The 72,089-nt window shown below is 45.5% G+C and overlaps 1 gene segment (V, D, J or C); it reads left to right on the plus strand.

Annotated features, from left to right (window-relative positions):
- The first annotated feature begins 2,114 nt into the window (after nucleotides 1-2,114).
- On the plus strand, nucleotides 2,115-54,264 carry LOC140588287 (Ig kappa chain V region Mem5-like). The segment is given in 4 exon segments: nucleotides 2,115-2,192; nucleotides 2,426-2,729; nucleotides 52,364-52,401; nucleotides 53,721-54,264. Coding segments are annotated over 4 exon segments (708 nt in total).
- The last annotated feature ends 17,825 nt before the right edge of the window (nucleotides 54,265-72,089 follow it).

A 72,089-nucleotide genomic window follows, 5' to 3' on the forward strand; every position in this document is an offset into this window, starting at 1 on the left:
ACCGCACTATACACGCGAGACTTAAGACCAGGGAGCGACTAGTGCGATATGTGGGGATTCCCCGTTTCTACATTGCCGTGGTGACAAGCAGGCGGCGGGAATGCAGCGATTGGGGTGTCGACTTACAGGTAGGAAAATCCATTCATTTGTGTTGTTCGGGACCGGGATTTAGGTGACGACTTAGGGAATTTGACGACTTACAAGCGGCGACTTACACAAGGAATTTTAAAGGAAACATCATTAGGAAAAATCGGGACTTTTGCTTGAGCGTCGACCAGGGACGGATTACGGACGGGCCAGCGGGGCTGCTGCCCAGGGGCCCTTGGGGTGCAGGGGGCCCGTGGGGCCCCTAGCCCAAAACAATTTGCAACGCTTATCAACAATGTATTTTCGTTTGTCTATTTTAGAGGGCCGACATTCTTTGATCCTCTGCCTACAAGGGCCCCTGACCCTATAGGGCCTCTGATGGAAACATGGAGGGAGGGCGTTTGGCTGCCAAGGGCCCTTGAATTGTGGTGGTTGTGGTGGTGGTGGTGGGGGGGGGCCCTCGCAAACGTTTTGCCCAGGGGCCCACACAACCCATAATCCGTCCCTGGCGTCGACTTGTGCACATTGACGAGTTACAAGCCGGCGACTTAGACCAGTTTTACTGTATATGTTTACGTTTTGTATGGCTGCTACCTTGGCCAGGTCTCTCTTGTAAAAGAGATTTTATATCTCAATGGGACTTCCTGGTAAAATAAAGGTAAATAAATAAATAAATCACCTGCTGAATGAAGAGGAAGAATCACTATGGCATCTTCTTCAAAGACAAGAGCACAAATGGTGATGGTCAGTTCATCCACTGCATGTGGGCAGCCTCACTGAAGGTCGATATAGCCTTATCAGAACAATGAGTGATACTGATGAAGAGATGCACTTCAGGTATTTTTGAATGTCTGTATACTGGTTCAACGACCTGTTGCGGCGTATCCAGCCATACAGAAGCATGACTATTCCTACTGCACCCTGGTCAACTTTCTAGAGAGACTTGCCATCACTCTGAAGATTCTAGTTTTTGGGAATTGCCAACAAAGTGTAGTTGCAAGTTACAAATTGGCATCGACAACTGTATCACTGAGTTTCCAAAATAGGCACAGACATTTGGGAAGCTCCAAATTATATTAAATTATATTATAGTTATGGCACAGGGGTGTGATGCAGGCAGGAAAGGGGTGATGATCCTCTTACCGGCTCCAAGAAAAAAAGGAAGTTTACTAAAGAAACAGATCTCTAAACATCCAAAATGACCGAGAACAGGTAAGGGGACAGACTTAAATACGCAGACAAGGAGGACTGACAAAAGGCAGGTGTCAATCATCAAAACAATCAACCAATCACAGAGGGAGCTGGACAAGGAGCAACAGATGGAACATTGAAATACTGGCACAGGGAAACAGGCAACAGGTAGAGTAACTGATAATAAACACGGAACTAGGGAACTCTAACAAAGCACTTATTGGGATAACAGCACTAGGAACATGTACAAGCAAAACCAAATTCAACAACAGGATACAAGAAAGGAAAACTGAAACAGGAAGGCGAATAATAAACACTAGGGGGAAAAAAAACAGCAAACTAATAAATACTGTACAAAATACCACATGAAGCCAGCTTCAAACCCATGAGCAGAGGGTTAACAGACTGCGTGTCACACGGTCAACCCACTAAGCTACACAGCTGTCCAGGGAACTAGGAAAACACACTAGGAACTAGGAACTAACACAAAGGGAGCAGGTTGGCCAGCACCATCTGCTGGCCGACCAGGGACTGAATGCATAGGAAAGGGATGGACTAGATGACAGAGAGGGGGAAACATAGAATGGCCAGCAATGCATGGAAGAGTCATAGAGGGTGGGGTCATACAGTACAGACCCTGACAATTATATAATATTACACAACCACTTGAGACTGGATTGAGTCCAGTGTAGCTCATTAAACTTCACTCTATGGGCCTGATGGCCCAGGATGGTAATTTGCATAGAGGAGACACTTTGCATAAGCAGCACATGCTTCAGTGCCTTGATGGTGCTTATAATCCTGTTCATAACACTTCATGACTGACAGCTGTCTGTACTTCACAGCGACAGACACCAACACAGCTATGGCGTCTATCAGCATCTTCATTGTGGTCTTTGTCTTTTTTACTCAAGGTAATATTCTGTACTTTTTATTGGCAAATAATGGTAATTATTCATATAGAAATTCAAAAATAATATCTAAAGCTTAATATTGATATTCAGCTCATACTTTTCTGGCCAAGTATAACCATTAATATTAATTTTTAATAAAAAAAAAAATTAAATCCAAAAATTACCATTTGACCTCTTATTACTAATCATTTTATTTTCTTACTAAAATGCTTACATTTTGATTTTACTTGCAGAATCCAGTGGTCAGATCACTGTGACTCAGACTGCTGCAGCAATGTCTGCTGCCCATGGACAGACTGTCACTTTGAGCTGTAAAGTCAGTCCGGCTGTGTATAACAATGATTTTTTAGCCTGGTATCTACACAAACCTGGAGAAGCTCCTAAACTGTTAATCTACAGAGCAACACAACTTTTCTCTGGGACGCCGTCTAGATTCACTGGCAGTGGATCTAGTACTGACTTCACTCTGACCATCAGTGGAGTCCAGGCTGAAGATGCAGGAGATTATTACTGTCAGAGTTACCATAGTGGTGGTGTGTTCACTCAGTGATACAGAGCCGTACAAAAACCTCCCTCAGTCAGACTGCACAGTGACTGCACTGCTGCAGCTGGGACTCACTGCAGGTGCTGAGGGGAAAGTTAAACCTGAGCTCAATAAAGTTCACTTTTCAGTAAGTGTAACAGGGTTAAAATCCACCTATAAAATATTATAATTTTCACCAAAAATTAACTCTTATTATTATTATTTATATGTAAACCTTTCCTTTTGTTTAAATATGTACATCAACAGATCACACATTGCAGCATGTTTGTTCATCATAACATTGGAGGGGTAACAAATAGTTGCTCAGTTACTATTCAAGAACAAATCATGATCTTATTTCATTCTTGCATGAAATACATGAAATGTCATGATTGATGAATGAACATGGGATCAGTATGTACTGTAACTTAGTTACTAGTTCATTAATGCATTAAGTAGGAGTGTACTACTCTATCTACATTATCTGTGCCCCCTCAATCGAAGTGTTATCTACTTTGTATTTTAACGTTTGCGGTGCATTTCGCTCATTGCATATATTCAGTAAGATACTTCACATTATTTCAAACAGACATGTATGGAATATAAAATGTTAATCATAATAAACAATATGATTATTATACGAAGTTGCATCATAATAGCCAGTCGGGCATAATAACCAATGATAATAGTTACCATAAATTGTTCACTTTTAGGGTTATATACTTCATGTGTATTTTAAATGTTCATTTCAAAAATCTGTATAAAATGGAAGGAGTTAAGCTGTGATTCAGGACTAAGGGAACATCATTTACTGTAGATTTTATGAAAACGTCTGTCTTATCACATGCAGCAATTTTTATGTAGTCATAGATTCAATTCACTATGTCATACTGTACTTAGTATACATTGTTATACAGAACTTAAAGTTTGTCCCTGGAAAGTGCAACTGATAAGTCACTATGTCTATCCTAAGCAGGGTCTTAAATGGGAATAGCTTCTGTGATGGGACATGAAGCCTTATGTCCTGGGGGGACAGTCAGACTCGCTGTCTTGGGTGAAGGAGCAGGGGTGACGATGACGGTCGGCGGCTGATGTTTGTTGCTGTGTTTTGGTGTGACAGCGGCACATAATCAGTCTGACTGATTATTTGCACATAATGAGTAGTGGAACCAACCGAGGTCTTAATTCAGATTCTCCCATTGACTCCTGGTTTGCGGGTGGGAGCCAGATGATAAACTCAAGGCAACCCCATCCTATGACAAAATGCCTTCCAGATTCAAGGTGACTGGCTGCTATCTGCCATCCCTACAGGACCTACACACCTCCAGAACTCCGACGTGAGCAGGAAACATTATGGTTGATCCTTCCCATCCTGAACATGGAGTGTTCAAAAAACTACCCTCTGACAAGAGACTCAGGTCCATCAAGAACCACACACCACAAAAACAGCTTCTTCCCTTCAGCAGTTGAACTCATCAACAAGCTCCCTGACCACCGCTGACACAGTCCCTGCCTCTGTCACTCCCCCACTCACTCTGCACGCGTCTTTGTACATCTTTGTACATCTTTTTCACATCATGTATTTTCATATTTATAAATTCCAATATTCAATATACCTCTGTTCCCTTTGATGTTCTTAGAATTATTATTATTATTTATGTTCTTCTGTGTTATCTGTGAATGCAAGCGCCAATGCTGCTACAATGAATTACTGGTACTAGGTTAATAAAGTGAATCCTGATTCTGATTCTGATGCTGATATATCCCAAAAACATTATGAAAACAGTCTCGGTGAGTTCTGATGCGGAGGGCAACTTGGGCAAAGGGATGAGTTGAAATCTTTGAAAACCGGCCTGTGACCAACCGGCACAACTGTACACTGCTGAGACTTTGGAAGACCTGAAATAAAGTCCATGACTATGCAGGTCCAGAGGCGCTGAGATGCAGGCTGGGGCTGCAACTGGCCCAAGGGAAGAGCCTGCAGGATCTGTTGTGGTTTTTTCTTCCCCCACCAATCTGGAGTCAGGAGCCTCTTGTGTAGATCTTCAGATTCAGTCTTTATTGCAACAGTGAGGTTACAGCCAAGGCTGGACACCCTGCTAAGTACCACAGGCTCAGAGTAAGATCACACAATACAGGCTCAGGCACCTGACCACCAATGGAGGACAGGTGTGACAGTTACTGACATCCTGGCTGGAGGAGACAGTAAGAGTGTTACTTATATCAGCAGAGACTCAGCTGATGTTACCTAGTTATTTTATCTGTATTCTCTCAAGATTTTACAGTTACTGTACTGAGACACACAGGTCTCCATCCACAAAGTTCATGATCTACTGCCCCCTGTCTACTATAAATTGAACTTGTCATGTTTCTGAAAGGAATTTATGCATGTCTTGTAAAATTACTGCAAAACATAACTATTAACATTATGTAATAAGAATTATTGCTGCAGATGGGATCAACATTAGCCTTATTACACATTAGCACACATATCTGATGCACATGCAACCTGCTAATTCATCACAGAATTTTAGTTTCTTATTTAAGGGTGAAGAAATGAAAAGGACAGGAACCAGGAAGGACAGAAATGAGGTCTAACAGTCTTGGAAGGGGACAGATGGTAACACATTTATATCAGTCATTATTTTGATTTTACTTCACTTTAGAACCCTCGGTGCCCCACTGTAACAAACAGACTATGAATAGGTTTGCCTCCAGGGTATATTGAAGTGTTTATCATTTTGGAACAACAAATATTACATATTTGCTCTGCAGTTATGATGACAGTCAGAAGATACTTTGCATTTTCAGTCCATGCCTCAGTGCTCTGGGAGGGTTTATATTCCAGGAGGTTTAACACTTCATGACTGACAGCTGCCCTTCATCACAACAGACTCCAAACAAACATGACTTTGATCAGCCTCAGCATCTTGCTCTTCATCCTCACTCATGGTAAAACAGAACAGCTGCTCATCTTTTTGCAACAAATTGCATGATGAATTGTGCATCTTTCCAAACATTGGAACATTTGCAACATATTGTTTAATGACTTGTGAGTTTTGCTAAAGATTTTAAAAAGATATCTGGTGTTACAATCATCTTAATGTTGTATTAATTCTGTTTTAAATTTGTATTTATTTTCAGAATCCAGAGGACAAGTGACTGTGACTCAGACACCAGAGCTGATATCAGTTTCCTCTGGACAGACAGTCACTATAAACTGTAAAACCAGCAAGCCAGCGTATGTCTATAGTAATGGTCCTGGCATGTCCTGGTACCAGCAGACACCTGGAGAAGCTCCTAAACTCTTGATCTATTATGCAAGTACCCTTAATTCTGGGATTCCATCTCGATTCACTGGCAGTGGATCTGGTACTGACTTCACTTTGACCATCAGTGGAGTCCAGGCTGAAGATGCAGGAGATTATTACTGTCTATGTGTACCCACCATTACTATTACAGATGTGTTCACACAGTGATACAAAGCCGTAGAAAAACCTCCCTCAGTCAGACTGCACAGTGACTGCACTGCTGCAGCTGGGACTCACTGCAGGTGCTGAGGGGAAGAGTGACTTTAGCCCTTTATTTAGTAGAGTAGTTAATACATTTTACAGAAGTAGCTGCACAGTAAGATAAGTTTTCACACCCCGATAGTGCTGCTGATGACTACGAAAGTATCAACTGCTATTTAGTATATTTACAGTTTGTTCTGAATGCTTACGCACAGAAAGTGGAACCTGAGGCACAATCACAGAAACAATCATCTCATACCAAATATCTTTACCAAGACTGCAAAGAACAATATGCTCATTCTCTGCTCTCAGCAATTTTAAAACACACATTTTGCAAAACATTACATACGGTTCTCTGCAAGACACCATCAGAATATGTGGGAAGGCAGAGAGCATGGATGGTCAGAACATGCGTTGGCACATAAATGGACAAGCATAGTAGATAAGAATGACATGTACTGTACAGCAGCACCAGCAGCCATAGTTACAGTGTGTTAGGTTGGGGTAAGTTAAACTGAAGTAATAGGCCTTCAGTCAAGATTTAAAGACTGAGACCGAATCGGCATCCCAGACATAGGCTGGTAAACCAGACGACAATACAGGGGCCCTGTAGCAGAATGCTTTACTGTAACTGTCACTGTATTTGCATGTAGAACGACAAGGAAACCTGCATTCTGTGATCTGAGTGGACGATGTGGCTTGTAAACTTGAAATAATTATGTCAGGGAGGAGCTAGACCTTTAAGTGCCTTATATGTAAGTAGGAGAACTTTGAAGTCAGCTCTAAACCTAATAGGAAGCTAATGCAGGGAACTAAGAACGGGGGTGTTCAAATATCCTGCTCCTGGTGACAATCTGAGCTGCTGCATTTTGAATATGCTGCAAGGTATTTAATGTGCAGTGTGTGCTGCCAGATTACAGAGCATTACAGTGGTTTAACCTACTGTATACAAAGGGAAGGTGGGAGTGCACAATTTCTCTTTGTAAGAAATCGTTGCAGGTTGGCGATGTGGCGTAGCTGTAGGAAGCATGTCTTCAATACTGCATCCACATGTGATTTGAATGAGAGGCTTGTATATAAGATGACACTTAAATTACACGCTGAGCTGCTGAGGGAAAAGTTTAGCCCTTTGAAGGGGAGTTCGGAGATTATAAATTTCCTAACTGCAGATCTGCCTTCAAACAACAGAACCTCGTTTTTTTTGAGTGTTTAGTGATAAAAAGTTTCCAGCCATCCAGGTCTTGACTTCGTTAAATCAATTAGCTAAGGTGACAATAGATGTGGTGTCATTAGGCATACAGTAACTGAAATGTATATTTGGGTGTCGTCGGCGTAGGAGTGATAGTTAACATTATGTTTTCTCACTATGTTTCCTAATCGCAGCATGTAGAGGAAAACAATAAAGGATCAAGTACTGATCCCTGTGGTACTCCATATTTGACCAGTGACATTAACGATGGAGTACAAATATCTGACAGATATTGATAACAATTAGTAAAATACAATTAGAACCACTTCAACTCTGTTCCACAAAACCCAACCTTAAATTTACTGCTCTTTATCTGCGGTGGCTTCTGTTCAGGCACCTCTTTCAGATTGGGACGCCGCTTGCTTGTTAAAAGACACCCAATCCTCCGAACACGAAGTCCTGCTGACAAAGTTCCCGCGTATTCCACAAGTTTTCGTAATAGGATAAGATGGTCAACCGTGTCAAAAGCTGCACTAAGGTCCAGAAGCATTAGCACAGTCGCGCTGTCAGCATCAGTTGCCATTGTTACGTCATTTACGACTTTAGTCGAAGCAGTTTCAGTGCCGTGTCCTGGGTGGAAGCCTGTGTCTCTCCAACATGAATGAAGTTGAGCAACAAGTATCTTCTCCAGAACTTTTGACAAAAATGGTACATTAGAGCTCTGTACTGGTGGTGCCCCGATCCTGCAACTGAACCAGTTTTAGGAGACGGTCCTGGTGTTTGCTGGACTTTCCTGGGTGCCCTGAAGCCTTCTTCACAACAACTGATCCTCTCTCCATGAATTTCTTGATGATCCGATAAATGGTTGATTTAGGTCTAATCTTATTAGCTACAATATCCTTGCTTGTGATGCCCTTTTTGTGCACAGCAATGACGACTGCATGTGTTTCCTTGCGGGTAACCATGGTTAACAGAGGAAGAACAATGATTTCAAGCACCACCCTCCTTTTAAAGCATCCAGTCTTCTATTCTAACTCAATCAGCATGTCAGAGTGACCTCCAGCCTTGTCCTCATCAACACTCTCACCTGTATTAACGAGAGAATCACTGAAATGATGTCAGCAGGTCCTTTTGTGGCAGGGCTGAAATGCAGTGGAAATTGATTTTTTTGGGATTAAGTTCATTTTCATAGCAAAGAGAGACTTTGCAATTAATTGCAATTCATCTGATCACTCTTCATAACATTCTGGAGTATATGCAAATTGCCATCATAAAAACTGAGGCACCAGACTTTGTGAAAGATAGTATTTGTGTCATTCTCAAAACTTTTGGCCATGGCTGTAGAAAATTTTACTGTGTGAAAAAACGTTTGACTGGTAGTTTGTACACGTCACTGTCCACAAAGGTGTACAGATAATAAAAAGGTTTGCCTTTCTCCAGGGCATAATGAAACCTTTTTCAACATCTTGAATGATGATACTTTGCATTTTCAGCTCATGCCTCAGTGCTCTGAGAGGGTTTATACCAACTGGATCAAACTAACTGGAATGACATTTCAAAGTTTTTGTCCTACTTTGGTGTCTATTGCACTTCATTTTGATGTGTTGTTAGTCTTTCATGTATCATTTGAATTGAACAGTCCTTTGAACGTCTCAATTCTGTGCTACTAATCAGCAGAAAGGTTTAGCTGATGCCATCTGCAGCAATAATTTTTCATAGACAGCATCCATCAGGAAACCCCCTGAGAACTGGACCACTGCTCCTGCTCTCTCTCTCTCTCTGTCTTCATAAACTTAACAGTTGATCACTGGTGTGCAGATGAGCTTGTTCCCTGACCTCATCCCTCAACTCCTCACTGGCAGCCCCCAGCAGCACACGGCACTGCCCCCTGTCAGCCCCAAGGGCCCACAGCTGGTCTGCCCCCCCAGCTAGACCCCACTGGGTCCCCAGGGCCGCACGCCATGACCCAGCGCTGTCCGTGTGCCTCATGCCTTTAGTTAGAGCATTTAGCTTAACAAAACACCATAGATTATAACACCTCTACAATATAAGTATGATAACTGACCTATAAAACTTTTACTGCAGTATATTTTACTGGAGCATCCAGACATATATATCATCTTAAATGCAGATCATTACATGATAATTGAACATTTTAAATTTATATTTTTAAATCTATAATTCAGAAGAAACACTTTATATTGGTTGATATATTAGTTATCAAGGTTATTTTATTCTCTTTTTGCAATATAATTGTATTTAGAGTCTCTGACAGCACTGATCTGTGAGTCACTTTTAGCCCCAACATTCTTCTCCAAGCACAGCTCAGCTGGACCTATGAAGACCATTTGCATAGACGGGACACTTTGCATGGGCTGTGCATGCGTCAGTGAACTCTGACTGTTTATAGTCATACGATACAGACGCTTCGTGACTGACAGCTGTGTTTTACATCAGCAGAACCTACAGGAGCAATGAATTCAATCACCATTTGTATTTTGACACTTACTACTGTCATTATAGGTGAGTAGGATAACAGCATGCTCTTAAATATTTAGAATCACAAATTGAATCACTGATATATATAATTATATTGTTCTTTTTATTTTATTCTTTTTTTCAGAATGTGAAGGACAGGTCACTGTGACGCAAACCCCAGTGATAAGGGTTGATGCACGAGAAACAGTCTGTCAGTCTGAGCTGTAAAACCAGCAGTGATGTTTATGATGACTGTGGCCCATCTGGACAGTCTTATCCTTGTATGGCCTGGTACCAGCAGAAACCTGGAGAGGCACCTAAACTGCTGATATATTATGCCAGTACCCGTAACTCTGGGATTCCATCTCGATTCACTGGCAGTGGATCTAGTTCTGACTTCACTCTGACCATCAGTGGAGTCCAGGCTGAAGATGCAGGAGATTATTACTGTCAGAGTGTTCATAACATTGGTAGTAATTGGCCGTCCACACAGTGATACAGAGCCGTACAAAAACCTCCCTCAGTCAGGCTGCACAGTGACTGCACTACTGCAGCTGGGACTCACTGCAGGTGCTGCTCAGGTCGCTTTTTGAATTTAAATCAGCAAGTTCATAACAGCTGATTGGATCATTACTACAGCTCAGAAATGTTATGGAGCAATAAAGTGAAGTCAGCTGAGTACCTGAATCTACTCAACAGCAAGGTTATATCATCAATGAATTTTTTCTTCCCTAAAGAATCATCTGACTCAAATTGAGTGGTTGATGGAGCATGAGGACACTTTAATACATGAATTGGCCACCACACAGTCGTGACCTTGACCCCATTAATAGTCTTTGGGATGTGCTGAAGAAGACTTTATGGAGTAGTTCAACTCACTGGATGTTAATTCAAGATCTTGGTGAGAAATTTATGCAAATTTGCATGAAAATAAATGCTGATATTCTGCATAAACCTGTGGAAACAATGCCATGACAAATATGCACCACAATCAAAACTAAAGGCAGTCCAACAAAATAGTAAAGTGTGACCTTTTATTTTTGGCTGGGCAGTTTCCGTTATATATATATAAAAAAAAAAAATGTGTGAGGTGGGGGGGGGGGTGACCTAAGTGTGTAGCACTGTTACCTCACACCTGCAGGGTTGGGGTTCCTATCCTGCCTCATGTCTTTGTGGGGGGGGGGGGGGTTTGCTTGCTCCCACCATGCTGTGTGAGTTTCCTCTGGGGGCTGCAGCTTCCTCAGCCACCCAAAGACATGCAGTTCAGCTCCTCTGCTTCTGTAAACTGCATGTAGTGTTTGAGTGTCAGTGTGTCTGTGCCTTGCAATGGACTACCATCCCCCCCCCCCCCCCAGACCCACTAATGCCTGGGAAAGCCCCCCTAACTGCCCCCACCCCTGTCGGTGACCCTTTCCTAATAAGATGGACTGAATGACGGATGGATACTATGTGAAAGAATATTTTCAAATTTCAGGGTGAGTGACTACTGCTGTTTAAATAGATCTAATCTTGAATAAACCTTGAAGAGGAAAATAGCATTTTGTAGGTTTTAACATCTTTAAGTTGCTTGTATGTAAGAAGATGTACAGTGACATCCATGTTTATTACCCATGGATTGAAAGTGAAATGAAAACGACCAATTAAACACTGAGATAATAATTATTTGTCAGTATGATTTGAACACAGACATGTAAGATGTCATTGGTGTGTCTGTCTACTAGAGGTGAGCCTCAGTTTGACAGTGGAATCAATGAATGAAAAAACCGCAGCTCAGCCTGAAGATCCATCCAACGTGGAACAAGGATGAAGAACATGCAGAACATGAAGATCTGTAACGTTGAAGCTAATCTGTCTAATATTTACTATGTTTCAGTGATGCTGGACACAAAATTGACTTCACTCACATCATCAGTGGTGTAAGTCTCAGCTCTGATCACCACTTGCACAACAACCATCTCATTCCTCAAAATACTGACAGCTGCAATTCATTCCCGTGTGAACTGTCATGATTATCCTGGGCTATATAACCATTCTGTCCACTGTACAAAGTGAGAGGAACTGGCCCATGTACACTTACCAAGGGTTCCTCTCTCTCCCCGTTTCCTGCCGTGTGCCTCTGCATGCTGCCCCTTGAGTGTGATTCCTGATCCCCCTCTTGGTGAGATTGTGGGAACGATCACATGACTCCGATTAGGCTTGATGATCCCCCTTGATATACTCAGCAGATGGAGGGCTGAGGCGATGATCACGGTCAGGTAATCGGACATGGGCTATTGGCCTCGGTCATACAGTAGATGAGCGGGGGCAAGAATCTGAATCCTAGGGATGGGCAAGAGTTGTACGATCGGTGTTGGGCAGGTATTGGGGTCTACGTACCAAAGCAGAGGTCGGAACACAGAGTAGCAGACTCAGAAGAAAACGTTCAAATTTAGGTAACACCATGAAGATCTCACAACAAGCAGCTGAGCCTGACTTCCCCATATAGACAACTGATTCAGGGGAGATGGAGGGCAGCTGGGCAGTCATGGAGAGGTCGGGATCTCCCAGTCAGGCGTATCTGAAAGACGGGGATTCCCCAGGGGGCGTGGCCATAGTGATGCAAGCAGGATACCTATGGGGTGGTCCCTGAGTTCATCATTGTGTACCCCATGACAAATGGAGCCCTGTCTATAGTATTAAAGAGTCATTCGAATGAATGAATGTTACATTTATGTAGCGCTTTTCAAGACACACAAAATGCTTTACAGAAGCAATGGGGGGACACTTCCACCACCACCACTGGGTAACACCCACCTGGATGAAGCAACAGCAGCCATTCTGCACCAGTACACTCACCACACAGTAGCTAAGGTGGTAAAGGGGCAGGAGAGAGAAGTTGGTTTTATTGTGAGTCTGCACAATAATGACATGACATATTTAGCTCACAAGAGAGAATTCACCAATCAGATATTGGGGATGATTATTATGCCTGATTTGATAGGGTCACAGTGAGCTATTTTAGCCAGGATATCGGGGTACCACTCTGGCTCCTTCAAAAGATGCCCAGGGATCTTTTATGAGACAGGACCTCCGTTTTACGTCTCACTCAAAGGACAGCACAACGTCCCCATCACTGCACTGAGACAATGGGACCCATACAGGCAACAGGATAGGCTACCTTGGTGGCCACACCAACACCTCTTCCAGCAGGAATCCAGCTTTCCTAGTTGGTTTCCCATCCAAGTATTGGCCAAGTGAAAACCTACATCTAGCTTTAGATGGATTACATCTCTGAACTGTAGGTGAGAGTACCTTCATTTTAATGCATTTTGATTGGTTACCTGGTATGTTTATATCTATGACTGGCTGAATCAATGTAAAAAGTTTAAATGATTTTATAAACTTGTGACTGCATAAACAGGCATATAGACTATGGAAGGCTTTGCCTTTCTCTAGGGCAGGGGTGTCAAACTCCAGTCCTGGGGGGCCGGAGCCCTGTGTAGCTTAGTTCTTTCCCTGTTCCACCACAAATGATTCGGCTCAACAGCTATGTGGTAATTAGCACAAGAAGTTGAATCAGGTGTGTTAAACGAGGGGAAACCCAAAAATGTGCAGGGCTCCAGCCCCCCAGGACTGGAGTCTGACACCTGTGCTCTAGGGCATAAAGATTTTTTTCTCATTAGCAAAAGCAAAAGTTCCTTATTTCCTCTGCGGTTATGATGTCAATCAGAAGAAACTTTGCATTTCAGCTCATGCCTCAGTGCTCTGGGAGGGTTTATATTCCAGGAGGTTTAACACTTCATGACTTACAGCTGCCTTTCATCACAACAGACTCCAAACAAACATGACTTTGATCAGCCTCAGCATCTTGCTCTTCATCCTCACTCACGGTAAAACAGAACAGGCTTGTCTTTTTGCAACACATTGCATGATGAATTGTGCATTTTTCCAAACATTTAGATGTCTGAAGTTTCTTAGTGTGGTAGTTTTGTATATGTATTCAGTTGTTCATATGTTTTTATTTTGTATGTATTTTCAGAATCCAGAGGACAAGTGACTGTGACTCAGACTCCAGAGCTGATATCAGTTTCCTCAGGACAGACAGTCACTATAAACTGTAAAACCAGCAGCTCTGTGTATACTGATAGTAATGGCCACCACATGGCCTGGTACCAGCAGAAACCTGGAGAAGCTCCTAAACTCTTGATCTATTATGCAAGTACCCGTAACTCTGGGATTCCATCTCGATTCACTGGCAGCGGATCTAGTACTGACTTCACTCTGACCATCAGTGGAGTCCAGGCTGAAGATGCAGGAGATTATTACTGTCAGAGTTTCCACTACCTCAATAGTCAATTTGTGTTCACACAGTGATACAGAGCCGTACAAAAACATCCCTCAGTCAGACTGCACAGTGACTGCACTGCTGCAGCTGGGACTCACTGCAGGTGCCGTGGGGGAAGATAAAATAAAATCTCCCAGGAGATCAAACCAATTTAACAGACTGAATACACACAGGTATCTTCCATTTTACTGTAATCGTCCAGTATAGTAAATACATAAACTAGTAACATAGTTATTTTCATTATCAAGTATTATACACTGTATATAATTCTGTGTGCTATATATTTATATGTTTGGCAGTGCAGTAGGTTTGTTTACACCAGCATCATCACAAACACATAAGTATAATTTTTCAGCTTCATTATTGTATAACCTTACAGGCTTATCAGTTTGGGGTGGTGTGGGGTGGTTAGCACTGTTACCCCTCGCCGCTGGGACTTGGGTTTGAGTCTCCGCTGGGGTTTCATTTATGTGGAGTTTGCATGATTTCCCTGTGTTGTAATGCAGTTTCTGCCAGGAACTCTGGTTTCCCCCCCACAGTCCAGAAACATGCTGATGCTACAGTAAGTGGAATGACCTAATTGCCTATAAGTGTGAGTGACTGGTGTGAGTGTGTCCTGTGATGGGTTGGCATCCCATCTTGGGTTGTTCCCTGCATTGTGCCTGTAGCCTGTGGGATAGGCTCTGGACCTCCTGTGACCCAGAATAGGATAAGTGGTTTCAATAATGGATGGATCACCATTGTATATCTGGTCTATCGCTGACTGATACATCATTATCCAGCACATGACTTTATGCATGGTTACTACTGTAGGAGTTCAGTGGGATCAATCCAATTGAAACGACATTTTAAAGCCATTGTCCTGCTTTGGTGTCTATCACAGTTTTGCATGATTGGTTTGATCTTGATCTATTTTCATGTATCATTTGAGTAGGATGGTGCTTTGAACATCTCAGTCCTGTGCTATTAATCAGCACAATATAAGTTTAGGTACTAGCAGAAGGTGGAAACTCCTTAAAACTTCTCAACCTAACAACCATTAAGATCCAACTGGCCACCAGCAGTTTTCACAGAGGCCACATCTAACTGTGACTGGCTGCAGCAAGGCCACCAGTGACTGAGGTTTCCAGGCCCTGGGTAACATTACTGCTGATCCCTTCTGCAGCAATAATTCTTCATCCATCAGGAAGCCCCCTGAGAACTGGACCACTGCTCCTGCTCTCTCTCTGTCTTCATAATCTTAACACTTGATCACCGGTGTGCAGATGGGCTTGTTCCCTGACCTCATCCCTCCCCTGAACTATCCACACCCTCCCTGTGTCTGACATACACACTCACAGTTATCTGTTATATCACACTGATCCTGGTCCCCCAGGTTATTATTACTAATATTACCTTTATGAACCATCAAGTAAGTAAACCTCAGTGTGTTTATGCTGATGTGTCTCATCTCCATCTCATTAGACCAGGAATTCCTGACCTTTTTGTATCATGAACCCCTCTGGGCGGCTGGCCTGTGGGCCTCTTATCAGAATATTGTTTTTAACACTTTATTGCTAGAGGTCACTGGAGATTAAGATACAATTTTCCCATCCAAGTTCACAGACCCCCTGTAATCTATCCTTGGCCGCCAGGTTAAGAATCCCTGCTTGAAACAAAAAGACTGATATGACGCAACATCACCTGATTCCCTGCTGATACACTCATAATATTTATTACTAGTCACAGTTAAAAGGTACACACACACACATACACATAGATCTGTAATCATATCTTTGTGGGGACCACTCATTCATTTCTATGGGAAACATGCTATTGCGAACTATGACGACCTTAACCCCTACCCAGCCCTAACCATAACCGTAAGTAACCAAACAAAATATGAGACTTCTGGCATTTTGAGTTGTTTTGATTACATTCACAGATTTTTATAAATTTGACGTTAAGGTAAAATGGTTTTTATCACAATGTGGGGAAATTGGGTCCAAAAACATGTACATAAACACACATACACACATACTGTATGTGATACAGTACATCATATCACTCATTTGCTGAAGTTGCCGACACCTTAATATGAAATCCACAGCAGCATGTTTATTGTGCCTCAAACAGCTGTCTGTCCCCTGTGCTGCATTGTTCTGCTTCTTTATTTAATGTGAGGCACACATAAAGAACAGAGATATGAACTATTATCTATCTATTAGGCAAGGCAAGATAATTCGTATAACACATTTTCATACATAAAGTCATTCAAAGTGCTTTACAGAAAAAGCATAAATTAAAAGAAAATGCTTGTTACCAATAAAATCATAAATTAAATTAAATTTGATAATTAAAAAATGAAAACAAAATGAATGAAATTAAGATAAGGAAAAGACAAACATTGCTCAGTCGAAGAATCAGAAGAATGATCTTTTTCCCCCGTATCTAAGGTTTTCTTGATTGACAATTTTATTTATGTACACAGTTATGCACGACAAACATGCAGTGACACATAAGCCGGACCCACTCCTGAGACTGTCTAATAAAGAGAACAAGAGATGATTTAGAAAGCTAAGGGTCAAAATTAAATTAGCCTATTAGAAACCTAAAGATGAAAACTATAGCCTAAATGGCTAACTGCAAAACTTAATAAATAAGAGAAAATTAAAGACAAATAAACGTATACTGTACGTAACCACTGAGTAACATCCGATCCCAATTAGGTAGTAATAAGAATGCATTACATGACCGCAAATCACCTACACGGCCGTTGTAATGACCTGCTCGTCCGATCCTCCTGTGTGCCACGCCCCCCTCGTTACCTCGTGGTTATTCCTGATTGGTATCACCTGTTGCCTGTTATTCTCTGCTTGTCTTGTGTATTTAGCCCGCGTTCAAGTCTGTTTCCCTAGGTCTGTCATTGATGTTCGTTGCCATGTACCTCTGTTTCCCTGCTAATAAACCCCGTTTGCCTGTATTTACAGCTCGACTCGCCTGCACATGGGGCAGTGAGGGAGGGGGGCATGGCACACGAGGATCAGACGAGCGGGGCATGACATATTTGGCATCAAATTTTATTTTTTGCTCTTAAAAACTTGACTTCCGGACCTCAGTGACCTCATAGCTGGCTACTGCCCTGATCACCAATATTATAAAAACTGCAAGCAACACATAAAACCTTTAGTCTTAAGATGTGGATTCTCAGCAATGATTCGCCGAGATGGGAAATCTTGGACAAAGGCAAAGCTCATTCGCTGTGAATTGTTTTGTCAGAAAGATGGAGATTCTCAGAGGTGATTGGCAGAGATGGGCAATATTGGACAATGGTCGAGCTCATTGGCCATAAATGTTGGAGAAAGGCACAGATAATTAGCTGTGAATATTGGAAAGCTGTAGAAGTGTTGGCTGGAGATGCACAGGCAATCGGCTTCCAGGTAGAAACACTAGGAGCTAAGGACACGGGATGGCCAGCGACACCTGCTGGCTAAACAGGGAACAGACATACCGAAGGGGTAGGACAGGGCCTGATCCTGACATTTCCCCCCAGAAAGTAGAAAAACAAGCTGGTCTCTCTGGACTGATAAAACATACTCAGCAGCTTGCTACACACCAAAAGATCAGAGCTTCCTCAGAGTAGGGTCAACAAAATAGAGTCTGCTGTTGCATTTCTTGTACAGAGCCGCTGTGTGTCTGCCCAGTCCAGTCTACTGTTCAGGTATTTAAAGCACTAAAGTTTGTGAGGACATGCATGCTAAAAGCTGCAGAAATCTATCATTTTGGTGACATATATGGTTGCAGATAGATCTCACCTCTTTTCATTGTTTTCTTTAGTCAGTATCGCCAGTTCAATATCTCTAGATTGATTAACTGCATATATATGCATCAGATTGAGTCCAGCATGACCCATTAACTTTCACTCTATGGGCTTGAATGCCCAGGATGGTAATTTGCATAGAGGAGACACTTTGCATAAGCAGCACATGCTTCAGTGCCTTGATGGTGCTTATAATCCTGTTCATAACACTTCATGACTGACAGCTGTCTGTACTTCACAGCGACAGACACCCACACAGCTATGGCGTCTATCAGCATCTTCATTGTGGTCTATGCCTTTTTTGCTCAAGGTAATATTCTGTACTTTTTATTGGCAAATAATGCTCATTATTCATATAGAGATTCAACAATGATATGCAAACTTAATATAGATATTCAGTTCATTGTGTTTTTGCTGAGGACAATCACTGATATTCTTTTGTTATAAATAATTTGGGTTTGCATATGGATTTATATACAAAATTTAAAATAAAAAATTTGACCTGTTATTACTTATCTTTTTATTTTTATTAACATGTTTACATTTTGATCTTACTTGCAGAATCCAGTGGTCAGTTCATTGTGACTCAGACTCCTGCAGTAAAGGCTGTTCTCCATGGACAGACTGTCACTATGAGCTGTAAAGTCAATACAGCTGTGTATAGCAATAATTGGTTAGCATGGTATCTACAGAAACCTGGAGAAGCTCCTAAACTCCTGATATATTATGCAAGTACCCTTAACTCAGGGACTTCTTCTAGATTCACTGGCAGTGGATCTGGTACTGACTTCACTCTGACCATAAGTGGAGTCCAGGCTGAAGATGCAGGAGATTATTACTGTCAGAGTTTCCACTACCCCAATAGTCAACATGTGTTCACACAGTGATACAGAGCCGTACAAAAACCTCCCTCAGTCAGACTGCACAGTGACTGCACTGCTGCAGCTGGGACTCACTGCAGGTGCCGAGGGGGAAGTTAAACCAAAGCTTCACTTTTCTCTAAGTGTAACATGGTTAAAAACACTTAAAAAATATTACATGTCTTTCATGAATATGCGAAAAACCTTGAAAAACTTAGAATTCAAAACAGCAAAATCTGTGCCAACTAATTATTATTAATTAAGACAATTCAATTAGCATGTTTATTTTAAACATGATAGTAATAAATAAGAGTTGGCACATGTTGAGGATCCCTATGGGAGAAATCTCTTTTTGTGATGGGTTGGTGCCCCATCCTGGGTTGTTCCCTACCTTGTGCCTATAGCCTCTGGGATAAGCTCTGGACCCCCCCCGCCCCAATAGGATAAGTGTTTTCAGAAAATAGATGGAACACCATTGTATATGTGGTCCATCGCTGACTGACACGTCATTATGCAGCACATAACTTCATATGCATCATTAGTTCTGTAGGAGTTCAGTGGGATCAAACCAACTGGAATGACATTTCAAAGTTATTGTCCTACTTTGGTGACTATCACATTTTTGCATGATCATTTTCATGTTGTTGATTGTTTGTCATGTATCATTTGAGGAGGACAGCGCTTTGAACATCTCAGTCCTGTGCTATTAATCAGCAGAATATAAGTTTAGGTACTAGCAGAAGGTGGAAATTTCTTTAAACTTCTCAACCTAACAATCATTCACATTCAACTGGCCACCATAAGTTTCCACAGAGGCCACATCTAACTGTGACTGGCTGCAGCAAGGCCACCAGTGACTGAGGTTTCCAGGCCCTGGGTAACATTACTGCTGATCCCTTCTGCAGCAATAATTCTTCATCCATCAGGAAACTCCCTGAGAACCGGACCACTGCTCCTGCTCTCTCTCTCTCTCTGTCTTCATAAACTTAACACTTGATCACCAGTGTGCAGATGGGCTTGTTCCCTGACCTCATCCCTCCCCTGAACTATCCACACCCTCCCTGTGTCTGACATACACACTCACAGTTATCTGTTATATCACACTGATCCTGGTCCCCCAGGTTATTATTACTAATATTACCTTTATGAACCACCAAGTAAGTGAACCTCAGTGTGTTTATGCTGATGTGTCTCATTTCCATCTCATTAGACCAGGAATTCCTGACCTTTTTGTATCATGAACCCCTCCGGGCGGCTGGCCTGTGGGCCTCTTATCAGAATATTGTTTTTAACACTTTATTGCTAGAGGTCACTGGAGATTAAGATACAATTTTCCCATCCAAGTTCACAGACCCCCCTGTAATCTATCCTTGGCTGCCAGGTTAAGAATCACTGCTTGAAACAAAAAGACTGACATGACGCAACATCACCTGATTCCCTGCTGATACACTCATAATATTTATTACTAGTCACAGTTAAAAGGTACACACACACACATACACACACACATAGATCTGTAATCATATCTTTGTGGGGACCACTCATTCATTTCTATGGGAAACATGCTATTGCGAACTATGACGACCTTAACCCCTACCCAGCCCTAACCATTACCGTAAGTAACCAAACAAAATATGAGACTTCTGGCATTTTGAGTTGTTTTGATTACATTCACATATTTTTATAAATTTGACGTTAAGGTAAAATGGTTTTTATCACAATGTGGGGAAATTGGGTCCAAAAACATATACAGTGTACATAAACACACATACACACATACTGTATGTGATACATCATATCACTCATTTGCTGAAGTTGCCGACACCTTAATATGAAATCCACAGCAGCATGTTTATTGTGCCTCAAACAGCTGTCTGTCCCCTGTGCTGCACTGTTCTGCTTCTTTATTTAATGTGAGGCACACATAAAGAACAGAGATATGAACTATTATCCATCTATTAGGCAAGGCAAGCTAATTCGTATTACACATTTTCATACATAGTCAGTCAAAGTGCTTTACAGAAAAAGCATAAATTAAAAGAAAATGCATGTTACCAATAAAATCATAAATTAAATTAAATTTGATAATTAAAAAATGAAAACAAAATGAATGAAATTAAGATAAGGAAAAGACAAACATTGTTCTGTCGAAGAATCAGAAGAATGATCTTTTTTCCCCGTATCTAAGGTTTTCTTGATTGACGATTTTATTTATGTACACAGTTATGCACGACAAACATGCAGTGACACATAAGCCGGACCCACTCCTGAGACTGTCTAATAAAGAGAACAAGAGATGATTTAGAAAACTAAGGGTCAAAATTAAATTAGCCTATTAGAAACCTAAAGATGAAAACTATAGCCTAAATGGCTAACTGCAAAACTAATTAAATAAGAGAAAATTAAAGACAAATAAACGTATACGTAACCACTGAGTAACATCCGATCCCAATTAGGTAGTAATAAGAATGCATTACATGACCGCAAATCACCTACACGGCCGTTGTCATGACCTGCTCGTCCGATCCTCATGTGTGCCACGCCCCCCTCGTTACCTCGTGGTTATTCCTGATTGGTATCGCCTGTTGCCTGTTATTCTCTGCTTGTCTTGTGTATTTAGTCCGCGTTCAAGTCTGTTTCCCTAGGTCTGTCATTGATGTTCGTTGCCGTGTACCTCTGTTTGCCTGTATTTACAGCTCGACTCGCCTGCACATGGGGCAGTGAGGGAGGGAGGGAGGGAGGGAGGCGTGGCACACGGGGATCAGACGAGCGGGGCATGACATACAGTATTTGGCTTCAAATTTTATTTTTTGCTCTTAAAAACTTGACTTCCGGACCTCAGTGACCTCATAGCTAGCTACTGCCCTGATCACCAATATTATAAAAACTGCAAGCAACACATAAAACCTTTAGTCTTAAGATGTGGATTCTCAGCAATGATTCGCCAAGATGGGAAATCTTGGACAAAGGCAAAGCTCATTCGCTGTGAATTGTTTTGTCAGAAAGATGGAGATTCTCAGAAGCAATTGGCAGAGATGGGCAATATTGGAAAATGGTCGAGCTCAGTGGCCATAAATGTTGGAGAAAGGCACAGATAATTAGCTGTGAATATTGGAAAGCTGTAGAAGTGTTGGCTGGAGATGCACAGGCAATCGGCTTCCAGGTAGAAATACTAGGAGCTAAGGACACGGGATGGCCAGCGACACCTGCTGGCTAAACAGGGAACAGACATACCGAAGGGGTAGGACAGGGCCTGATCCTGACATTTCCCCCCAGAAAGTAGAAAAACAAGCTGGTCCCTCTGGACTGATAAAACATACTCAGCAGCTTGCTACACACCAAAAGATCAGAGCTTCCTCAGAGTAGGGTCAACAAAGTAGAGTCTGCTGTTGCATTTCTTGTACAGAGCCGCTGTGTGTCTGCCCAGTCCAGTCTACTGTTCAGGTATTTAAAGCACTAAAGTTTGTGAGGACATGCATGCTAAAAGCTGCTGAAATCTATCATTCGGGTGACATATATGGTTGCAGATAGATCTCACCTCTTTTCATTGTTTTCTTTAGTCAGTATCACCAGTTCAATATCTCTAGGTTGATTAACTGCATATATATGCATCAGATTGAGTCCAGCGTGGCCCATTAACCTTCACTCTATGGGCCTAATGGCCCAGGATGGTAATTTGCATAGAGGAGGCACTTTGCATAAGCAGCACATGCTTCAGTGCCTTGATGGTGCTTATAATCCTGTTCATAACACTTCATGACTGACAGCTGTCTGTACTTCACAGCGATAGACACCCACACAGTTATGGCGTCTATCAGCATCTTCATTGTGGTCTATGCCTTTTTTGCTCAAGGTAATATTCTGTACTTTTTATTGGCAAATAATGGTCATTATTCATATAGAGATTCAACAATGATATGCAAACTTAATATAGATATTCAGTTCATTGTGTTCTCGCTAAGGACAACCACTGATATTCTTTTGTTATAAATAATTTGGGTTTGCATATGGATTTATTTACAAAATTTAAAATAAAAAATTTGACCTGTTATTACTTATCTTTTTATTTTTACTAACATGTTTACATTTTGATCTTACTTGCAGAATCCAGTGGTCAGTTCATTGTGACTCAGACTCCTGCAGTAAAGGCTGTTCTCCATGGACAGACTGTCACTATGAGCTGTAAAGTCAATACAGCTGTGTATAGCAGTAATTGTTTAGCCTGGTATCTACAGAAACCTGGAGAAGCTCCTAAACTCCTGATATATTATGCAAGTACCCTTAACTCAGGGACTTCTTCTAGATTCACTGGCAGTGGATCTGGTACTGATTTCACTCTGACCATCAGTGGAGTCCAGGCTGAAGATGCAGGAGATTATTACTGTCAGAGTTTCCACTACCCCAATAGTCAACCTGTGTTCACACAGTGATACAGAGCCGTACAAAAACCTCCCTCAGTCAGACTGCACAGTGACTGCACTGCTGCAGCTGGGACTCACTGCAGGTGCTGAGGGGGAAGATAAAGTCCCTCAGAGGAGATCAAACCAGGTCAACAGACTGAATGCACACAAGTATCTTACATTTAGCTCCTTATAAATTACCTTTTTATTTTCCTGTAGGTCACTTCAGTAGGTAACTGAAACTTTTAAGTTTTGAAGAAAATCAACTAAAGCCAACTAATTATTTTTTGTTCAAATACTTTATCTTTCATATCTATAAAAACTTCAAATTTTTGCTTTTACATACTAAGAATTCCTAACAATGAAAGAGCCAACTTATAGTCTTTTGTTTGGACCATGTCTTTCATGAATATGCGAAAAACCTTGAAAAACTTAGAATTCAAAACAGCAAAATCTGTGCCAACTAATTATTATTAATTAAGACAATTCAATTAGCATGTTTATTTTAAACATGATAGTAATAAATAACAGTTGGCACATGTTGAGGATCCCTATGGGAGAAATCTCTTTTTGTGATGGGTTGGTGCCCCATCCTGGGTTGTTCCCTACCTTGTGCCTATAGCCTCTGGGATAAGCTCTGGACCCCAATAGGATAAGTGTTTTCAGAAAATAGATGGAACACCATTGTATATGTGGTCCATTGCTGACTGACACGTCATTATGCAGCACATGACTTCATATGCATCATTAGTTCTGTAGGAGTTCAGTGGGATCAAACCAACTGGAATGACATTTCAAAGTTATTGTCCTACTTTGGTGACTATCACATTTTTGCATGATCATTTTCATGTTGTTGATTGTTTGTCATGTATCATTTGAGGAGGACAGCGCTTTGAACATCTCAGTCCTGTGCTATTAATCAGCAGAATATAAGTTTAGGTACTAGCAGAAGGTGGAAACTCCTTAAAACTTCTCAACCTAACAACCATTAAGATCCAACTGGCCACCAGCAGTTTCCACAGAGGCCACATCTAACTGTGACTGGCTGCAGCAAGGCCACCAGTGATGCTGTGAGGTTTCCAGGCCCTGGGAAACATTACTGCTGATCCCTTCTGCAGCAATAATTCTTCATCCATCAGGAAGCCCCCTGAGAACCGGACCACTGCTCCTGCTCTCTCTCTCTCTCTCTGTCTTCATAATCTTAACACTTGATCACCGGTGTGCAGATGGGCTTGTTCCCTGACCTCATCCCTCCCCTGAACTATCCACACCCTCCCTGTGTCTGACATACACACTCACAGTTTTCTGTTATATCACACTGATCCTGGTCCCCCAGGTTATTATTACTAATATTACCTCAGTGAACCACATAATTAAACCTCAGTGTGTTTATGTTGATGTGTTTCATCTCCATCTCTTTAAACCAGGAATTCTTGTCCTTTTTGTGCTATGGAGCCCTTTGGCTGTCTGATCTCTTATCAGAATATTGTTTTTAACACTTTATTGCTAGAGGTCACTGGAGATTAAGATACCATTTTCCCATCCAAGTTCACAGACCCCCTGTAATCTATCCTTGGCCCCCAGCTTAAGAATCCCTGCTTGAAACAAAAAGACTGACATGATGTGACATCACCCAATTCCCTGCTGATAAACTCATAATATTTATTAAAAGTCACAATTAAAAGGTACACACACAGAGACCTGTAACACTGGGCAACAAAAACTGATGTTCCTAAAGGAGTTTTTGTTGCTGAATTCAAATCTAACTTTGGTTCCTTTCTAGCATGTACAGTTTTTGAGAAAAATGGAAATGAAGTTTTTTTTATAGTCAATCTATAAATAGTAATGCATTTTCCCTGGCTTACACGTCTGGAAACACTGCACATCTATTTTTTTCTAGTTTTGCTTCCTGGAAAGTTTTTGCTGATTGAGACAGGTACCTGTTGGGTATGCACAAATATAATTTTGGTTTTGCTGCATCACGTAGGAACTCTGAGAAATAGACAGTTAACTCTTTGCCAGCAATAACACATTTAATTGCGTTTATGTTTCTCATACGGTATTAAATTCAACATAATTAGAAGTGTTTTGCTCTTGATTTTCATTTGTATTCAATGTCAGGTACATCACGTTGCAGAAAATATTCGTACCTGGTGACATCAAACGCCATTCTATCTGTGTTGAACCCAACAATTTGCCTTTTGCTTTTGACAGACGAGCACGGTTCAAAATCCAGATCAATGTCCCTGCCAGTTCCCTGCATTGCAGTTTCTTCATCTGGCTCGTCTAAGATACACTCCTCTGATGGTTTCGGAATTGGAAGACTGTGGTCATGTGGCACGGATCTCATTGCTGAAGGCAGATTAGGATATTCAATTGACTACTTGTTTTTGGCAGAGAAACCAGACACATTAGTCAAACAGAAGTAACAGTCCGTCACATGGTCTTTCTGCTCTTGCCATATCATCGGGACAGCAAACGACACTGTCTTTCGAGTGCCTCTGAGGCAGGGTCTCAGACAGACAGCACATGTCGCACAACAAATGTGAGGCGCTCATTACTTGTCTTGATCACTGATTTTACAGCTGTACAGATGATATGCTTTCTTCACAAGAGCTGTATAAATCTATAATTCGGGTGAGAAACATGGTTACAGATGGATCTCACCTCTTTTCACAGTTTTTTTTTCTTTTTAGTCAGCCTCACTTCAATATCTCCAGGTTGATTAACTGCATATATATATATATATTTAATAGGGTCCAGCGTGACCCATTAACTCCCAACTATGGGCCTAATGGCCCAGGATGGTAATTTGCATAGAGGAGACACTTTGCATAAGCAGCACATGCTTCAGTGCCTTGATGGTGCTTATAATCCTGTTCATAACACTTCATGACTGACAGCTGTCTGTACTTCACAGCGACAGACACCAACACAGCTATGGCGTCTATCAGCATCTTCATTGTGGTCTTTGCCTTTTTTGCTCAAGGTAATATTCTGTACTTTTTATTGGCAAATAATGGTCATTATTCATATAGAGATTCAAAAATAATATGCAAACTTAATATAGATATTCAGCTCATTGTTTTTTCGCAAAGGACAACCACTGATATTCATTTGTTATAAATCATATGTTTGCATATGGATTTATTTACAAAATTTAAAATCGAAAAATTTCACCTGTTATTACTTATCTTTTTATTCTTACTAACATGTTTACATTTTGATCTTACTTGCAGAATCCAGTGGTCAGTTCATTGTGACTCAGACTCCTGCAGTAAAGGCTGTTCTCCAAGGACAGACTGTCACTATGAGCTGTAAAGTCAATACAGCTGTGTATAACAGTAATCATTTAGCCTGGTATCTACAGAAACCCGGAGAAGCTCCTAAACTCTTGATCTATGGAGCAACACAACTTTTCTCTGGGACTCCATCTCAATTTACTGGCAGTGGATCTAATACTGACTTCACTCTGACCATCAGTGGAGTCCAGGCTGAAGATGTAGGTGATTATTACTGTCAGAGTTTCCACTACCCCAGTAGTCAACGTGTGTTCACACAGTGATACAGAGCCATACAAAAACCTCCCTCATATCAGACTGTACAGTGACTCCACTGCTGCAGCTGGGACTCACTGCAGGTGCTGAGGGGAAAGTTAAACCGAAGCTTCACTTTTCACTAAGTGTAACATGATTAAAAAAACGTAAAAAATATTACAATTTTTATAGAAAATAGCTTATTATTTATACACTGAAAAAAAAGAAATTTTTAAGTTTCGATTCCATTTGAAAATTTTAAGTCTTGAAGAAAATCAACCAAAGCCAACTAAGTGTTTTTGGTTCAGATAATTTATCTTTCAATTCTATAAAAACTTTTTGCTTTTACATACTATTTTTACATGAATGTTCTGCTGCACACCATCCCTGCCGTAGAATGCATGCCGGTGTTCTGACAAGTTGAGCTTTTAGGTTTTTTTTTGAGGTTTAGGGTTTTAGGGCTTTAGGGGTGTTTTGGTGGTTAGGGTTAGGGTTTTACGGGTTTTTGGGGGATTAGGGTTAGGGTAAGGGTTAGGGTTAGGGCTTTCAATTAGCACTACAGTAGAGTAACTCGACAAAGTAGCTCAACTCGTTTCAGATCAGTGACCAATCGGTCATTTAGAGGCAGGCACGCATTCTACGGCAGGAACGCATCCCTGCCTTAGAATGCATGCTGGTGTTCCGACGAGTTGAGCTTTTAAGGGTTTTTTAGGGGTTAGGGTTAGGGTTTTAGGGGAGTTTTGGGGGTTAGGGTTAGGGATTTAGGGGGGTTTTGGGGGTTAGGGTTTTAGAGGTTTTTTGGGGGTTAGGGTTAGAGTTTTACGGGTTTTTTGGGGCTATTGATTAGCACTACGGTAGCCTTACTCGACAAAGTAGCTCAACTCGTTTCAGATCAGCGACCAATCGGTCATTTAGAGACAGGCATGCATTCTACGGCAGGAATATCTTTTTCGGCGTAACACCGGTTCACAGTACGCTGTGCGCGCTTTAGCTACCACTTCTCACCGGCGTCTTTTTGTTTTTGTTTTGTTCCTGTTCACTTCGTCTTCTGCCTTGTTTCGTGCTGTTTATAATTTACGTTGGATTCTCACTGAATTCATGCTGGAGTTTTATTCTGCTCACTCCCTATTCCACGAGCTCTCTCCCCCTATACTCTCCCTGTGCCAGCAATGTTGGTGGGTAAGTCTCTGCTTTCTTAACTGACTATGTTTATTGCTTGGTTGAGTATAGTTTTTGGGTTCTGGCTAACATGGAGGTGGCTGGTGTTGCTTTCCTGAGCATGATTGCCTATTCCTCGGCACAACTATGTGCTTACCGCAAGCACTCCAGATTAAATGCGGGGACATATGGCTTATGCATGCAGCTTGGTATATTGCTCGTCGTCCGCGGTACATTCACCGCTCCACTCGACTTCGTTTCATTATTACCTCTACACCCGCTGACGCTATTCCAACAGTTTGGTCTGTAAGACCTGTCTTCTCTTCGGGAAGCTGCTGTAGGCAAATGAAATGGCTGAGGCACCTGCCGCAGGAACCGGACTGGAGTAACCAAGGCCTACATACTGCCTTAACTCTCCGCTGTGCGCTCCTGAACTGTAGGTCACTAACGGATAAAACTACTTTCCTGAATGACCTGTCTATTTCTAAAAATCTGGACATGTTGCTGCTTATAGAAACATGGAAAAATCCTGGTGATTACTTGCAACTAAATCTGCTTACACCTCCTGGTTCTAGTTTTTTTTTATCTAAACCCCGTCTGACGGGCAGGGGTGGTGGTCTAGTGGTGATTGATCGTGACTGTGTTAAAACTATTGTTGATTTTCATGAGATTACATCATTTGAATATCTGCTGGATCTTATTTGTCCCACTGGTTTACAGAATGTTTGTACATCTGGTTCTGTCATTGGTATTTCAGATCACAAGCTGGTTGAATTTAGTTTCAATTATCCGCTGCCTACACCAAGTCAAAAATCTAAAATAACCTATCGTAACTGTCACGCCCACGTCTGTCACGCCCACGTCTGTCACGCCCACAGGGGCGGATCAGACAGGTGCGGGGCATCAGGGACTGATTACCTCCTCAATATAAGGAGAGTACCTCACACAAACAAACCGCGAAGTATTGCGCTATGTACAGCCTTACTGAGCGTTATTCTGTCCTCTGTCTCCCTTTAATCCCGTCCCTTGCCTGTCTGCCTGTTGTACAATCCTTACCTCTCATTCCTTGCCGCCTCAGTTCAGCTCCCGTCCTTGACCCGCCTGTCCTGCTGAGCCCGGCTTCCCCTGTTATCCAGCTCGCCTGTTCCCCCGTCCTGTGTGTGCCTGTTGGACTGACTCCCCGGCTTTCGACCCCTGCTCCTGTTTTACGACCACGATTTCCGCTCGCCGTCTCTGGACTTGTTAGCCTGATTAAAGCTCTGTTTCCCCGTACTTCTGGATCCGTGTCTCCCTTATCTACCCGGTGTGACAGAATACTTCGCCTACGGATGGATCCAGCGGGGAACCTGGAGACGCGGGTCTCCGCAGTGGAACGGATTCTCTCCTCTCAGGCGGCACAGATTCCTCTTCCGGCTTCTCCCTCTCGCCCCAGCGCTCCGCTGCCAATTGCCCTTCCGGAGCGATACGACGGGAACCCCGACCAGTGCCGGGGATTCTTGATGCAGGTGGGCTTCTATGTGGAGGAGCACCCAGAGATGTTCACCACATCTGGAGCAGAGGTGCGTTTTACCATCTCGCTGCTGACTGGAAGAGCACGCGAGTGGGCAACCGCCCTATGGAGCGACAACAGCCCGTTACTGCGGTCCGGTGGAGTTCCACCGCGCTTTAATGGAGGTGTTTGATTATCCGGCTGTTGGCAGACGCCCGGGATTCCGACTACTTGAGTGTCGTCAGGGTAACCGGACAGCGGCTGATTTCTCCCTAGAGTTCCGTACTATCGCCGCTGCGCTAAGGTGGCCAGATGACTGCCTTCAGGTAATCTTCCTGCGTGCCCTGAACCCTGACTTGCAGGATGAACTCTCCGCGAGAGGAGAGGCCCCCTCGTTTGAGGAACTGGTGCATCAAGCCGTGCGATTAGCACTAGCTTTACTATACATCGGAGAGAATTTGCGTTAATTCCTTGCCTCTTGACCCCCTGGGGTTTGTCATGCTGTGGCAATACACATCAGCCACACCTGAGAGACCGGCAAATTTGCATTTGACTGCTAGCGCCACTGTCACAGAGAGGTGGGGGAGGGGTTGTTCTGAAAGCACAGGCCTGGCTTTGCTTGAGCAAGAAAAAGGTTTTGTGTCTGACCCTCATTGGAACTTTGGGCAGTGTTTGTGTGTGTGTGTGTGTGTGTGTGTGTGTGTATATATATATATATATATATATATATATATATATATATATATATATATATATATATATATATATATATATATATTGTTTTTGCTCCCATTTTTCATGAGCTGAACTCAAAGATCTGAAAGATTTTCAACATACACAAAAAACCCATTACTCTCAAATATTGTTCACAAGTCTGTCTAAATCTGTGTTAGTGAGCACTTCTCCTTTGCTGAGATAATCTATCCCACCTCACAGGTGCTGATTAGGCAGCATGAATAGTGTACAGGAAAATGGGGTACTCATTTGCAAATGCACCAATGACAAAAGCAGCCAGTGGCAGGACTGTACTGTGTATAAAAGTGCTGCCACAGAGCTGCATGAATCATTTCTAAACGTGATTCCTGAAGAACAACACCAGAATGGCCCCTCAAGACCTGCCACGCCAGAAAAGATACACTGCGCAAGCTGCTTTGCTTCTGATGCAGGAAATGGATGACGGCGAGTCTGATGGCGGCGATGTTTCATTCGCTGTAGATAGCTCTGATTTGTCATCTGATGAAGGCACCGACTTTACAAGTACGACGGAACAAGAAAACACTAGCCCCCCACGAAAGAAGAGCCGTGGTATAGGGAAGAGAGATGCCAAGCCAAGCCTGACTGCAAAAGATGGCTCAGTTTGGGTGCATCAAGAAGCCGGACAACAATTTGAGACAGTGCATAGCACATCCTTCACTGCCAGCAGTGGACCCACAGAGTATGCAAAGCGTAAAGTCACCAGCGTGCTGCAGAGCTTCCTGTGTCTGATTGACATTGGGATGCTGCTGACCATCAGAGAGTGTACGCTCCTGCAAGGCCGCAGAACAAATCCCGAATGGAACCTGTCAGTGTATGAATTGATGGCTTTTCTATCAGTTCTGTTTTTCAAAGCAGTTATGTCTCCAGTTGGTGCCATGGTGGACTCCTGGTCGGAAGACTTTCTGGTGCCAGCAGTCAAGGAGACAATGTCCAGAGACCGCTTCATTAGAATTATGGCAAACCTTCGCTTTGACAACAAGGACACCCGTGCTGAGCGTGTAAAAACCAATAGATTTGCAGCAATTTCTGATATCTGGTCACGCTTCACTACAAACTGTGTAGCATGTTTCTGCCCAGGACAACACATCACAATTGATGAACAGCTTTTCCCAACAAAAGTCCGTTGTCCATTCATACAGTACATTGCCACCAAGCCCGACAAATTTGGAATTAAATTCTGGATGGCCACAGATTTGGAGACGAAATATGTTTGCAATGTATTCCCTTACTTGGGAAAGGATCCTGGTCGTCCCACAGGTGAGAAGCTGTCAGAGAACGTGGTGATGCGTCTCATGCAGCCATTCCTTGATGTGGGCAGGAATGTCACAACAGACAACTTTTTCACCTCATTATCACTGGCACACAGACTGCTTCACCGTAACACCACTCTTTTTGGCACAATGAACAAAGTTCGGCGTGAGCTTCCACCTCCAGCAAAGGACACTGCAGCACGGGAACAATTCTCCACATCGGTGTTCAGAAGTGGCAGTGTGTCATTGACAGTGTATGCTCCAAAGACAAAGAAAACAGTGTGTGTTCTGAGCTCCATGCACCAACACGTGGTGCCCGGGGATGACAGAAAGAAAAAACCAAACACAATAACAGACTACAACTATATGAAGTGTGGTGTTGATGTTTTGGACCAAATGGCACGCAAATACTCGGTACGAGCAGCAACACGCAGGTGGCCAGTTGCAGTGTTCTATAATATGCTGGACTTGGCGGCAGTGAATGCCTATGTGCTCTACAAGGCATGCACGGGGTACACAGGTACTAGAAGACGGTTTCTGCATCGTCTAGCCATGGAACTCCGAGGGCGATTCATGCAGGAAAAGGAAATGCAGAAAGAAAAGGCTTCTGCTGCTGCTGCTACTATAGCCGCTGTTGCTGCTGCTGCTGCTGCTGCTCAGACTGTTGTGCCAATGTCCTCACCCACATGGACAACGCAGTGCCAGGCACAGCAGAAATGCAACAAGAATCGCAGCAAGTTTCGCTGTGCAAAGTGCCACAAGTACACCTGCGCCAAATGTAGGGACCAGGACCAGGACCAGGACCAGGACCAGGACCCCCCAGGATGTACAGACCAGGATTACTGGGTCTGTACAGCGTGCAAATAAATAAATCACATAAATAAATTTGTATTTCAATTTGACTCTGAATGTTACCCGTTTGGCTGTTTTTTTCATTTCATTTTTTAACAAATAAAACACATTCTTGTTCTAAAACATTCTGTGACAGTTTTTCTTTCATAATTGCAGTTTAGTCCGTGTGTGGGACATTTTGTGTGAATAAGGTACACAATCAAATCACTGCTGTGAATGTTTCTCTGTGAGTTAGAGAGTTCCGGGCTGTAGGTGAATGGTGTGAACAACTGCAAATACCTTACCTTGGAGAGTGTGAACGGGTAATTGGTGCGTTTACACAGCAATTACAGGAGGACAATGGACTGGCTCAAAATGCTAATTTGTCTCCAGGATTATTTTTTGTCAGTAAAGCTAGTGTTAGACAGTACGGTGAGAGACCGTCGACGCAGAAGAACCCAAGCAGAAAGCATGCGGGCCGTGGCCGGTCCCGGGCCAGACACCTCCGAACCCATGCAAGTCGGACGATCCCCTCTCACCTCAGCAGAACGCCGAAGAAGAACACACGGGGGGTTGTGCCTGTACTGCGGAGGCGCAGGTCATGCTGTCGCTGCCTGCCCCATTCGGCCCCTACGAGAGGACCAACCTCTGCCGGTAGGTGCTTTCTCTTTGCCACTTTCCTCGCTAACACAATTCACGGTGCCGGTGTTAGTGGGGTGGAAGGGGAGGCAACGACCTGTGAGGGCCCTCATTGATAGCGGAGCAGCGGGTAACTTCGTGGACGCTAACCTGGCTCGCCAGTTGTGTATTCCCCTCAAAAGGCTAGCGTACCCCATCAATGTGCAGGGAGTGACTGGAGAACGCATGATGGAGGGAACACTCAGGCACCGGACACACCCCTTCGGGCTACAGGTGGGAGCCCTGCATGTTGAAAACGTAGAGGTGTTTGTCCTACCGCAGGCTAAGGATCCATTAATTCTGGGCCTTCCCTGGTTAAGGAAGCACAATCCACACATAGACTGGCGGACCGGAGAGATAATGTCTTGGTCGAATCGATGCCTGCGAGAGTGCATGTCTCTTCCTTGTAAGGCTACAGGAGTGGAAAGCCCTGAACCGGAGAATCTGGCCCTCATTCCGGAGGAATATCAGGATTTCAAGGATGTCTTTAGCAAGGAGAAGGCCTTCTGCCTTCCCCCCCCACCGTGATTGTGATTGTGCCATTGATCTACTGGAAGGAGCTACGTTGCCTCGTGGAAGGCTGTACCCTGTTTCCCTACAGGAGCAGGACTCCTTGGAAACTTACATCCAAGAAGGACTACGACAAGGCATAATACAGCCTTCTACCTCGCCCATGACAGCTGGATTCTTCTTTATCAAGAAGAAGGATGGGGGCCTTCGACCAGTGATTGACTACCGAGCCCTGAACGCTATTTCAATCAAGAGACGTGAGCCCCTTCCCTTGATTCCGTCCTCATTGGAGCAGCTACGTGAGGCAGTGATATTCACCAAGTTGGACTTGCGCAGTGCTTATAACTTGGTGAGAATCTGTAAAGGTGATGAATGGAAGACGTCTTTTATCACCAGTAGGGGGCAGTATGAGTACCGGGTTATGCCTTATGGATTAGCAAACAGCCCGTCGATATTTCAGTCATTTATGAATCGGGTGTTTTATGACATGCTGGACAAATTTGTAATTGTGTACATCGATGACATTCTCATTTACTCACCATCCGAGCAGGTACATGTTCAGCACGTGAGGCAAGTACTGCAGAGGCTCCGGGAACACAAGCTGTACGCCAAGGGTGAGAAGTGCGACTTCCATCAAAAGAAGGTGAAGTACCTGGGATATGTTATTCAACCAGGGGAGGTAGCCATGGATGACCAAAAGGTCACTGCCGTTATGGAGTAGCCAGCGCCCCGGAATCTGGAGCTGCAGCTCTTCCTTGGTTTTATTCGAAACTACAGCCAGATTGCAGCGCCTCTCACGTCCCTCACCCGCGGCAAACCGACCCGATTACCCTGGACACCAGCGGAGGACCGAGCCTTCACCCATTTGAAACATGCCTTTTGTGCTGCTCCTGTCTTAACACAGCCTCGGCCAGAGCTCCCGTTTGAGGTGGAAGTGGACGCGTCAGAAGCTGGGGTGGGTGCAGTGTTGATCCAAAGGAACCCAACTTCCGGACGGCGCCATCCTTGTGCTTATTTCTCACGAAAATTGTCCTCTGCCAAACGCAATTATGAGGTGGGTGATAGAGAGCTCCTGGCGATCAAACTGGCCTTGGAGGAATGGCGGCATTGGTTGGAGGGGGCACGGCATCCCTTCTTAGTACTAACCGACCATAAGAACCTGGAGTACCTCCAATCCGCGAAACATCTCTCCGCTCGACAGGCTCGATGGGCACACTGGTTTTCTCGCTTTTTGTTTCGTGTAAGCTACATTCCCGGGAAGACTAACCTAAAAGCCGACGCCTTATCCAGACAGTTTGACCCCCCCGAGAGTGAGGATCGCGCTAGCCCCATCCTCGATCCGTCCTGTTTCGTTTCTTCTATTACCTGGGGTTTAGAGGAGACCATCCGGATGGAGAATGAGCATAGAGCCACCCCCTCGGGGTGTCCACCTGGCCTAAGGTACATTTCTAAGGCTCATCGACTAAACTTGTTACAATGGATTCATTGCTAACCAGGTACCGGTCACCCTGGAATCTCAGCTACTCAACGCCTGGTATCACGCCGTTACTGGTGGCCTGGGTGGCACCAAGAGGTTCAAGCCTTCGTGGAGAGTTGTCCTGAGTGTGCCCGTTGTAAGGCCTCAAACCTTAGCCCTGCAGGGCTTCTGCAGCCTCTACCTGTCCCCTCCAGACCCTGGTCCCACATAGTGATGGACTTCATCACAGATCTACCTCGTTCTGCCGGTAAGACCATGATTCTTACTATCGTGGACAGGTTCTCCAAGATGTGCCGGCTGGTCGCTCTCCCGAAGTTACCTTCTGCCATAGAGCTCGCTGAGGTCTTGATCCAGGAGCTCTTCCGGTTCACCGGCATACCCGAGGACATTGTGTCGGACCGAGGGCCACAGTTTGCTTCCCGGGTATTCCGGGAATTCTGCCATAAATTGAAGATTACTCTCAGTCTTACCTCAGCCTATCACCCCCAGTCGAATGGACTAGCCGAAAGAACTAACCGTGAGGTATCCAAGGCGCTTCGCTTGCTGGTCCGAAATGACGCCACCAAGTGGACGTCTCAGCTGGTGTGGGCTGAATACTCCCTCAATTCCCGGGTGAGTCCTTTAACTGAACTTACCCCGTTCCAATGTGTATTAGGGTTTCAGCCTCCCTTGTTCCCGTGGGATGCTCCTGTCGGGGCTATTCCTACAGTGGAGACCTGGTTCCGGGAGAGCAGAGACGCCTGGCGAAACATACAACACGCTCTACGCACACAGGCAGTGCGAACCAAGACCCAAGCAGACAAAAGTCGACGCCCAGGGTTCCCCTTTCGAGTCGGACAGCAAGTTTGGTTATCTACCAAGAACCTTCGGATCCCGGGATGTCGTAAGCTTACGGCCAGGTATATAGGGCCCTTTCGGATACTGCGAAGGGTAGGTCCAGTGACCTTGAGGCTCCTGTTGCCTAGAGTGTACCGGATATCTCCCACGTTTCACGTTTCCCTTCTGAAACCAGTCAAGTACAGCCGCCTGCGTCCTGGCTCGGACTCACCTGAGGTGGTCCTCCCTCCGGTGACCACTGCCTCTCCTTCCTCCAAGATGCACGCCCTCCTCGACTCCCGACGCAGGAAAGAAGGCCTGCAGTACCTCGTCGACTGGGAGGGTGAAGGGCCTGATGAACGTAGCTGGATTCGGGCTGCGGAGGTGACGGACCCTGCCCTGAAGGAGGACTTTCACAGGGCTCATCCCGCCAAACCCGCGCCCCGGCCCCGAGGGCGCCCTCGCAAGCGACGTAGGCCTCCAGGAGGCGACCGTCAAGGGGGGGTTCTGTCACGCCCACGTCTGTCACGCCCGTCACGCCCACAGGGGCGGATCAGACAGGTGCGGGGCATCAGTGACTGATTACCTCCTCAATATAAGGAGAGTACCTCACACGAAAAAACCGCGAAGTATTGCGCTATGTACAGCCTTAGTGAGCGTTATTCTGTCCTCTGTCTCCCTTTAATCCCGTCCCTTGCCTGTCTGCCTCTTGTACAATCCTTACCTCTCATTCCTTGCCTCCTCAGTTCAGCTCCCGTCCTTGACCCGCCTGTCCTGCTGAGCCCGGCTTCCCCTGTTATCCAGCCCGCCTGTTCCCCCGTCCTGTGTGTGCCTGTTGGACTGACTCCCCGGCTTCCGACCCCTGCTCCTGTTTTACGACCACGATTTCCGCTCGCCGTCTCTGGACTTGTTAGCCTGATTAAAGCTCTGTTTCCCCGTACTTCTGGATCCGTGTCTCCCTTATCTACCCGGTGTGACAGTAACATTAAGAATGTTGATCAATTATCCTTCTGTATGTCTCTCGATGCTTCCTGTCTCCATGATGTTTTTCAGTTGTCTTGCCCAATGCAGATTCTGTCTCTGTATAATTCCACAATGTCACAAGTTTTAGACCATCATGCACCTATTAGATCCCTACTACACGGACTTCCCCATGGTTCACATCTGAGCTGCGTACCTTGAAACAAGTTGGTCGTCACTTGGAGATGCTATGGAAGAAGACTGGTCTGACTGTTCCTGCTCTGGCTTACACCGATCACCTGAAGGATTACAAAAGTGCCTTATCTGCTGCGTGTTCAAAGTACTATTCTGCCCTTATTAACTCTGATACTTGTTGCCCTAGATCTCTTGTCACTACAGTTAACAGACTCTGTCAACCCCCTGTTAAAACTCCTAATCCCTCTGCTGAGCGCTGTAATTCATTTGTGAACTTCAAGTCAAAATTGTGACCCTATATCAAGGCTTCTCTGCTAATCAGACCTCACCTCCGACAACTGATCCTATTCCTGAATCTCCAATCTGCTTAACTAAATTTGGCAAGTAGATCAAGGAAACAAGTCTGGGTACTACAATACAACACACCAGGTGTGCTCACATGACAGCAGTCGATATAGATAAGTTAGAGAAGAACAAAAATGAAGTTAAAACTGAGAATCAATCCGCATGGGCTTTGAACTGCTTTCAGACATGGCTAAGGTTTTAAAAATAAACATCAACAATGGATCAATGGATCAATCCGGACAACTAAAGATGAGCAGCAGCTAGCTTTGCAAGGAACACATGCCAGTCAGGAGAAATATTCGCAAAGCTGAGTTTATTTCAGCAGCGAGGCAAACATGCACAGTAGGGGCAGGCAGAATCGTGGTCAGAGAGGCGAGGAGGCTGAGATCCGGAGAAGAGGGAACGCGGCGATCACAGGTTAAGTCGGGGTGCAGAATCATAGACAGGAGAGCAGGGTCCAAAGGTCCTGGAGCCAGGGCGGTCTGTCCGTTGATGCAGATGAGGCACACAAGGAGACCACGAGAGGGACGAAGGAGGAGAGGGAAGACTGGAAGGAGCTTGGGCCAGAGGAGCAGGAAGATCAGGCAGGGCGGAGCGGAGCTGGGCAAAAGACAGGGGTAAACATGCTCAGTATGTTTCTTGAAGTACTCGACAATACCTTACACTGAGCTGGGGTTTGGACCAACAACTTTACTGAGGGACACTTCTTCTTACACCAGCACCTGATAGGGTCTGGCAAAGAATTGGGATGGATTTGTATTGGTGGCAGTGTCATACGTACTTGCTGATCAGACTAATTTTCTCATTACATTGGGGTGGTTCGCCTCAAATCCATAACCTCAACATCAGTGATTATAGGATTGAAGCAGATATTTGCAAGACATGGAATTCCTGAGATTGTTGTTTCAGATAATGATCTTCAGTTTACCTCAGACGTTTTCAAAGAATTTACTTCTGCCTTTCAGTTTGACTACATTACAAGCAGTCCTCACTTTCCACAGGCCAGCGGGGAGGCAGAATGAGTGATAGCAACAGTCGAAAGGCTGTGGAGAAAAGGAGGAGATCACAGTGAGGCGCTGCTGGCCCCCCGGGCAGCTCCGCTAGAAGATGGCATCTCAACTGCACAGTTCTTAATGCACCACAGTGCTGCGGTTACTGGCCACGCTTAATCCGAAGTGGTCAAACCTCCAAAAACATAACGCAGCGGACAAGGCAGTATGACAGTGTCAGACAATGTACTGTAATCGTCGCCATCAAACCCGACAACAGTCTCTACTGCCAACAGGCCAGAAAGTCTGGCTTACAATGGAACAGAGCACAGCTGCTGTAATCAAGGCACAGGGGCACCCAGGTATTACCCTGTGTCTACTGGCAGGGATTTGCTGAGGTGCAATAGAATCCATTTGTGCCCATTACATCAGCACCATGAAGAAAACCCCATGAGAGACTTTGCTCAGAGTTACTTATAAAAAACTCCACAAACAATAATGACGACCAGGTCAGGGCACATCTCTCACCCTCCAGACATGGGAATATTAGAGGCAGAACAAAAAGCTGCTGTTGCAGTAGAATTTGAAGGGAATATTGCAAGATAGACAAAATGATCAGCTTCAGCATCTTGCTTTTCATCCTCACTCACAGTAAAACAGAACAAGCCTGACAATTCAGCAACATATTGCTGGATGAGTTTTGGGAAATATTTGAAATAGACATCTGAATCGTCCCTGTCTGACTTAATTTTAAGAGTTCATTCTGTTGTTTTTATTTTGTATTTCTTTTCAGAATCCAGAGGACAAGTGACTGTGACTCAGACTCCAGAGCTGATATCAGCTTCCTCAGGACAGACAGTCACTATAAACTGTAAAACCAGCAGCCCAGTGCATGTTCATTATAATAACCCCTGCATGGCCTGGTACCATCAGTACCTCCATTACAATTAGGCTGCATTTTTAAAGACGGAGAGAAAGAGTCTCTCCGTCCAGCCCAGAGAATTTTAGAATTTAGACTTTGTTGATCAGTGGTCATTGTTGACACACCACAGCACACAGTGCACAACAACGAAATGTGTCCTCTGCATTTAACCCATATGTCATATCATGACGTAGCAGGGGGCAGCTAATTCAGTGCCCGGGGTGTCGACACTCTGCCCAAGTCTCCAGCGCCCGGCTCAGAGGCAGTTGCTTTGCTCGGGTCACCAGCACCCGTCTTGCCAGACTCAGGTTTGCCAGCTCCAAACCCCAAGCAAGTTGCCAGCAACTCAGAAGAGGCCATGTCGTCAGCGCATCACACTCCTGTGTCTGTGTCTCCAATCTCAGACCTGAACACCCCAGGTGGCCACACTCAGGTGCAGCAAGCACCTGTCCAGCCTTCACAGTTGCCCAGCAGCAGACTTTGGTCCTGGTCTTGTGTTTCCATGTTCCGGAGAGGTCGCCTGGGGTATGGACGCCATCAGTGCCCTCCGGATCTTCTGCAGGCAATCTTTCCTACACCCACAGATCCTCCTCTGATTCCCCTTGTGCCTGTGGTCCCTACATCCCTCCCTCCTGTCTGGTGCTCATCTGCCCCGGCAGTGTTGCTGCCACTCAATGAAGGCTCAACCACCCAATAACCCTCAGCCAATCCCGTGACAGTCCTCAATGCCCAGCCCCCTGTGTCTCGCTCCCTACTCATTGTTAGACCCACAATATAGTGTAGTGACACAAATATACAGTATTGTTCAGGTTCACAGTTCAGCAGCAGGTACTGAGGGGAGCAAGGGTGTTGAGGAGCTGGACAGTGTGGGGGGGGGGGGCGTCTTAACATTTTTGTTTTGTTATAAAAAAAATTATTACCTCACCTTGTAGGAAAATTTTATGTAAAACGATTTCAGACACCCCTAATGTGGACCGTACCATTTTAACCACCTCGGCGCTAGAAGCAGCCAGTCGGTTGCGTCATTCATTGTCATTGAGTAACCTGTTCATTGTGTTTGTCTGTCATGTTACTGTTTGTCGTGCATTGGTAAATGTGAGTAGCCAGCTGAAGTCTAGCCTGTTGAAAATGTGTTATTTTAAAACCTTCATTTATTCTTTTACGTGTTTCATCGACTAATGCAACCTGACTTTTTTATAAGTTAAATTACTTACCATTGTCCTTCTGAGACCAGTGTTCTGTCGAGTTGAGCTACTTTGTCGAGGTAACCTACCGTAGTGCTAATCGATAGCTCTAACCATAGCTTACCTCGACAAAGTAGCGCATCTCTACAGGACAGCAGTACAGTCAACTGTAGCGACGTTAACTAGCAAGATAAGCTAAGTTCTCTATTTAAACCAGGCTTATTTGGTGAGGTAAAATCGCTCATGGTCATTTTCCAAGGAGATGAGCTCCCTATGTTTTCATTCTCATTTTATCATGAATAAATCGTGCCTTTCTTGAAATTAATTCCCCACTTAGCGTGTGTGGTTTGTTATTAGGCTAATGTTAATGCAAAAGGAGGTCTAACGTTATGCTCTGAAAAAAACATTACTATAAGTGAAACCTATAGGGGCAACGTAAAAAAACTAGTTAGCAAATAATAAGCCCTATTATTTGAATTTTAATGGTATTGATTCTGCATTCCACAATTTCATATTTATAGACATTTTTAGAAGCTCCGTCTGATAGCTTGTTAAATATAGATAAGATTTTATTCACAGTCACAATATGAGGAAAAGGAAACATGGAGACACTTTTGTGGTGGTAAAAGAAGAGTAAGTATGAAATATTAGTGTTAAGAGCTACAGAACATCACACCAAAAGTATAGGTGCAGTTTTGCAAACTGCTAATGTGTATGAAGGAAAGTGATGGTCAGCAGAAGGCAGGAGAGGCACAGGAGCAGGCAGGAAGAAGATGGCAGGATGAGGACAGTGTGCAGGCAGCAGGAAGATGGCAGGATGAGGACAGTGAGCAGGCAGCAGGGAGATGGCAGGATGAGGACAGTGTGCAGGCAGCAGGAAGATGGCAGGATGAGGACAGTGTGCAGGCAGCAGGGAGATGGCAGGATGAGGACAGTGTGCAGGCAGCAGGGAGATGGCAGGATGAGGACGGTGTGCAGGCAGCAGGGAGATGGCAGGATGAGGACAGTGTGCAGGCAGCAGGGAGATGGCAGGATGAGGACAGTGAGCAGGCAGCAGGGAGATGGCAGGATGAGGACAGTGAGCAGGCAGCAGGGAGATGGCAGGATGAGGACAGTGTGCAGGCAGCAGGGAGATGGCAGGATGAGGACAGTGAGCAGGCAGCAGGGAGATGGCAGGATGAGGACAGTGAGCAGGCAGCAGGGAGATGGCAGGATGAGGACAGTGAGCAGGCAGCAGGGAGATGGCAGGATGAGGACAGTGAGCAGGCAGCAGGGAGATGGCAGGATGAGGACAGTGTGCAGGCAGCAGGAAGATGGCAGGATGAGGACAGTGAGCAGGCAGCAGGGAGATGGCAGGATGAGGACAGTGAGCAGGCAGCAGGGAGATGGCAGGATGAGGACAGTGAGCAGGCAGCAGGGAGATGGCAGGATGAGGACAGTGTGCAGGCAGCAGGAAGATGGCAGGATGAGGACAGTGAGCAGGCAGCAGGGAGATGGCAGGATGAGGACAGTGAGCAGGCAGCAGGGAGATGGCAGGATGAGGACAGTGAGCAGGCAGCAGGGAGATGGCAGGATGAGGACAGTGAGCAGGCAGCAGGAAGATGGCAGGATGAGGACAGTGTGCAGGCAGCAGGGAGATGGCAGGATGAGGACAGTGAGCAGGCAGCAGGGAGATGGCAGGATGAGGACAGTGAGCAGGCAGCAGGGAGATGGCAGGATGAGGACAGTGAGCAGGCAGCAGGGAGATGGCAGGATGAGGACAGTGTGCAGGCAGTAGGAAGATGGCAGGATGAGGACAGTGTGCAGGCAGCAGGGAGATGGCAGGATGACGACAGTGAGCAGGCAGCAGGGAGATGGCAGGATGAGGACAGTGAGCAGGAAGATGGCAGGATGAGGACAGTGAGCAGGAAGATGGCAGGATGAGGACAGTGAGCAGGCAGCAGGGAGATGGCAGGATGAGGACAGTGAGCAGGAAGATGGTAGGATGAGGACAGTGAGCAGGCAGCAGGGAGATGGCAGGATGAGGACAGTGAGCAGGAAGATGGTAGGATGAGGACAGTGAGCAGGCAGCAGGGAGATGGCAGGATGAGGACAGTGAGCAGGAAGATGGCAGGATGAGGACAGTGAGCAGGCAGCAGGAAGATGGCAGGATGAGGACAGTGTGCAGGCAGCAGGGAGATGGCAGGATGAGGACAGTGTGCAGGCAGCAGGGAGATGGCAGGATGAGGACAGTGTGCAGGCAGCAGGAAGATGGCAGGATGAGGACAGTGTGCAGGCAGCAGGGAGATGGCAGGATGAGGACAGTGTGCAGGCAGCAGGAAGATGGCAGGATGAGGACGGTGTGCAGGCAGCAGGGAGATGGCAGGATGAGGACAGTGAGCAGGCAGCAGGGAGATGGCAGGATGAGGACAGTGAGCAGGAAGATGGCAGGATGAGGACAGTGAGCAGGAAGATGGCAGGATGAGGACGGTGTGCAGGCAGCAGGGAGATGGCAGGATGAGGACAGTGAGCAGGCAGCAGGGAGATGGCAGGATGAGGACAGTGAGCAGGCAGCAGGGAGATGGCAGGATGAGGACAGTGAGCAGGAAGATGGCAGGATGAGGACGGTGTGCAGGCAGCAGGGAGATGGCAGGATGAGGACAGTGAGCAGGCAGCAGGGAGATGGCAGGATGAGGACAGTGAGCAGGCAGCAGGGAGATGGCAGGATGAGGACAGTGTGCAGGCAGCAGGGAGATGGCAGGATGAGGACAGTGAGCAGGCAGCAGGGAGATGGCAGGATGAGGACAGTGAGCAGGCAGCAGAGAGATGGCAGGATCAGGACAGTGTGCAGGCAGCAGGGAGATGGCAGGATGAGGACAGTGTGCAGGCAGCAGGGAGATGGCAGGATGAGGACAGTGAGCAGGCAGCAGGGAGATGGCAGGATGAGGACAGTGAGCAGGCAGCAGGAAGATGGCAGGATGAGGACAGTGTGCAGGCAGCAGGGAGATGGCAGGATGAGGACAGTGAGCAGGCAGCAGGGAGATGGCAGGATGAGGACAGTGAGCAGGCAGCAGGGAGATGGCAGGATGAGGACAGTGTGCAGGCAGCAGGGAGATGGCAGGATGAGGACAGTGAGCAGGCAGCAGGGAGATGGCAGGATGAGGACAGTGAGCAGGCAGCAGGGAGATGGCAGGATGAGGACAGTGAGCAGGCAGCAGGGAGATGACAGGATGAGGACAGTGTGCAGGCAGCAGGGAGATGGCAGGATGAGGACAGTGAGCAGGCAGCAGGGAGATGGCAGGATGAGGACAGTGAGCAGGCAGCAGGGAGATGGCAGGATGAGGACAGTGTGCAGGCAGCAGGAAGATGGCAGGATGAGGACAGTGTGCAGGCAGCAGGGAGATGGCAGGATGAGGACAGTGTGCAGGCAGCAGGGAGATGGCAGGATGAGGACAGTGAGCAGGCAGCAGGGAGATGGCAGGATGAGGACAGTGTGCAGGCAGCAGGGATATGGCAGGATGAGGACAGTGTGCAGGCAGCAGGGAGATGGCAGGATGAGGACAGTGTGCAGGCAGCAGGGAGATGGCAGGATGAGGACAGTGTGCAGGCAGCAGGGAGATGGCAGGATGAGGACAGTGAGCAGGCAGCAGGGAGATGGCAGGATGAGGACAGTGAGCAGGCAGCAGGGAGATGGCAGGATGAGGACAGTGTGCAGGCAGCAGGGAGATGGCAGGATGAGGACAGTGAGCAGGCAGCAGGGAGATGGCAGGATGAGGACAGTGTGCAGGCAGCAGGAAGATGGCAGGATGAGGACGGTGTGCAGGCAGCAGGGAGATGGCAGGATGAGGACAGTGAGCAGGCAGCAGGGAGATGACAGGATGAGGACAGTGAGCAGGAAGATGGCAGGATGAGGACAGTGAGCAGGAAGATGGCAGGATGAGGACGGTGTGCAGGCAGCAGGGAGATGGCAGGATGAGGACAGTGAGCAGGAAGATGGCAGGATGAGGACAGTGAGCAGGAAGATGGCAGGATGAGGACGGTGTGCAGGCAGCAGGGAGATGGCAGGATGAGGACAGTGAGCAGGCAGCAGGGAGATGGCAGGATGAGGACAGTGAGCAGGCAGCAGGGAGATGGCAGGATGAGGACAGTGAGCAGGAAGATGGCAGGATGAGGACGGTGTGCAGGCAGCAGGGAGATGGCAGGATGAGGACAGTGAGCAGGCAGCAGGGAGATGGCAGGATGAGGACAGTGAGCAGGCAGCAGGGAGATGGCAGGATGAGGACAGTGTGCAGGCAGCAGGGAGATGGCAGGATGAGGACAGTGAGCAGGCAGCAGGAAGATGGCAGGATGAGGACAGTGAGCAGGCAGCAGGGAGATGGCAGGATGAGGACAGTGAGCAGGCAGCAGGGAGATGACAGGATGAGGACAGTGTGCAGGCAGCAGGGAGATGGCAGGATGAGGACAGTGAGCAGGCAGCAGGAAGATGGCAGGATGAGGACAGTGTGCAGGCAGCAGGGAGATGGCAGGATGAGGACAGTGTGCAGGCAGCAGGGAGATGGCAGGATGAGGACAGTGAGCAGGCAGCAGGGAGATGGCAGGATGAGGACAGTGTGCAGGCAGCAGGGATATGGCAGGATGAGGACAGTGTGCAGGCAGCAGGGAGATGGCAGGATGAGGACAGTGTGCAGGCAGCAGGGAGATGGCAGGATGAGGACAGTGTGCAGGCTGCAGGGAGATGGCAGGATGAGGACAGTGAGCAGGCAGCAGGGAGATGGCAGGATGAGGACAGTGAGCAGGCAGCAGGGAGATGGCAGGATGAGGACAGTGTGCAGGCAGCAGGGAGATGGCAGGATGAGGACAGTGAGCAGGCAGCAGGGAGATGGCAGGATCAGGACAGTGTGCAGGCAGCAGGGAGATGGCAGGATGAGGACAGTGTGCAGGCAGCAGGGAGATGGCAGGATCAGGACAGTGTGCAGGCAGCAGGGAGATGGCAGGATGAGGACAGTGTGCAGGCAGCAGGGAGATGGCAGGATGAGGACAGTGAGCAGGCAGCAGGGAGATGGCAGGATGAGGACAGTGAGCAGGCAGCAGGGAGATGGCAGGATGAGGACAGTGTGCAGGCAGCAGGGAGATGGCAGGATGAGGACAGTGTGCAGGGAGATGGCAGGATGAGGACAGTGTGCAGGCAGCAGGGATATGGCAGGATGAGGACAGTGTGCAGGCAGCAGGGAGATGGCAGGATGAGGACAGTGTGCAGGCAGCAGGGAGATGGCAGGATGAGGACAGTGTGCAGGCAGCAGGAAGATGGCAGGATGAGGACAGTGTGCAGGCAGCAGGGAGATGGCAGGATGAGGACAGTGAGCAGGCAGCAGGGAGATGGCAGGATGAGGACAGTGTGCAGGCAGCAGGGAGATGGCAGGATGAGGACAGTGTGCAGGCAGCAGGAAGATGGCAGGATGAGGACAGTGTGCAGGCAGCAGGGAGATGGCAGGATGAGGACAGTGTGCAGGCAGCAGGAAGATGGCAGGATGAGGACAGTGTGCAGGCAGCAGGGAGATGGCAGGATGAGGACAGTGTGCAGGCAGCAGGGAGATGGCAGGATGAGGACAGTGAGCAGGTAGCAGGGAGATGGCAGGATGAGGACAGTGAGCAGGCAGCAGGGAGATGGCAGGATGAGGACAGTGAGCAGGAAGATGGCAGGATGAGGACAGTGTGCAGGCAGCAGGGAGATGGCAGGATGAGGACAGTGTGCAGGCAGCAGGGAGATGGCAGGATGAGGACAGTGTGCAGGCAGCAGGGAGATGGCAGGATGAGGACAGTGAGCAGGAAGATGGCAGGATGAGGACAGTGAGCAGGCAGCAGGAAGATGGCAGGATGAGGACAGTGTGCAGGACAGTGAGCAGGCAGCAGGGAGATGGCAGGATGAGGACAGTGAGCAGGCAGCAGGAAGATGGCAGGATGAGGACAGTGTGCAGGCAGCAGGAAGATGGCAGGATGAGGACAGTGTGCAGGCAGCAGGGAGATGGCAGGATGAGGACAGTGAGCAGGAAGATGGCAGGATGAGGACAGTGAGCAGGCAGCAGGAAGATGGCAGGATGAGGACAGTGTGCAGGACAGTGAGCAGGCAGCAGGGAGATGGCAGGATGAGGACAGTGAGCAGGCAGCAGGAAGATGGCAGGATGAGGACAGTGTGCAGGCAGCAGGAAGATGGCAGGATGAGGACAGTGTGCAGGCAGCAGGGAGATGGCAGGATGAGGACAGTGTGCAGGCAGCAGGAAGATGGCAGGATGAGGACGGTGTGCAGGCAGCAGGGAGATGGCAGGATGAGGACAGTGAGCAGGCAGCAGGGAGATGGCAGGATGAGGACAGTGAGCAGGAAGATGGCAGGATGAGGACAGTGAGCAGGAAGATGGCAGGATGAGGACGGTGTGCAGGCAGCAGGGAGATGGCAGGATGAGGACAGTGAGCAGGCAGCAGGGAGATGGCAGGATGAGGACAGTGAGCAGGAAGATGGTAGGATGAGGACAGTGAGCAGGCAGCAGGGAGATGGCAGGATGAGGACAGTGAGCAGGAAGATGGCAGGATGAGGACGGTGTGCAGGCAGCAGGGAGATGGCAGGATGAGGACAGTGAGCAGGCAGCAGGGAGATGGCAGGATGAGGACAGTGAGCAGGCAGCAGGGAGATGGCAGGATGAGGACAGTGTGCAGGCAGCAGGGAGATGGCAGGATGAGGACAGTGAGCAGGCAGCAGGGAGATGGCAGGATGAGGACAGTGAGCAGGCAGCAGGGAGATGGCAGGATGAGGACAGTGTGCAGGCAGCAGGAAGATGGCAGGATGAGGACAGTGTGCAGGCAGCAGGGAGATGGCAGGATGAGGACAGTGAGCAGGCAGCAGGGAGATGGCAGGATGAGGACAGTGAGCAGGCAGCAGGGAGATGGCAGGATGAGGACAGTGTGCAGGCAGCAGGGAGATGGCAGGATGAGGACAGTGTGCAGGCAGCAGGGAGATGGCAGGATGAGGACAGTGAGCAGGCAGCAGGGAGATGGCAGGATGAGGACAGTGAGCAGGCAGCAGGGAGATGGCAGGATGAGGACAGTGAGCAGGCAGCAGGGAGATGGCAGGATGAGGACAGTGTGCAGGCAGCAGGGAGATGGCAGGATGAGGACAGTGAGCAGGCAGCAGGGAGATGGCAGGATCAGGACAGTGTGCAGGCAGCAGGGAGATGGCAGGATGAGGACAGTGTGCAGGCAGCAGGGAGATGGCAGGATGAGGACAGTGAGCAGGCAGCAGGGAGATGGCAGGATGAGGACAGTGAGCAGGCAGCAGGGAGATGGCAGGATGAGGACAGTGTGCAGGCAGCAGGGAGATGGCAGGATGAGGACAGTGTGCAGGGAGATGGCAGGATGAGGACAGTGTGCAGGCAGCAGGGAGATGGCAGGATGAGGACAGTGAGCAGGCAGCAGGGAGATGGCAGGATGAGGACAGTGTGCAGGCAGCAGGAAGATGGCAGGATGAGGACAGTGTGCAGGCAGCAGGGAGATGGCAGGATGAGGACAGTGTGCAGGCAGCAGGAAGATGGCAGGATGAGGACAGTGTGCAGGCAGCAGGGAGATGGCAGGATGAGGACAGTGTGCAGGCAGCAGGAAGATGGCAGGATGAGGACAGTGTGCAGGCAGCAGGGAGATGGCAGGATGAGGACAGTGTGCAGGCAGCAGGGAGATGGCAGGATGAGGACAGTGAGCAGGTAGCAGGGAGATGGCAGGATGAGGACAGTGAGCAGGCAGTAGGAAGATGGCAGGATGAGGACAGTGTGCAGGCAACAGGGAGATGGCAGGATGAGGACAGTGTGCAGGCAGCAGGGAGATGGCAGGATGAGGACAGTGTGCAGGCAGCAGGGAGATGGCAGGATGAGGACAGTGTGCAGGCAGCAGGGAGATGGCAGGATGAGGACAGTGAGCAGGCAGCAGGGAGATGGCAGGATGAGGACAGTGTGCAGGCAGCAGGGAGATGGCAGGATGAGGACAGTGTGCAGGCAGCAGGGAGATGGCAGGATGAGGACAGTGAGCAGGCAGCAGGGAGATGGCAGGATGAGGACAGTGAGCAGGCAGCAGGGAGATGGCAGGATGAGGACAGTGAGCAGGCAGATGGCAGGATGAGGACAGTGAGCAGGACAGTGAGCAGGCAGCAGGGAGATGGCAGGATCAGGACAGTGAGCAGGCAGCAGGGAGATGGCAGGATGAGGACAGTGTGCAGGACAGTGAGCAGGCAGCAGGGAGATGGCAGGATCAGGACAGTGAGCAGGCAGCAGGGAGATGGCAGGATGAGGACAGTGAGCAGGCAGCAGGGAGATGGCAGGATCAGGACAGTGAGCAGGCAGCAGGGAGATGGCAGGATGAGGACAGTGAGCAGGCAGCAGGGAGATGGCAGGATGAGGACAGTGAGCAGGCAGCAGGGAGATGGCAGGATGAGGACAGTGTGCAGGCAGCAGGGAGATGGCAGGATCAGGACAGTGAGCAGGCAGCAGGGAGATGGCAGGATGAGGACAGTGAGCAGGCAGCAGGGAGATGGCAGGATGAGGACAGTGAGCAGGCAGCAGGGAGATGGCAGGATGAGGACAGTGTGCAGGCAGCAGGGAGATGGCAGGATGAGGACAGTGAGCAGGCAGCAGGGAGATGGCAGGATGAGGACAGTGTGCAGGCAGCAGGGAGATGGCAGGATGAGGACAGTGTGCAGGCAGCAGGGAGATGGCAGGATGAGGACAGTGAGCAGGCAGCAGGGAGATGGCAGGATGAGGACAGTGTGCAGGCAGCAGGGAGATGGCAGGATGAGGACAGTGTGCAGGCAGCAGGGAGATGGCAGGATGAGGACAGTGTGCAGGCAGCAGGGAGATGGCAGGATGAGGACAGTGTGCAGGCAGCAGGAAGATGGCAGGATGAGGACAGTGTGCAGGCAGCAGGAAGATGGCAGGATGAGGACAGTGTGCAGGCAGCAGGGAGATGGCAGGATCAGGACAGTGAGCAGGCAGCAGGGAGATGGCAGGATGAGGACAGTGTGCAGGCAGCAGGGAGATGGCAGGATGAGGACAGTGTGCAGGCAGCAGGGAGATGGCAGGATGAGGACAGTGAGCAGGCAGCAGGGAGATGGCAGGATGAGGACAGTGTGCAGGCAGCAGGGAGATGGCAGGATCAGGACAGTGTGCAGGCAGCAGGGAGATGGCAGGATGAGGACAGTGAGCAGGCAGCAGGGAGATGGCAGGATCAGGACAGTGTGCAGGCAGCAGGGAGATGGCAGGATGAGGACAGTGAGCAGGCAGCAGGGAGATGGCAGGATGAGGACAGTGAGCAGGCAGCAGGGAGATGGCAGGATGAGGACAGTGAGCAGGCAGCAGGGAGATGGCAGGATGAGGACAGTGAGCAGGCAGATGGCAGGATGAGGACAGTGAGCAGGCAGCAGGGAGATGGCAGGATGAGGACAGTGTGCAGGCAGCAGGGAGATGGCAGGATCAGGACAGTGAGCAGGCAGCAGGGAGATGGCAGGATCAGGACAGTGAGCAGGCAGCAGGGAGATGGCAGGATGAGGACAGTGTGCAGGCAGCAGGGAGATGGCAGGATGAGGACAGTGTGCAGGACAGTGAGCAGGCAGCAGGGAGATGGCAGGATCAGGACAGTGAGCAGGCAGCAGGGAGATGGCAGGATCAGGACAGTGAGCAGGCAGCAGGGAGATGGCAGGATGAGGACAGTGAGCAGGCAGCAGGGAGATGGCAGGATCAGGACAGTGAGCAGGCAGCAGGGAGATGGCAGGATGAGGACAGTGTGCAGGCAGCAGGGAGATGGCAGGATGAGGACAGTGTGCAGGCAGCAGGGAGATGGCAGGATGAGGACAGTGAGCAGGCAGCAGGGAGATGGCAGGATGAGGACAGTGTGCAGGCAGCAGGGAGATGGCAGGATGAGGACAGTGTGCAGGCAGCAGGGAGATGGCAGGATGAGGACAGTGTGCAGGCAGCAGGAAGATGGCAGGATGAGGACAGTGTGCAGGCAGCAGGAAGATGGCAGGATGAGGACAGTGTGCAGGCAGCAGGGAGATGGCAGGATGAGGACAGTGAGCAGGAAGATGGCAGGATGAGGACAGTGAGCAGGCAGCAGGGAGATGGCAGGATGAGGACAGTGTGCAGGCAGCAGGGAGATGGCAGGATGAGGACAGTGTGCAGGCAACAGGAAGATGGCAGGATGAGGACAGTGTGCAGGCAGCAGGAAGATGGCAGGATGAGGACAGTGTGCAGGCAGCAGGGAGATGGCAGGATGAGGACAGTGAGCAGGAAGATGGCAGGATGAGGACAGTGAGCAGGCAGCAGGGAGATGGCAGGATGAGGACAGTGTGCAGGCAGCAGGGAGATGGCAGGATGAGGACAGTGTGCAGGCAGCAGGAAGATGGCAGGATGAGGACAGTGTGCAGGCAGCAGGGAGATGGCAGGATGAGGACAGTGTGCAGGCAGCAGGGAGATGGCAGGATGAGGACAGTGTGCAGGCAGCAGGGAGATGGCAGGATGAGGACAGTGTGCAGGCAGCAGGGAGATGGCAGGATGAGGACAGTGTGCAGGCAGCAGGGAGATGGCAGGATGAGGACAGTGTGCAGGCAGCAGGAAGATGGCAGGATGAGGACAGTGTGCAGGCAGCAGGGAGATGGCAGGATGAGGACAGTGTGCAGGCAGCAGGAAGATGGCAGGATGAGGACAGTGTGCAGGCAGCAAGGAGATGGCAGGATGAGGACAGTGTGCAGGCAGCAGGAAGATGGCAGGATGAGGACAGTGAGCAGGCAGCAGGGAGATGGCAGGATGAGGACAGTGTGCAGGCAGCAGGAAGATGGCAGGATGAGGACAGTGTGCAGGCAGCAGGGAGATGGCAGGATGAGGACAGTGAGCAGGCAGCAGGGAGATGGCAGGATGAGGACAGTGTGCAGGCAGCAGGGAGATGGCAGGATGAGGGCAGCGCGCAGGACCAAGAGGTGAGTTAGAAATTAGGCTGTACTTTAAGATCTACTGTATCATCAAGACAGATATTAGCCTAATCGGCAAATATTTATTTCTGAAGGCTGTTGGAGCTGGGGGGACTGAGAGGGCAGGAATAACACCAGATTGCTGGACCAGAACAGACTGTTTGTAAATGTATAGGCTTATTACTTTTACTAGCATACTTCTCCTAGGATAATTCCTGGGAGTTATCAAAACCAAATTCTTTTGGATAGGGATAAGGATAATGAGATCTTCTGTATTGATTCTCATTGTGTCGCATGTCCAGACCATGACCGTGTGTTACATACATGTTAGTAAACACCCCTGGCGCATCTTGCACTCTTAACATTGATCCTGGTGGCTATTCGTATTGACGCGGTAGCAAACCATAATGGTCATAGAAGTGTTATGAAGGCAGTACCCCCCAATTATGGAGGAGTAATTCACACTCTAATTATAGGGATCATTGCCCACAACCCCTGAGGTGGAAAACCTCAAGGCTGCTGGCTGAGCCACTTAGACACGTGCCATCAATACATTACAGTATTGTTTCTATGCAAATACTCTGTCCGGTTACAGTAGGTTCCTGTACATACGGTGTTTCTCCTTATGCAGAGGGTGATATGATCTCACGTGCCATTTGGATATTCAGTAATTCTAAAGCCTTGCGGTTTCTATCATCTGGGTGGAAATTCACATATTATGTCTGCAACAAACAGGATCGGTTTGAAGGAGATTTTGAAGAAATACGGCATTTTACAGAATCACAGACAGAAGTTGCTGTTATTTCTGCAAAGCAATACTGGTTTGAACAGTCGAAATGTTGTAAATTACTGTGATTCCTACATTCATAGAAAGAGAAACATACGTACCACGTGTATTTTATTAAATGTGGGCGTAAGTAGAGTATTAACCGTCCATTAATGTGTAACTGCGACGAGAAACACGGCTGTAACACTGGGAGGTTTTTGTACGGCGTGTCAATCAGATTCAGTTACTGTGGTGGACTTTCGGCAGCGGGACCAGACTTGATATTGGCAGTAAGTATCCAGCTTTTTATAAGAATTATGCAAGTAGAAATCTTTAACACATACGCACAATTAAGTTCTGTTGTTATCGCAAATGTATTAGGGTGAATATCTGGGACTTCAATAGGAATATGATTCGGATGACGTATATATAGACCTACAAGATAGAAAATATTTAAAACATCAATTATATACTCGCTTGCGTTAGATAACACATTAGTTGTAGCACAGGCCTATTACTTGTTAATAATATAATAACCGTCAAGTCGTACCTATAATATCAGATATCGAACAGCACGTTACTTTTCAGCATACTTAATTTGTCCAAGTGACAGAAAACGTGACATTTTCACTCGTTAGGTTTATACCGATAGAATATTAGGTATATAACGGTTAGTTGTCTGTACTGCGCTGCTGCGAGGTTTTTGTACGGCGGCTGATGCGCCGTGAATCACTGTGGTACACTTTCGGCGGCGGTACCAGAGTGGACGTTGGAAGTAAGTGTCTCTCTGTGTAATATTAATATTTTGATATCTATAGTCGACACATGGTTTTAACGTGATAAGGCGGTTCTGACAGATATATCTGCAAACAACTATTATAATAACTGATAACGATTGTCGTTGTCCCGAAGGCAATGCCTTGTAGTTTAAGATGCATTTTTCGTGGTGTGTATGTTCGGTGGGATACTTCGCATTATTTCGAACAGTGTCTGAGTGAGTGAACACGCGGTCATTAATGCATGTAAAAAGGATCTCAATCATAAACAATGTGATTGTTATATACAATGTGATTTTGATACACAGTCTGACATGATATCCAGTAACGTATGATAGCCTACTTAACGTATTTCATATTCACAGTTAGATTGTTCTACACGTGTATTTATGGATTCATCTTAAGACCCATATAAAAGGGAATATGTTAAGCTGAGATAAGGCACAAGGGCAACATTAGACTATTTACTGTATATTTTAAGAATGGGTCTGTTTTGTCACATGCAGAACTACTTATGTAATCACAGATTCTGTTAACCAAGATGAGTATTGCTAAGATGGGATACCTGGCAAAATGGGACAGTTAAACTTTGCAATAAATATATGTGTTTAGTAATACTTTATTTTCTCTTCTATATAGTGTTTTAGGGGCATTAATGTATTTAGAATGGTATCAAGACGTTGAGATGGTTCTGTAATTCTTTCCAGAAATGAAATTTTCAAAAGCGTCCCATTTTATCAATACCCAACCTATGTCATATTCCACTTAGTGTATCTATTTATACTTAAAGTTTGTATTAAACTCTGACCTAAAGTCCCTTTGGTGTCCCCTAGGTAACAAAGCCCCCACCCTGACGGTCCTGCCCCCCTCCAGTGTGGAGGTGTCCAGCAAGAACTCGGCCACCCTGATGTGTCTGGCCAACAAGGGCTTCCCCTCTGACTGGAAGCTGAGCTGGAAGGTGGACGGTAACAGCAAAGCCTCAGAGACGAGCCGCGGGCTCCTGGAGAAGGACGGCCTGTACAGCTGGAGCAGCAGCCTGAGCCTCACTGCGGACGAGTGGAAGAAGGCGGGCTCAGTCGTCTGTGAGGCCAATCAGGGCTCCCAGGCTCCTGTCACTCAAACGCTGAAGAGGGCCGACTGTTCAGAGTAGATGGGCTCAGCGTCACCTGTGATGAGTGACTGATTACTGTGTTTTTACTGTGCTGTGCTACATGCTTCAGATTTACTAACTGAATATGTATTGTGCTTTGCTTGATCCATGAGTGAATATATTATCTGATGTATTATTAGTTTTGGTGTCTCCTTGTTTTATCTTGTGTGTTTTATTCATGAATGTTGCATAGATAAATAAAAATTTCATCCTGTCTGATACAGAAACTGACATCAAAACTGGTTATTTTAACATGCACACAGTGATACCATCATGACACAGAACGTGATCCTGAACCTTTCAGTTTAGATTTTTTAACTCTGAATATAAGTCTTCTGTCAGAAGTACAAAATATTCCTTGTTTATCGTCCCTATTTTTCAGAAAGTAAAGTAGATGCATTGAGGGACTTAAACTAAAACTTTGAAAAGGTTCATACTGAGCAGTTGATATTGCAAACCACATAATGGGCTCATTCTACATAAAACAGAAAACAATTCTAATTAAACGCAATTAACATCCCATAATTATCTCCAATGTAGAGCATACATACTCAATAAATATATTGCCACAATGTATCCAAATTATAATAAATGTTTAAACAGTAAAGACAGTCAATGATCGTGTGAGACAATCTGCTGCTCTGTGACACGGGCTGAGCCCCCACCTCACTCTAACCCCAGGGGGACTGGGGGACATTTGCCTGCTCTATTCTGGGGGCAGCAGAACCGTCCTGCTCAGTTTATGCAAATATGAGTTTCGCTCCAACGGCTGAGAGTTTAGTTTCAGGTCTTAAAACAGGCTGGACTGGGGCAGCTGTGAGGGGGAGGGACTGACCCCATTTCTGATCAGGGGGCAGGAAGCAGAAATGTCAGCTACTCACTGGCTACATCAGTACTTTGTACATTATACTACATGAACAATTGTTTATTCTGCATGAGTAATGACACATTTTCTGATCTCTGAGTGCAGAAAATCATCCCCTTTGCAGAATAATTTTTAATGATATATTTTATTAAGAAATAATCTCTGCAACTGTCTGAACAGTTTACAAATTGCAAGAAATCCTGACATTAGTATTAATAGTTTTTGCTTAAATACTGTTGCAGTTCTTATGTAGAGTTCAGTAAAGCTTTATGTATCAGCCATGCAGGCCTACAGCACACAGGGAAACAAAAAAAACGTTCCTCCTGATCTCAGTGCAACATTCACGACAGCAATGTGTCCCTCTACTGGCCATTGAAGGAAGTTACATGGGAAAGCATTATCTCTGGCCTTGATCAACTGGAACTAAGGGGCCAAGCACAGCCCCTGAAAAACAACCCCACACCATAATCCCCCCTCCACCAAACTTTACACTTGGCACAGTGCAGTCAGGCAAATACCGTTCTCCTGACAACCGCCAGACATGTCCATCAGATAGCCAGACAGAGAAGTGTGATTCGTCACTGCAGAGAACACGTCTCCACTGCTCTATGGTCCAGTGGTGGCGTGCTTTACTCCACTGCATCTAACGCTTTGCATTGCAGTTGGTGACCTAAGACTTGGATGCAGCTGCTCGACCATGGGAACCCATTCCAGGAAGTTCTCTACGCACTGCTCTCGAGCTAATCTGAAGGCCACACTAAGTTTGGAGGTCTGTAGCTATTGACTCTGGGGACAGTTGGCGACTTCTGCACACTGTGCACCTCAGCAAGCTTTGAACTCACTGTGATTTTACGTGGCCTACCACTACGTGGCTGAGTTGCTGTTTTTCCCAGTTGCTTCCACTTTGTTATAATGACACTAACATTTGACCGTGGAATATTTAGTAGCCAGGAAATTTCATGAACAAACTTATTGCAGTGGTGACATCCTATCACGGTACCACGCTTGAATTCACTGAGCTCCTGAGAGCGACCCATTATTTTGCAAATGTTTGTAGAAGCAGTCTGCATGCCAGGAAACAGGAAGTGGGGCTGAAACACAAAACCAGCATGCTCACGGCAAACCTAAGAACAAGACACTAGTTTCCAAGCACACCGGCTGTGGAAATTTAGCTAATCAGGACCATGAACCGAGGAACGAGACATAGGCTAACCAGGACCAGGAATTCAACGCAGGACACTGGTCATCAAGAACCACAAACTTGGAAACAAGAGGCTGGTACACAAACCACTAAGCTAATGACCATGCTGGCAACCAGTGCGGATCCAACCCATTAAGCAACATAGGCAACCGACTAGGGCGCCATCTTCTGAGGGGGCACCAACCAAGAGAGTCACTAGAGATTTATGATAAGGGGGGCTAAGCCTTTACTAAGGGATAATGAAATGGAGTTATAGCACACCATTCAAACTAATTAGTGTACATATACTGGGGGGGGGGGGGGCTATGGAGCCCTAGTGATGCCCTTGATGCCGACTTAGCAAGACAAACACCCAAGAATAACACAAGCTAAGCTACAGCAAGACACACAGGCACACAGCTCAAGCTCTGAGCCCTATGATCTAAGAGCAATGACAAATTACATAAGATTCAGAGCTCAGTACCACAGGCTCAGAGTAAGATCAGACAGTACAGGTTCAGGCACCTGACCACCAATGGAGGACAAGTGTGACAAGGCTCAAGGAGAAAGTAAGAGTGTTTGTTTCGAGAGATGCAGCACAGATACACTGATGTTTATTTATCAGGTGGTTAGTAACAGTGACAGTGTCATCTGATCAGCTTATTTTATTTGTATTCTCTCCAGAGCTTACAGTGACTTTACTGAGACCCATAGGTCTCCATCCACCGGCTTCATGGTCTACTGCCCCCTGTCTGCTGCAAATGGAATTGGTGCCATTTTAAGCTGAAGAATAGAAATGTCAACATTATCAAATGAGAAACAGAGTAATCAGGAGCAGTGGCCCAGTTCTCAGAGGGTTTACTGATTGATATAACATTAATAATTATTGGTGCAGAGGGGATCCAAAGTAATCTTACCCAGGGCCAGAGAACCATAGACATAGTTTGTTGTTTGCACTTGGGGGGCAAAAAACGTGCATCCTGCTTCCCTTATTACCTCATTACATGTTACCACATGTGTCTGGTGCACACAGAACCTATTATTCTGTCTGCCTATAGGGTACCAGCCAAAGGTGCAAAGTGCCAAAGCGTTTCATACAGTAATACATCCCCATTATTACTTTTTAATCCTGATGCACCTTTAGTTACTAATCTGTCAGACGTGATAGTAGTGTACTAGAGAGTGTAAACACAACCTATTACTAGAGTAATAACATTTGCTTTTAAGTATAAGTTTCTTGGAACATGACATGTAAAGATGATAACATGTTGAAATATGCAATTTAGGAGAAAAGAGTCATCAAGTCAAGTCATTTTATTTATACAGCACAATTAAAAACAACCAGTGACTGACCAAAGTGCTTTACATCAACAAAAACAATAAGCATGAAAAGCGAGGGGGGGGGAAGCAAATTACATAAAACAAATAAAACAAAGTAAAATGTAAAATATAGTAAAACAAACATTACACTTTTGTAATAAAACACACAGCACATTTATCTATAAAACCTCAGCAAATAAGTGAGTTTTTAGCCTCGACTTAAAACATTCAATGGTGGGGGCAGATCGGACATGGAGAGGTTGGTTGTTCCACAACTTGGGCCCGGCCACAAAGAAAACGCGGTTGACTTTCCTCCTCAAACAGCTGGTTGGTATGAAGAGCAGCGGCTGATCACATGACCTCAGGGCTCTCGGTGGACAGTATGGATGTATGAGGTTCAGCACTTTAAAAACAAACAGTTGTTTGTTAAATTGTACTTAATTGTAAGTTTCAGTGGCAACCAGTATAACGATGGTAAAATCGGAGTGACGTGGCGTGATTTTTTGGATTTGGTTAGTAGGCGTGCGGCAGCATTTTGCACCAGCTGCAGATAAGACAGCGCAGTCCAGGCGCGAGGAAATAAAAGCATGGATCAACACCTCAAAATCACTATACACATGCCACATGCTACCACTAGAGGGAGCAAAAGAACAACTAGTGTGACACAAACCCGTATAACGTATAGATACGGTATAACAGTGCATTATTACACCATACAGTATTGACTACTCCACATCTGTTGAGAGTGTTCTCTAAGGCTCTTGCCTTTTCTGCTTCAGAGAATCATGGAGCTAGATGCTGACATAGTGCATCACGAGTACATCTAGCTATAAAACTGTAATGGCCAAATACTTTGTAACCACACCTTATAGTATCTGTTACAGAATCTACTACATTTGCATATAAGTATGTATGTATAAAATATAATATAAATAATGCATATAAAGTACATATATGTATACATTCATATGTGTATAAGTGTATACATCATTATAACAACTGATTGGCTGAAACTTGACCACATGATAAGCATGCATTCATTTTCACTGTCTCCATTATAACATATGATGTAAAAGTAGAACCAGCATCATCATATATGTAATAATATAAGTAATAATTCCTGCTGCACTCCAGTGCATGTTGCTGGGGGAGATTTGACTAAAATAGCCTGACCCCAACAGAAGCCTGGAGAAGCTCCTAAACTCCTGGTCAGTTATGCAAGTACCTGTAACTCTGGAATTCCGTCTCGATTCACTGGCACTGGATCCAGTACTGATTTCACTCTGACCATCAGTGGAGTCCAGGCGGAAGATGCAGGAGATTATTACTGTCAGTTTCCCCATAAGGACACAGGGAGAACATGCCATCTCCACACACATGGAACCTTGGTCTTAGAGGTCTGAGGTGACAGTGCTAACCAATGCAACACTTTACTCTCTGTTGAATCATAAAGAAATGTTTTGTCAGTCATAGATTCTGTCCACTATGTCATATTGACTTAGTATGTATTGTTATACAGCACTTAACGTTTGCACTGGACTCTGATCCAAAGTTTCTTTGGTGCCCCCTGGGTGACAGAGCCTCCCATGTGTTTTATTCCTGAATGCTGCAGAAATATGGTTATTTTAACAAGCACACAGTGATGCCATCATAACACTGTTGTCAAGACATGATCCTGAACCTTTCTATAACTTTAAAGATTTTTTGTCTGAATTTAAACACAGTTCTATTTTTTGTTTGAAGTACAAAATCATCCCTGTTTATTAAACAGAAAGACACATAGATACATTGAGAGACGTTTAATTTAGGTCTGGAAAGGTTTATATTGAACAGTTCCTCCATACTGAGTTCATAAACCACATCATGGGCTCATTCCTTGTAAAGCTACTGACAACTACAACCACTAGAGGGAAGCAAAAGAACATTTAAAAATAAATTTCACACATTTGTAATACAACACAAACCTGCCCTAAGCAATGAATGGCAGAGTCATGGCTGTTTTTGTTTTCATGACAGGGCATAAAAATAAAAGTTAATAACATAATTAATCAGCACACTGTCCATTCTTATTTTGCCAAAGAGATTATGCCTTGTGAAATGTGGAGATAATAAGGATTTAAAAACTCCTTCCTGTCTTTGTTAGATTAGACTAACGATACCTGAGACTAAATAATGAAGAGAAGCCTTGCTGGAGGTGTTACGTTCACCTGGTCATACAGTCGAAGTGGCTGAATGGCTTACAGTTACTTACTGGGACCCTTTTAGAAGTTAACTTACAGTGAAGATCACTGGACACGTTGTACCTTTATTTTTCACGCATCTAGTTTGCTTGACTGTCTCTTACCCCGTTTCACCTACAGTTCTGGTCTGTTTATAAAACAACCCTGAACAGTGGACATGGATGGTCAGTATATAAAAAGGTGCATAGACCAGGTAAGGGTTTGCTTTTCTCAAGTGTATGAAGAAGTTTCCATCATTTCCAATAGCAAAAGATCTATTTCTGCTCTGGGTATGATGTCAGTCAGAAGGAACTTTGCATTTTCAGCTCATGCCTCAGTGCTCTGGGAGGGTTTATATTCCAGGAGGTTTAACACTTCATGACTGACAGCTGCCCTTCATCACAACAGACTCCAAACAAACATGACTTTGATCAGCCTCAGCATCTTGCTCTTCATCCTCACTCACGGTAAAGCAGAACAAGCCTGAAGATTTAGCAACATATTGCTGGATGAATTTTGCTAAATACTTGAAATAGACATCTGGAGCTTCCTTGTCTGAATTAGTTTTAACAGTTCATTCTGTTTTTTGTTTTTATTTCTTATTTCTTTTCAGAATCCAGAGGACAAGTGACTGTGACTCAGACACCAGAGCTGATATCAGCTTCCTCAGGACAGACAGTCACTATAAACTGTAAAACCAGCAGCCCGGTTGGTACTTATAATAATAACCCCCTCATGTCCTGGTACCAGCAGAAACCTGGAGATGCTCCTAAACTCTTGATCTATTATGCAAGTACCCGTAACTCTGGGATTCCGTCTCGATTCACTGGCAGTGGATCTAGTACTGATTTCACTCTGACCATCAGTGGAGTCCAGGCTGAAGATGCAGGAGATTATTACTGTCAGAGTTACCATAGTGGTGGTGTGTTCACACAGTGATGCAGAGCCGTACAAAAACCTCCCTCAGTCAGACTGCACAGTGACTGCACTGCTGCAGCTGGGACTCACTGAGCCGCTGAGGGGGAAGATAATAATTTAGCCCTATTAATTTGATAACACTTTAGGATCTTTTAAGCAATTTCCCCAAACTAGCATTATCTGTCAAGCAAAACCAGTTGATTATGAAAATTGACTCATTTATATATATATATGTATACACTCACCTAAAGGATTATTAGGAACACCATACTAATACGGTGTTTGACCCCCTTTCGCCTTCAGAACTGCCTTAATTCTACATGGCATTGATTCAACAAGGTGCTGAAAGCATTCTTTAGAAATGTTGGCCCATATTGATAGGATAGCATTTTGCAGTTGATGGAGATTTGTGGGATGCACATCCAGGGCACGAAGCTCCCGTTCCACCACATCCCAAAGATGCTCTATTGGGTTGAGATCTGGTGACTGTGGGGGCCATTTTAGTACAGTGAACTCATTGCCATGTTCAAGAAACCAATTTGAGATGATTCGAGCTTTGTGACATTATCCTGCTGGAAGTAGCCATCAGAGGATGGGTACATGGTGGTCATAAAGGGATGGACATGGTCAGAAACAATGCTCAGGTAGGCCGTGGCATTTAAACGATGCCCAATTGGCACTAAGGGGCCTAAAGTGTGCCAAGAAAACATCCCCCACACCATTACACCACCACCACCAGCCTGCACAGTGGTAACAAGGCATGATGGATCCATGTTCTCATTCGGTTTACGCCAAATTCCATTTGAATGTCTCAACAGAAATTGAGACTCATCAGACCAGGCAACATTTTTCCAGTCTTCAACTGTCCAATTTTGGTGAGCTCGTGCAAATTGTAGCCTCTTTTTCCTATTTGTAGTGGAGATGAGTGGTACCCGGTGGGGTCTTCTGCTGTTGTAGCCCATCCACCTCAAGGTTGTGCGTGTTGTGGCTTCACAAATGCTTTGCTGCATACCTCGGTTGTAACGAGTGGTTATTTCAGTCAAAGTTGCTCTTCTATCAGCTTGAATCAGTCGGCCCATTCTCCTCTGACCTCTAGCATCAACAAGGCATTTTCGCCCACAGGACTGCCGCATACTGGATGTTTTTCCCTTTGCACACCATTCTTTGTAAACCCTAGAAATGGTTGTGTGTGAAAATCCCAGTAACTGAGCAGATTGTGAAATACTCAGACCGGCCCGTCTGGCACCAACAACCATGCCACGCTCAAAATTGCTTAAATCACCTTTCTTTCCCATTCTGACATTCAGTTTGGAGTTCAGGAGATTGTCTTGACCAGGACCACACCCCTAAATGCATTGAAGCAACTGCCATGTGATTGGTTGATTAGATAATTGCATTAATGAGAAATTGAACAGGTGTTCCTAATAATCCTTTAGGTGAGTGTATATACACAGTGGTACCTCGGTTCTCGAACTTAATCCGTTCCGGACTCCAGATCGAATCCTAAAAAGTTCGAGTTCTGATCGAATTTTTCCCATAAGAAATAATGGAAAACCAATTAATTTTTTTTATTTATTTTTTTAGCATTTAAACATGAAAAGAGCATTATTTTCTTAATGGCTTCCAAAACGATAAAGATCTCATCTCAACATTACCCTTGTCCTGCCCTGCCCTGCCCCGATCGTTCGCTCCTTCCGTGTGCCACGCCCCCTCGTTAACCTCGTGTGGGATCCCCATGTGATCAGCTGTTTCTGGAGTTGTCATTAGTCCTCTGTATTAAGTCCGCGTTTCAGTTTGTTTCCCCAGTCCGGTCATTGGATGCGTTCGACTTGCTTACAGCGCTGGCTTAAAGCAACGCATTCTGATCCTGACTCAATGCATTACGGTTAGATGCATTGCGACCTCTCACCCGGCTGCACAAACTCGAACCGCCTCGGTGACGACACACCTTTGCCCTTATTGGCTGAAGAGTTTAGTTACATGTATGACGTTTGTATCCCAGGCAGTTCCGATGCGTTATCTGCTATTTCTCCCGAATATCACGTAAAGCAGTGAGAACTGGTTTTCAGTTAATTTACCTGGTAAAATGAAGTTTAAATAAATGACATAAATGCTCTAATAGTACACGTAAGTTAGTGGTTTATTTATTGTTAGTTACTGTAATGTTGCGCTGCTTTATTTGGTTAATCGTCCAGTCTGTGAAGGCGGCATTCAAGTAAGAATTGCATTGTAGTATGACTTATTTCTTGGCGCGTATAATTTATACTAGGTCAGCGTTCACGGTTCGACTTCTGATATTCTAGTTCTAGGTCAAACTGGTTTGTTCGACTTTCTAGAAATTCGAGTTCTAGTGAGTTCGAGAACCGAGGTTCCACTGTATATATATATATACACACACACACATTCTTTTTTAAAAAAGATATACTGTACAATAACAGCAACAGATCACACATTGCAACTTCTCTTCTAAGTTTATGCCCTGTCAATTGGCCAGTAGGGAACCCCATTTCCTCAGTTGAGGAAATCAAGCAGATTGCCAGTGATATTGTTACAAGAACCTGCAGGATACAGTTAATTTTGTTTTGCATCGGCAGCACATCATGCAGTAATAAAAAGCCATGCAACTGGAGCTCCAGAACGATTCACTGAAAGTGGATCTAACTACAATTCTGACTTCACTCTGACCATCATTGGAGTCCAGGCTGAAGTTGCAGGAGACCGTAGGGAGCTGTCCACTGGCCCAACGATGGAATCCAATTGGACAGCTGAAGGCTCTGAATGTGTGTAGGTCCTTCCAAGCCCACCTGGACAGTTGCTTACCCATATAAAGCTACCTGATGAAATCCAATTTAATTAAAGGTTTATTTAGAATGTTTTAATCATGACATTTCTGTTATTCAGGTCACTTCTGGGCTTTCCTGACTAATGCTTAACGTTCATTTGTTTTGGGTGGTGGAGTCACACCGGATTCACCTTGGCCGATAAGGCGATCTTCGGATCTGCCATGTCTGGTCTCGGTTCAGAGATTCAGGGATCGCGACAACTAACACAATGTCAGCTTAGTTGGTCAATCGGGCCCAGCTTCTCAGCCTAACCAAATACAGTGCCTCAGAGGCTCAGCCTGTATTTACTGCAGCCCAGCATGGGCAGCCGCACAAGGTCCTGAAGGGGAGAGCTCCCGACCAACTGAACTCAGCAGATGCATGACAGTTTTGCACTTGAAGATCAAGTCTAAACTTATCCGAGCCAAGCGGCAGTCCAAACACCTAGATTCACTTGGGGCAGTGCTTATCCCATATCCTGCAGTCTAGCTTAATCCCTGATTATGCTTCTCATGCACGTCCCAGACACCCCAATCAACAAAGGACCATAGAAAAAAAGTTACACAAATATATCAGTGCCCAGTATGCATCAGGTGGCTGCAGATGTCATTGCTGAGCCTATTGCATACATTTTTAATTTAAGTCTCAAATTAAATACAATACCCACAATTTGGAAAGCTCCCTCTACATAAAGGTGGAGACTGTTCTGAAATAAATAATTGTCGTCCCATTTCTAAACTTTCAGTTCTGGCGAAGATACTTGAATCTCAGGTCAATTTAGAGTTGAAACAGTTTTTAGCTGATCAAAATAGTCTATGTGAGTTGCAGTCAGGTTTTAGAAATGGTCATAGTACCATCACTGCTGTTATGGCTGTGACAAATGATATTATTCGAGCCTTGGACAGAAAGCAGCATTGTGCCGCCTTATTTGTAGACATGTCAAAAGCATTTGACTCAGTAGATCATGTTATACTTTTAGATAAACTCAGGAATATCGGTTTAAGTCCGACAGCCTTGAATTGGTTTAGAAACTATTTAACAGGTAGGACTCAGTGCGTTCACGCTGAAAGCTATAAATCAGATTTTCTAGATATAAGTACAGGTGTGCCACAAGGTTCAATCTTGGCTCCTATTTTATTCTCTATTTTCATAAATGACCTACATAAACATATCCAAGCTAAAATGCATTTGTATGCGGATGAAATAATTGTCTATACATCTACTCAGTCTGCAGCACAGGCTTTAGAAGAACTTCAGATTTCATTTCATTCACTCCAAAGAGCTTTAACAGGTTTAAAATTAATCTTAAATACCCAGAAAACAAAGTTTATGATTTTTACAAAAGCATTCTCACAAAATTTTGATAATTTGCACATTTCTACTACTGATGGCATAGTGATTGAAAGGGTCTCTTCATATAAATATTTGGGAATATGGATTGATGAAAAGCTTTCATTCAATATACATATTTCTAATTTAGTTAAGAAACTCAAAATGAAGATTGGTTTTTATTTTAGAAATAAATCATGTTTTACATTTGCCTCAAAGAAAAGACTAGTGGAAGCTACCTTTTTACCTGTGATAGACTATGGTGATATGCTGTACATGCATGCGGCCTCCTCTACGTTAAGGAGCCTAGATTCAATGTATCATGCCTTAATGACGTTTTATTTTAAATGCAAAATCCCTCACTCATCATTGCATTTTATACGACTTAGTTGGCTGGACGTCATTAACCATCCGTAGAAAACGGCATTGGTACATGTTTGTTTACAAAGCTTTGCTGGGTAAACTCCCAGAATATCTCAGTACCCTACTCTGCATCAGCTCCAATAGCTACCACTTGCATGCCTCCAAGTGGTTGCCTTTGTATGTCCCCCAGGTCCTGACAGACCTTGGCAAAACAGCATTTTCTTATTACGCACCATGGTCATGGAACAACCTTCAAAAAGTTCTTAAATTGCAAACACTAATATCTTTAAAAGATTTTAAGATCATCATAAATAGTACAGTGACTGAGGTATGTCAATGTTTTGCTTGAGAAGCCACTGTGCAAAAACAATTGTTGTTCTGTTTTACGGTTTAATGTTTTATTTTCATGTACAGTAAAACCAGTCTAAGTCGACACTCGCGGGACCAGCTTAAAAGTGATGACTTAGAGAATTGACGAGATACACCTACTGTAAGTCGACACTTTGGCGACTTATGTCTATCTCGCCGTTTTCAACTAGTAAATATAACTCGCCGTTTTGCCGATTTATAAAAATCGGCACTTCGGCGACTTACGTCTATCTCGCCGTTTTGCCGACTAGTAAATATAACACCATACCTCTACTACACCGCACTATACACGAGAGACTTAAGACCAGGGAGCAACTAGTGCGATAGGTGGGGATTCCCCGTTTTGGCCGTGGTGACAAGCAGGCGGTGTGAAGCAGGCGGCGGGAATGCAGCGATTGGGGTGTCGACTTACAGGTAGGAAAATCCATTCATTTGTGTTGTTCGGGACCGGGATTTAGGTGACGACTTAGGGAATTTGACGACTTACAAGTAGGGCTGGACAATAATTCGATATCAATATATATCGCGATATAATTTTTTCAATAACGGTGATACGATTTTTAAACACATTTCCGATATTTCGATATACATTTGAATATACCAAATGTATAGAGGGAACCGCCAAATTCCCCTTTGTCTTAGCATTTTCTCATCGGTTATGTCGATTCTTTTACGTCGCCGAACCCTAATATCTTGAGCACAAAAGAGGGCCAAAATCGCCACTTAACATCGGTTATCTCCATCCCGGTGACGATTCGCCGGCTTTTAAAAATGTATCACAAGTGCTAAACAGCGCGTATTCAAATCGCATTCGCATGGTAATTTGCTGAACAACGCAGCTGTGAAACCGATCCAGGTAAAACTTTTTTAGACAGCATAAATAATATTGAAGCATTTGTTTTCAAGCAGACTGTTAAAGGCAAAAGCAACAAAGCATTTTAGACTTTGTAAAGAAACCATAGTAACCGCGTGTATGATACTTTTCAGAGCTGTGTCAGAGCGAAATGACTCGTGAATTTAATTTTGACACTGGTTAGCTTTTTGTGAAAACGAACTACAGTACACCCCGCAGGTTTTTGTGATTTTGTGAGCGATCTTTGTGTTTTCAATATAGAAGAATATATTTAATTATATTTCAAAGAATATAATTAAAGGTTTGTATCTAGAAACAACGGTGGTTTTTATTGTATACTGGTAAATCTCTGCTGTAAGTTGGTGCACAATATGTATGTCGGGGCCGGCTCTACACTGGGGCAAGAGGGGGCAACGCCCCCGTAAGCAAACGTCCTGCCCCCTTAAATCAAACTTTTAGAAGTTGAGGAAGAAAATAATAATTACCCACAAACTGAATATGGACAAGATTCACTACAGTAGGTGAAAAATCCATTGAAAAAGGCACAAACGAGATGATAAGTTTCACTTCTTGCTCGCTCTTTCCCTCCGCGTTCTGTTTGCGCACGGGCTCCCCCACTCACCCTCCCCCCAGCTAAACATCCAATCACTGTTAGTATGCAAATGAGCCAGTTTCTCAGTAGGCAGGGCAGAGCGAAATGAGCTGCGCGATTGCGGGAGGTTTAGAGGAAGCAGCAATCTCTCTCGTCAAAATCATCATTTTGTCTATTTGGGGGGGGGTCTTGATCGTGGGATACTGTACCCCCCAGTACCCCCCGATCAAGCACGCCACAAATAGACAAAAGTAGCAGTTGGGTTAAGGTCTTAACATTTTTCTTTTGTTTTTTTTTTTTTTTAAAGAAAGATAACCTAACCTTGTAGGAAAATTTTATGTAAAACGATTTCAGACACCCCTAGTGTGGACCGTACCATTTTAACCACCTCGGTGCTAGAAGCAGCTTAGCCAGTCGGTTATGTCATTCATTCTCATTGAGCGAGTTGTTCGTTGTGATTTCAAGATTCTTTATTCGTCACATACATAGTTATAACAAGTACAACATGTAGTGAAATGAACCCTGACCGATCCTATTTTTCAGTTTTATATTTCAAGACTCGGTGAATTGATTTTTTCTTTTTCATAACTTAGCCTACCCTTTTTAGTTTTGTTAATATTGGCAATAGTGAAAAGTGTTTTGTTGGGTTCAAATATGTTTGATATAGGCCATCCAATTAAGGTAAACATAATGTTTTTACTTGTTTTAATCTGATGAGGAATATTTTATTTTATTTTTTGTTGTTTTACTTTTCAGTTTTCCCCCTGAGGGATTGCCACCTTACTGTGGTCAGGGGCTTTGCGTGCCTCAGTGACCCTAAGAGCTACACCAGCAGAAACTTAGCCTTCAGGTGGGACACCCAAGTTGGACAGGTCTTAGGGTAGAGGCCTGACAAAGTGCAATCCAATTACATGACAAAAACAGTTATCCAGAGCACCACCCCACCCCTTTCCCGCCTTTGTCGCCACCATGTGCCCCCTTCACATTTCTGTCTGCCCCCTCATATATGCATGTCTAGAACCGGCCCTGATGTATGTACATATTTATAGCATGCCGATCGCGTCAAACAAATTGCGGCAATGCCAAAAACACCAAAAACCCGTGCATGTACATCCTCAGTTATTAACGCACATAAATAAATTTCAAGCACATGTTAATATATTGCTGCCATATTGGTTTTCGGTTATCTCGATCATCGGTTATCTCAACGCTTTTTGGCAACACCCTAGGCTGGCGACATAACCGGGTTCGACTGTATATGAATAATCAGTCTGTTCTAGTTTAAATGGAAATATATTATTGTTAATAAGCTGAGTCTGAGAGTTTTATTTATCTGATAGTTTATTTCACATTTCTTGTTTGTAAAGGCTAAATACAAATAAAAAGTGAACCTTATTTTTTTTTGTACTGTTTTTATTTTTTAAAAGATGATATAATTTTAATAGGAGGAGCCTGGAGGTATTATAGACTTTGCAAATTCAGTTTGCAGACATCCATTGTGTGTGTCCTCGGCAGTTTTTTCCTGAGGCTTTTTAATATTGTCCATATCGATATCGGAATTATATCGTATCGACCAAAATTAAGAAATATATCGTGATATAAATTTTTGCCATATCGTCCAGTCCTACTTACAAGCGATGAGTTACACAAGGAATTTTAAAGGAAACATCATTAGGAAAAATCGGGACTTTTGCTTGAGCGTCGACCAGGGACGGATTACGGACCGGGCCAGCGGGGCTGCTGCCCAGGGGCCCTTGGGGTGCAGGGGGCCCGTGGGGCCCCTAGCCCAAAACAATTTGCAACGCTTATCAACAATATATTTTCGTTTGTCTATTTTAGAGGGCCTACATTCTTTGATCCTCTGCCTACAAGGGCCCCTGACCCTATAGGGCCTCTGATGGAAACATGGAGGGAGGGCGTTTGGCTGCCAAGGGCCCTTGAATTGTGGTGGTTGTGGTGGTGGTGCTGGTGGTGGGGGGGGGCCCTCGCGAATGTTTTGCCCAGGGGCCCACACAACCCATAATCCGTCCCTGGCGTCGACTTGTGCACATTGACGAGTTACAAGCCGGCGACTTAGACCAGTTTTACTGTATATGTTTACGTTTTGTATGGCTGCTACCTTGGCCAGGTCTCTCTTGTAAAAGAGATTTTATATCTCAATGGGACTTCCTGGTAAAATAAAGGTAAATAAATAAATAAATCACCTGCTGAACGAAGAGGAAGAATCACTATGGCATCTTCTTCAAAGACAAGAGCACAAATGGTGATGGTCAGTTCATCCACTGCATGTGGGCAGCCTCACTGAAGGTCAATATAGCCTTATCAGAACAATGAGTGATACTGATGAAGAGATGCACTTCAGGTATTTTTGAATGTCTGTATACTGGTTCAACGACCTGTAGCGGCGTATCCAGCCATACAGAAGCACGACTATTCCTACTGCACCCTGGTCAACTTTCCAGAGAGACTTGCCATCACTCTGAAGATACTAGTTTCTGGGAATTGCCAACAAAGTGTAGTTGCAAGTTACAAATTGGCATCGACAACTGTATCACTGAGTTTCCAAAATAGGCACAGACATTTGGGAAACTCCAAATTATATTAAATTATATTATAGTTACGGCACAGGGGTGTGATGCAGGCAGGAAAGGGGTGATGATCCTCTTACCGGCTCCAAGACAAAAAGGAAGTTTACTAAAGAAACAGAACTCTAAACATCCAAAATGACCAAGAACAGGTAAGGGGACAGACCACAACACACAGGACCATACCACAACACAGGCACCTAATACAATGACTGACTGGGGAACTGAACAAAGGCAGGCACTTAAATACACAGACAAGGAGGACTGACAAAAGGCAGGTGTCAATCATCAAAACAATTAACCAATCACAGAGGGGGCAGGACAAGGAGCAACAGATGGAACATTGTAGAGTAGAGTAACTCATAATAGACACAGAACTAGGGTACTCTAACAAAGCACTTATAGGGATAACAGCACTAGGAACATGTACAAGCAAAACCAAATTCAACAACAGGATACAAGAAAGGAAAACTGAAACAGGAAGGCGAATAATAAACACTAGGGGGAAAAAAACAGCAAACTAATAAATACAAAATACCACAAGGCCAGCTTCAAACCCATGAGCAGAGGGTTAACAGACTGCGTGTCACATGGTCAACCCACTAAGCTACACAGCAGTCCAGGGAATTGGGAAAACACACTAGGAACTACAGTAGGAACTAACACAAAGGGAGCAGGTTGGCCAGCACCATCTGCTGGCCGACCAGGGACTGAATGCATAGGAAAGGGATGGACTAGATGACAGAGAGGGGGAAACATAGAATGGCCAGCAATGCATTTTGGCCAAACGTGGAAGAGTCATAGAGGGTGGGGTCATACAGTACAGACCCTGACAATTATATAATATTACACAACCACTTGAGACTGGATTGAGTCCAGCGTGGCCCATTAACCTTCACTCTATGGGTCTGATGGCACAGGATGGTAATTTGCATAGAGGAGACACTTTGCATAAGCAGCACATGCTTCAGTGCCTTGATGGTGCTTATAATCCTGTTCATAACACTTCATGACTGACAGCTGTCTGTACTTCACAGCGACAGACACCAACACAGCTATGGCGTCTATCAGCATCTTCATTGTGGTCTTTGCCTTTTTTACTCAAGGTAATATTCTGTACTTTTTATTGGCAAATAATGGTCATTATTCATATAGAAATTCAAAAATAATATCTAAAGCTTAATATAGATATTCAGCTCATACTTCTCCGGCTAAGTATAACCATTAATATTCCTTTTTAATAAAAAAAAAAAAATTAAATCCAAAAATTACTATTTGACCTGTTATTACTAATCATTTTATTTTATTACTAAAATGTTTACATTTTGATTTCACTTGCAGAATCCAGTGGTCAGATCACTGTGACTCAGACTCCTGCAGCAATGTCTGCTGCCCATGGACAGACTGTCACTATGAGCTGTAAAGTCAGTCCGGCTGTGTATAACAATGATTATTTAGCCTGGTATCTACAGAAACCTGGAGAAGTTCCTAAACTGTTAATCTACAGAGCAACACAACTTTTCTCTGGGACTCCGTCTAGATTCACTGGCAGTGGATCTAGTACTGATTTCACTCTGACCATCAGTGGAGTCCAGGCTGAAGATGCAGGAGATTATTACTGTCAGAGTGAACACTGGATCAGTAGTAAAGCTGTGTTCACACAGTGATACAGAGCCATACAAAAACCTCCCTCACTCAGACTGCACAGTGACTGCTGCTGCAGCTGGGACTCACTGCAGGTGCTGAGGGGAAAGTTAAACCAGAGCTCCATAAAGTTCCCTTTTTGGTTAATGTAACAGGGTTAAACTACACCTTAAAATATTATAATTTTCACCAAAAATGAACTCTTATCATTATTATTATTTATTATTTATATGTAAACCTTTCCTTTTGTTTAAATATGTACATCAACAGATCACACGTTGCAGCATGTTTGTTCATCATTAATGAATCGTGACACATGTTTTATCTCAAGTAGCGACTACATTTGTTCATTTGACCTGTTTGTACCAGAGCATGTGAGCGGAGTGGAGCGGAGCGTGAGCGAGGAGCGGAGCGTGAGCGAGGAGCGGAGCGTGAGCGAGGAGCGGAGCGTGAGCGAGGAGCGGAGTGGGCGAAATTTGGCCAGAGCGCGGAGCGGTTTTTTAATTAAGGGTGGAGCGGTCGCTCTGTCTTGCTCCAATTTCGCTCCGATACCGCTCATACTACGATTCTGAGGCGTGCGCAAATCTTCCCAGAATTCATCTATACAATTGTCAAGATTTAGATCCGCTTTGGAATCTAAAAAGACCTTTCTCGGAAACATGAGTGTGCTAAGCGAACACGCGGAGGCCAGAGCAAAACGTGAGCAAGTTTTATATGGTTGTAGCATATGAAGTCTATAAAGTAAATAAAAGTATAAAAGCCTATAATTTGGTAATCAAATAAATTAGTTTGTCATTCAAATTAGGGCTAATAGGATTTTTTAAATTCACGTAACGCTGTCAGTGAAATTTTATTTTATAGAGAGAGACGCAGCAGCAGCATCAACAGAAAATAACTGAGAAATTTAAAACGTGGATGCGCTTAGCCTGTATATTCTTTAGGCTATTAAGCCCACTGATTCCTTCATTTTTAAGCCTATTTTGTGTGGAATGC

The sequence above is a fragment of the Paramormyrops kingsleyae genome, chromosome 3, assembly GCF_048594095.1.
Source record: "Paramormyrops kingsleyae isolate MSU_618 chromosome 3, PKINGS_0.4, whole genome shotgun sequence".
Lineage (NCBI taxonomy): Eukaryota > Metazoa > Chordata > Actinopteri > Osteoglossiformes > Mormyridae > Paramormyrops > Paramormyrops kingsleyae.